The sequence below is a fragment of the Bombina bombina genome, chromosome 1 (genome assembly GCF_027579735.1).
Source record: "Bombina bombina isolate aBomBom1 chromosome 1, aBomBom1.pri, whole genome shotgun sequence".
Taxonomy (NCBI): Eukaryota; Metazoa; Chordata; class Amphibia; order Anura; family Bombinatoridae; genus Bombina; species Bombina bombina.
The window spans coordinates 909,893,286-909,965,374 of record NC_069499.1 but is presented as its reverse complement, the minus strand read 5'-3'; positions in this window follow the sequence as shown (position 1 = coordinate 909,965,374).

Here is a 72,089-nt window from a genome sequence, read left to right as displayed (position 1 = left end):
GGCTGACACACGAAAATTGTAGTTCCATACTATATTGTCTAAAGGGATCATTTACACTTATTTCATTATAGCGGAACCAGTGCACAGGTGAAGAAAAGGGATGGGCGAATGTTTCGTAATATTAGAAAAATGAAACAAATTTTAACACATTCATTCGTTTGAAATCGAATTTTGAATGTTTACACAACATTCTAATATTCGATTTTTGAATGTTCGGTTTCGAATTTTATGATTACATTAGAAAATATTTGTTTTGAAAAATTTGAATTTATATATTTGTAATAGTATTTCTAATGCTTTCTTTAAATCTAATATTCGAATTATGCAATATTCGAATTAGAAAAATTTGAATTTATATATTTGTTATAGTATTTCTATAATGCTTTATTTAAATGTAATATTCAAATTATGCAATATTCGAATTAGAAAATTTTTAATTTATATATTTGTAATAGTATTTCTATAATGCTTTATTTAAATGTAATATTCAAATTATGCAATATTATAAATAGAAACATTCAAATTAATATATTTGTATCTAATATGTATCAATTTACTAGATTACCTACCACATGAACTATTGAACTTCTGAATAGTATTTGTTAAATTGAATGTAAAATTCAAAATTTCGAATGTGAACATTCAATCTAATTATAAACATTCAAATTCGAAAGTGACATTCGAAAACTGTAAATAGCATTTGATTATAGAATTTTTAAGAATAATTGTTCTTATCAACATTCGGATTTGTAATTCGTTCTAACATTCAAATTTGGAAATTTACACATTCGCCCATCCCTAGTGAAGAAACACTGATTTACATTACACCTTGTAGGTGGCGGCCCCATTTCAAAAATTTGCCAGTATCAACAAAAGCATTGCCATTCACAGAGGTGTACAGTAAAGCGCCTCTTGGCAAGACTGCCTCCATAAACTGCTTTCAACCCTTTTTAAAATTCCACAAGCAATCTTGATCGCACAACAGATTCCTTTTTAAAATATCGCCATTACCGCAATGTTTTGATCATCGAGCCTTTGTCTCATGAAGCAGCATTCAGCGCCAAACCCTGCTCTTATCATTATTTTTATCGGTTATTTGTAGAGCGCCAACAGATTCCGCAGTGCTACTTATCAACCCTACAGCTTCTCAGGCCTTGCATTTCAAGGTGGTTTTTTAGTATTGTTGTTCATGACAAACAAAAGTTTAATTTACAATAGCAGTGAGGAAACTAGGTGGTTTTGATGTGTATTATTGTGTATTATTTTATGACAGAAAACAGAGGGAAAAATTACTTATTTGACAAAGCAAAGCTGCATTATTTATTACAATGTGCTTCTCATATATGAAGATGCAGTTTCACGCAGCTTCCAATTTGCATTTAATGTTCCTTTAAAGATAAGCCTGGTGGGTCCTCCTGATTCATCTGATCATATCTTGCCTAAAGGCATTTGTTCAACGACTTATTCAATTCCAAGTGCTTTCTTGCAAAATATTTAGCCTGACATTATTACTAGATTTTCTGTGTCTAGGTCATCTGCTTCCATTGATAGCCCATATGGGAACTGTGCATTCAAGCCCGAATATTATCATACTGATATTGTAAAATTACATGCAGATCTTCTCAATAAAGCCTGGAATGTGCCTTAACACATCTATTACAAATAGCAAAGAACACAGGAAAGAAATGAAACCATTCTGTCTTTAATAACTGTAGTGAGATACAGACAATGAGCATGCCGCCTCTTACTGGGTCCAGGGCACTATGAGGTGGCAATGTGGCCTTAGGGAAACCCTGGAAACCCAGAGCTGGGCTGCTATAGAAAGATTAAGGTAGCTGGATGGGGGGCAGTAATCAAACCCCTCAATATTAGCCCCCTTAAAGTGATATTAAACTTAGTGTTCCTCAATGAAATGCATGCAATAGTGCATATTAAATGCATATCTGTACCTTTAAAGTAAAATTTATTCACACATGAAATGGTTAAATCTGTTCTTAAGTTTCCTTACCTCCACCACTTTCAGCCAGCCCACTTTCACTTCTCATCCATGCCCCAATGACTGAAAGTGTTATGAGGAGGCACAATATTCCAAGAGATCCGCCGCCTTTACTATACATGTCATACATGTCATTGGTTGAAGATGCTGGCTATAGATAACACCCAGCATCGCCACCCATATTGGTGAGGTATAGTTAAATGATCCTTTAAAATATAACCCTAATCCTAATAACCCCTAAACCAAAGTACCCCACAATTGAAAACTAACACTACACTAATAAATATCTAAAGCGGCACATACCCAGCGCAAGTATCTATCCTATTAACCCATATACCTCACATACCCACTGCAAGTATCTATCTATCCTATTAACCCCTATACTGCCACATACCCACTGCAAGTACTAAACTATTCACCCCTATACCACCACATACCCACCACAGGTACTTAATTATTCACCCCTATACCGCCACATACCCACCGCAAGTACTAATACCCCAACATACCCCAAACGTAAGCTAACCTAACACCTAATCCCCCTCAAACTAAACCCCCTAAATTATAATGAAAATAAAAATCTAAATTTCAATCTAACCCTACTCTACCTAAATTATAACCCTCCTCTAAACTAAACTACCCCTGTAAACTAAACACCCCTCTAAACTAACCACCCCTCTAAACTAAACACCCCTCTAAACTAAACACCCCTCTAAACTACACCCCCTAAGTTACAAAATATAAAAAAACCTGTTACAATAAAATAAAAAAATCTAATTTACAAATAAACAAATAAGAAACTACAGTAACCACAAAAAAACAACAACCCACCATTATACCTATCAGTAATCTACATGCCCCATAAAATAAAAACCCACTCAAAAAAATAAATTCTGCTTTCATCCCCTTCCCACCGAAGTCCAGAAGGCCACGAAAAGGGGTCCAATGTCAGATCAAGAGGTCTATTTAGGTAGATTTTGTTATTTTGGGGGGTGGGGTCACTTGTATTGTAGAGGGGGAGTTTTGTAATTTTTTTAAAGAGCTGAAATGACTTTAGGGGAATGCCCTACAAAAGGCAATTTTAAAGGCTACTGTAATAGTGGGGTTCAAATAGGGCCCTCCCCCCCTGGCAGCATCAATATACTGACGAGCGGCGGTATCGGCGATGAGGTGGTGACGTCACTCTCCCATTGACTTCTAAGGGAAAGACATCACTGCTCGTCTGCTTTGCTCGGCACTCCCCTTTTTCTTTGACTATTGATGTCAATGCTTTGAATATCGGGGCCCCAATCTTCTTGGTAGCCATAAAGCTAGCATAAAACCATTCTTTTTTGTGACGTTGTGACTAACCTTCTTATCCTGTGTAAAACTCTTGATATGCTAGAAAGGGACCCCCTTGCAATTTCAGGGCAGATAGTATTTTTGATATTATGGTTTCTACAGTATTTAAATTGGTTATTTAGCATTCTTCAGCACTCTTAAAACTGCAACTGTGGATGAGATTGCTAAGCAGGTAAATCTTGAAAAAAAACACAGGAGCAATGAATTTGACAGACACCACTTTTATACAGTTGATATAAATATATCCATTTAATATGCACAAGATTGTACAGTTTGATAATAAAATATTGCATTATTAGAAATTTAGACAAACCATAATATAGAGATTATTCTCTCTTTTGAAACTTGGATGAAACCAAACAAGTAACACTATACTCTATGGCGTTTTCCAAGGTGGATCAATGTAATTAATATGCAATAATACATTTTGCATTGGAAAATTAAGTTACAGCTTATATATCAGCCCTTTTTTTCATTGTTTCATACATATTATCCATGGGAAACCAAAGAGTTTCAGGAAATGACAATGCTGAAGAAGATACAGTAAGTCCAATATTAAATTTCTCCACAAATCAGAATTTATATGTAATTTTGTTACATTTTTATTTCTAGTTTTAATTTATGAATAGTTCAGAACAGAAGATTGGTTAATGTAGGTGCACTTTAAATCTTCATTAAAATGAATTAATGTTAAAATTTTTTTATCTATAATTGGGAATTATACTTAGAATGATTTATATAGTATGTTGACAAGAATAATTCATAAGTTGTCACCTAGTCATCATTATCAGTCTTCTTGTCTGCCTATCAGTCAGATGTTTTATAGTACGTTGGAATGTATTAAAAAGACAAACCGTACAACCTTGATGCAGATTGCACTATATTAGCGTGTACTGTGTGTACCTGGCACTATGATAAATGCTTTGGTGAAAACCCGTGGGAGAAGAAGGACAATACAAATGGGCACCTTCAATAAAGAGTGAGGTTTGTGTCAGTATATTTGTAAACACAGGAGCCAGAACACAGGCTCAATAATACCTGGTTAGATCATGATGTTCAGTATGATGTATTATACTGTCATTGTCATGTCCTAGAAATGTAAAAAGAAAGAACATTTTTTTTTCAGCTGAACCATTAACTATTCATTTACCAGCATAGCTACTCCTTTATATTTTAGGATTATTTATATTTTAGAGCTTTTATTATTTTTTTGGCCAATGAGTGGTTATTAAGTTAGATAGTAATTGTAAATAAAATAATTTGTGGGGGTTTTTTTTTTGTTTTTTTAAAGAGACCTAAGTGGTTTAGAAGAGCATATACTTTGAATGGATCATTTTAAGCTTAAAGGGACAGTTTACACCAAAACATTCTCTCCTTTAATTTGTTCCCTATGATCCATTTTACCAGCTGGAGTGCATTAAATTGTATACAAATAGATCCTTAGCCTTTATATTGGCATTTGAAATAGCTGATTTAGCCTGTAGTATTCCTACCTATACTGAAAATGTATATACCTAGGTATAGGCTATTGAGAAACTACAGTATGTGCACACATCCAGCAGAACAAATTACACTCACAGTGGAAGAGAGATGGAAGAGATAAAGCTCTAAAATGTTCACTTTCAATTGTTCTCAAAAGTGTATATATATATATATATATATATATATATATATATATATATATATATATATATATACATATAGTATATATATACATACATATATATATATATATATATATATATATGTGTGTGTGTGTGTGTATGTATGTATGTGTGCACATACATATTTACACATATAAACACATACTGTAAATATGCATGTATACACACAAACACATACATATGTTTAAATGGTCGTCGCGATCAACGTTGAAAGCAAAGGCTGCACTAGAGTGGTTAGCTGGTTGCATAAGCGACAACTGATTCCAAAATGCAACAGTATTTTAAGTTACCTGAGAACTGCCTCTCAAATGAACACTAAGTCGGTTGACTGTAGTGCTTCTGTGGGTCTGATTATTTTAAATTAGCTGGATGGGACATAGAAAAGCTTGGCAACACTTGCAGGGGCTGTTATCCGGGAATTATCTAAAAAGAAAAAATCAAACTTCACTAGAGAGAACAAAATTAGCAGGGGATGCACTTTAAAAAATGAAATCCTGCAGCCAAGATGAATCAGATTACCCTGTTTGAAGCGTAAAGCATCTTAAATCACCTTTATTTTTATATATATGTGTTTTTCTATGAGAGTAACAAATGCTTTGCATCTCAATCTCACCACCCTTTTATTTGCAAGATACAATAGCAAAAAATGTGCTGAGGCCTGGAGGAGTAATTTCAGTTATTCACATAGAAGGCCCCTGTTCAGCCCACCAGCAGAGGCACGAAAGCTCATTTTACTTTAAGGAAAACAAAACACTTTGGATATTTTGCATAAAATATGATTTTTTTGCAGAATATTTTTGTTTTTATTTTTTATGAAATTTAGCAATACAATTATTTACTGTATCTTTTTATTTCAATGTGTATTTGTTTTATACAAATTTTAAATTATGATTTTTTGTGTGAGTCCTATGGTAATGTGTGCATCACCTTCATAAACTCAGGGAACACCCATTTGAGAGACAAACAGTTTTCAAGGTCTTTAGAGAATTACACTGGGGGCTTCATTGTAATGGACAGATGTTTGCAGACACTGAGACCAAATCAGAGTTTTATAGACGTAATGGGTTGGACATTGACAAGTCATGGGTTTTCCTTCGTTTTATTTTTAAAGTAAGTGAAAAGCTGTGAGAGGTAAAACCTCCCTAAAGGGACAGTCTACACCAGAGTTTTCATTGTTTAAAAAGATAGATAATCCCTTTATTACCCATTCCCCAGTTTTGCATAACTAAAACAGGTATGTTAAAACACGTTTTACCTCTGTGATTTTCTTGAATCTAAGCCTCTGCAGACTGCCCCCTTATTTCAGTTCTTTTGACATACTTGCATTTTCGCCAATCAGTCAGATGACTCCTAGGTAACTGCACGTGTGTGAGCACAATGTTATCTATATGGTACACATGAAATAACACCCTCTAGTTGTGAATTTTTTTCAAAATGCATTCAGATAAGAGGCAGCCTTCAAGGGCTAATAAATTAACATATGAGCCTACCTAGGTTTAGCTTTCAGCAAAGAATACCAAGAGAACAAATCAAAATTGATGATAAAAGCAAATTGGAAAGTTGTTAAAAATCACATGACCTATCTGAATTATGAAAGTTTATTTTAAACTCTTAAACTATGACAATCCCACAATATGCTGTTGGAACTCTGGTATTCCTGATCTAGTAAGCAGGAGTTAGCACAGGCTGATACCAGATGATGAAGATTAATAAAATAATGTTATTCTGCTCAGCCTCAAATGTAAACACTTGACACTTGAAAAAAAGTATGATAATAAACAGCCAAAATGGCTCCCAAACATATCATTCAGCATCAGCAACTGTCCCTTCTTAAAGTGATAGCACACCACAAATCAGGTTCAAGTGAAAAAATGATAAAGATTTAACAGCTGGTTTTGAGAAAGTATAGACCATCAAAATTTATACTGGACCCTCTTCTGAGGATACTGGTAATGCAAAGAAGAAGTGGTGAGTTAAGGTGAACATAAAGCATAGTCTATAAGGTTTAGCTTAGTGGTAAAAGGGCATTTGATTTAGTAATTCTAAATGGAAAAAGTACAGGGAGTCTTTATTTGAGTCTATTGCATGTGACAGATGTGTATATTAATAATAATTATTAATAAACAAAATAAAGAGTCAAAGAAAACTATATTTCTTAATTGTATCCAGGGGTGGACTGAGCAATCGGCAAAATAGGACCTGGACTGAGCACCAGGCATTTAGGGGGGGCTAACCACTGACATCTCCATGGCTCCTGGTGTGCTAGCTAAGCTTACAGCCACATCTTGTCAAATAAGCTAGCACACTGGTTGTGAGCTGGGGCATTCAGCTGTGCTATCAGTAACTAAGCAGTTAAGGGTAAGTGTAGTAAGGGTCCTGACCCTGGGGGCATGTCCCTGTCCCTGAAATAGAGATCATGTGCCTAACAGCAAGGAAGCCATGTTCATTAGCATACATTTGCATATATGGGTGTGAGATTTTTGCCTGGGGCTCTGGTTGGTCTCAGTCCTCCCCTGGTTGTATTTAGCAGCTTTTCTCTAATGGAGACATTGACTTTGATGACAGTCAAGATTTCTTATCTCGTCCAGTGTGCAGGCTAAATTAATTCTTAGGGTAGTCTTATGTATTTTCCAGGCATTTTGGAATCACCTCAGCTGGAAATTTGTTCATTTAATTCAACCACCTTTATCGTAAAGAGATGCTTTAACAATTTTTCTGTAGCCTACAATCCTCCAACTGAAAAGTAAATGTACTTTTTTCTTGTATTCCTATTCTTATTATTAAATCCCTTTAAAATACATAAAACACCCCCAGCATTTCCTTTAGGCTTTCATTGATATTGTGGTGTGTGGGTGGGTGGGGCCAGGCATATCACAAGCAGGACTGAAAAAGTTGTGGGCGTGGCAATGAATTTCCTAGCCGGAGCTGGGGCACTATACAAATAAAATATTGATACATCTCTTGATTATTCTCTTATTCATAACATGAATACTCTGCTCTTTTTCATAGGAAATTAAAAACTGTTTTTTTTTTTTAAATTTGCTTCTGCTTTTATGACAAGATTTAAACTCAGCATGCTCAGCATACCTTTGGTCCATCAATGATGTGCAATGGATACTTTAGAGATGCCATCCCAATGTTACATTACCAAAGTTACGGCTAGATTACGAGTTTTGCGTTATGAGTGAAAAAGCCTCATAATGCTGCTTTTTCACTACCACTGCTATTACAAGTCTTATCAGAATAGCTGCACCGCACACTTTTTTGGCCGTAACGCAATGTAACTAACCACACCTTTCAAAAAGTCCTTTTTCAATGGGACTTCCATAGCGCCGGTATTACGAGTTTTGCCTGGGAGGCCAAAAAGTGAGCGGTACAGCCTATACCATCAAGATTCGTACCGCCATCTAAAGTCAGTAGTTATGGGTTTTGCGCTACAAAGCTGTAGCATAAAACTCATAACTAAAGTGTTACAAAGTACACTAACACCCATAAACTACCCATTAACCCCTAAACCGAGGCCCTCCCGCATTGCAAACACTATAATAAAAATATTAACCCCTAATCTGCCGCTCCAGACATTGTCGCCACTATAATAAACATATTAACCCCTAAACCGACGCACTCCTGCATCGTAAACACTAGTTCAATATTATTAACCCCTAATCTGCCGCCGCCACTATACTAAAGTTATTAACCCCTAAACCTAACCCTAAGTCTAACCCTAACACCCCCTAACTTTAATATAATTAAAATAAATTCCTATTTTAAACTAAATACTTACCTGTAAAATAAACCCTAAGCTAGCTACAATATAACTAATAGTTACATTATAGCTATCTTAGGTTTTATTTTTATTTTACAGCTAAGTTTGTATTTATTTTAACTAGGTAGAATAGTTACTAAATAGTTATGTAATAACTACCTATTTAAAATAAATACAAATTTACCTGTAAAATAAAACCTAACCTGTCTTACACTAACACCTAAAATTACACTACAATTAAATAAATTACATTAATTAAATACAATTAACTAAAATAAAAAACACTAAATTACACAAAATAAAAAAGAAATTATCATATATAATAACTAATTACACCCAATCTAATAGCCCTATCAAAATAAAAAAGCCCCCCCAAAATAAAAAAAACCCTAGCCTAAACTAAACTGCCAATAGCCCTTAAAAGGGCCTTTTGCAGGGCATTGCCCCAAAGGAATCAGCTCTTTTACCTGTAAAAAAAAAAAATACGAACAACCCCCAACAGTAAAACCCACCACTCACACAACCAACACCCACAAATAAAACCCTATCTAAAAAAGCTAAACCCCCCATTGCCCTGAAAAAGGCATTGGGATGGGCATTGCCCTTAAAAGGGCATTTAGCTATTTTTCCTTGCCCAAACTCTAAGCTAAAAATAAAATCCACCCAATAAACCCTTAACAAAACCTAACACTAACCCTTGAAGATCTACTTACAGTTTTTGAAGACCGGATATCCATCCTCAACGAAGCTGGGAGAAGTCTTCATCCAAGCGGCAAGAAGTCCACAACGAAGCCGGAAGAAGTCTTCAAGAAGTGGTCCTCCAGGTGGGCAGAAGTCTTCATCCAGACAGCATCTTCTATCTTCATCCTTCCAATGCAGAGCAGCTCCATCTTCAAGAGATCCAGCACAGAGCATCCTCTTCATACGGTCCCAGCCGTACACTGAAGGTTACTTTAAATGATGTCATCCAAGATGGCGTCCCTTGAATTCGAATTGGCTGATAGAATTCTAAAGGTGAAAAATCCGATTGGCTGATGCAATCATCCAATAGGATTGAGCTTCAATCCTATTGGCTGATCCAATCAGCCAATAGGATTGAGCGCGCATTCTATTGGCTGTTCCAATCAGCCAATAGAATGCAAGCTCAATCCCATTGGCTGATTGGATCAGCCAATAGGATTGAAGCTCAATCCTATTGGCTAATTGCATCAGCCAATAGGATTTTTTCATCTTTAATTCCGATTGCCTGATAGAATTCTATCAGCCAATCGGAATTCAAAGGGTGCCATCTTGGATGACATCATTTAAAAGAACCTTCAGTGTATGCCTGGGACCAAATGAAGAGGATTCTCCGCGCCAAAAGTCTTGAAGATGGAGCCGCTCCATGTCGGAAGGATGAAGATAGAAGATGCCATCTGGATGAAGACTTCTGCCCATCTGGAGGACCACTTCTTGCCGCTTGGATGAAGACTTCTCCCGGCTTTGTTGAGGACTTCTTGCCGCTTGGATAAAGACTTCTCCCGGCTTCGTTGAGGATGGATGTCCGGTCTTCAAAAACTGTAAGTGGATCTTCGGGGGTTAGTATTAGTTTTTTTTAAGGGTTTATTGGTTGGGTTTTATTTTTAGCTTAGGGTTGGGGCAAGGAAAAATAACTAAATGCCCTTTTAAGGGCAATGCCCATCCAAATGCCCTTTTTAGAGCAATGGGGAGCAAAGTTTTTTAGATAGGGTTTCATTTGGGGGTGTTGGTTGTGTGGGTGGTGGGTTTTACTGTTGGGAAGTTGTTTGTATTTTTTTTTTAAACAGGTAAAAGAGCTGATTTCTTTGGGGCAATGCCCCGCAAAAAGCCCTTTTAAGGGCTATTGGCAGTTTACTTTATGCTCAGGTTTTTTATTTTGGGGGGGGGGGGCTTTTTATTTATTTTGATAGGGCTATTAGATTAGGTGTAATTAGTTTAAATATTTGATCATTTCTTTTTTATTTTGTATAATTTAGTTTTTTTTATTTTTTGTAATTTAGTTAATTGTATTTAATTAATGTAATTTATTTAATTGTAGTGTATTGTTAGGTGTTAGTATGAGGCAGGTTAGGTTTTATTTTACAGGTAATTTTGTATTTATTTTAAATAGATAGTAAGTAAATAGCTAATAACTATTTAGTAACTATTATACCTAGTTAAAATAAATACAAACTTAGCTGTGAAATAAAAATAAAACCTAAGCTAGCTACAATGTAATTATTAGCTATAATGTAGCTAGCTTAGGGTTTATTTTACAGGTAAGTATTTAGTTTTAAATAGGAATCATTTAGTTAATGATAGTAATTTTTATTTAGATTTATTTTAATTATATTAAAGTTAGGGGTGTTAGGCTTAGGGTTAGACTTAGGTTTAGGGGTTAATATATTTATTTAGTGTTAGGGATGTGGAAGGACAGAGGTTTATTGGTTAATAACTTTAGTATAGTGGCGGCAGCGATGTTGGGGGCGGAAGATTAGGGGTTAATAAGTGTAATGTAGGTGGCGGCAATGTCGGGGGCGGCAGATTAGGGGTGTTTATACTCGGGGTTTATGTTAGGGTGTTAGGTGTAAACATAAATTTTCTTTCTTCATAGGAATCAATGGGGCTGCAGGGCTTTACGCTCCTTTATTGCAGGTGTTAGGCTTTTTTATAGCCGGCTCTCCCCATTGATGTCTATGGGGAAATCGTGCACAAGCACGTAAAACCAGCTCAAAGCAGCGCTGGTATTTGGGTGCGGTAGGGAGCTCAATGCTGCCATATTGCCTGCTAACGCCGGGTTTTTGCAAACCTGTAATAGTAGCGCTATAGGGAGGTGAGCGGTGGAAATAACTTGCAAGTTAGTACCGAGGCGCTCATAACGCAGAACTTGTAATCTGGCCGTTAGTTAGTAAAGAGGTGGGTTGTGAGATCTTGGTATAGCTGTGTAAAAGATATTGTAAAATAAAATAAAAGGAAGGATGTAGCTAATTCTACATATTTAGTGGTAGGTTCAGAAAACTTGGTGAGCTTCATTTTGAGGTAAACTAAAATCATCAACATCATAAAAGATCATCATTGTTTTTTAAAATGTTTATTATATTTTATTATAACATCAGATTAATTGTTTATATATATAATATAATGTCTGTATTGTGTATTGATGATGCTTGTTGGTCAAATTATAGTCCACAAACAGAGGAGTAGAAATTTTCCTTATGAACCAGTGTGATAGATTCGATCTCTCAGAATAGTCTCCTGCACCTCCTGTAGATTTCACAGTAAATAAATATATAAAAAATAACATTTATCATGCAATATATATATATATGTGTGTGTGTGAAAAAAGAGAAAGAGAACAGCACTCCTGAGAGAAAACAAAAGCTAGAATAACTTCCATGCCTGTTCATTTATATTGCAACTCAGGGTGCGTGTTCTTTTAGCACACTATGCCCCTTCACAGAGAAAAAATATCCGGTAGTATATCAGTCTGATCCTGCCCAATGACAGTCCAGCGCCGAAATACCAGGCAATTCTTCTCTGAGCAAGGGAAGCAACAACCCCAGACGATTGTTTCGGCCTTCTGTGGGCCTCGTCAGTTAGGTGCAGTTGTATCTCTCTAAGGACATGTGTGCAAGGAGTCCACGTCTGGTTTCCCCCATTACTCTTGGGGGGACCCAAGAGTAATTTACATAAATGTGAAAAAAGAGAAAAAGGGCACACATGCCCTTAAAGAGATACAACTGCACCTCACTGACGAGGCCCACAGAAGGCCGAAACGATCATCTGGGGTTGTTGCATCCCTTGTTCAAATAAGAATTGCCTGGTATTTCGGCGCTGGACTGTCATTGGGCAGGATCAGACTGATATGCTACAGGATATTTTTTCTCTGTGAAGGGGCATAGTATGCTAAAAGAACGCGCACCCTGAGTTGCAATTTAAATGAACAGGCATGGAAATTATTCTAGCTTTTGTTCTATCTCAGGGGTGCTGTTCTCTTTCTCTCTTTTTTCACACACACACATATATATGTATTTCTAAATTTAAATAATGCTTTTTCTTATGCATATTAGGCATATTAAGTGTAATGCCCCATGAAGATACATATCTATCTATCTATCTATCTATCTATCTATCTATATATACTGCATTGAGCAAACACAAGAAGAGTTTGAAGCTAGTTACATACATTTTACATCCGGTAGCTGTTTCTCTAACCTGATATAAAGTGCCTTGAGGATTACAGTTTCAATTTGTATATTATGTTCCTAATCTATATACATTTGAATTTGTGAGACGTAAGCCCTAGTATATATTGTAGAACCACTGTCACAAACTCTCAGTAAAGACTAGACTAATAAGAACTATAATAAATGGTTGATATACTCAGCTAACTAAAATAAAACTAAAATCTCTTATGAGAACATTGTTAGCAATAAAAAAGTGGATTGCAAACTAATTTAAACATTTTTAACTGCATAAAAGCACAAACAGATTTTTAAGAATATAAATCCATTTATTCATTTGTTGTCATCAATTCAGTGAAGTGTTATAATGTGAAGTGAACACGTAACAATAAATACATATGTTGCAAAAATTGCACTTTCTTGTTTCTTGTACAGATGTCCATTGGTAGAAGCATTTTCTAGAATTTATGAGGCTTTTAGCACTAAATATAGTACTGTGGCAGAAGAAAGAAAATAAAACTAACTCTCAAGAGAACATTAATTTATCAGCCTTAGGTTAGGTGTTGTGATGGGTTACTGCAGAAATAATGGGAACAGATTACAAGAAACTGTCTTCAAAGGAATGTTATAGTAATCTGTTGATTGGTATGTAAATGGATATTCTAAAATAAATTCTGCTATTGGCACTAGAATAGAGAAAGAGAAGGCCTGACTTGATCATATATCATTCATTTCTGCTTCCAAAGGTGAAGCAATGCTTTCTATTAATCTGATAATGTCTGCATCCTTTATTGGACTTGATTCTTAGATGCTTAATAAGTTCTGGTAAGATCATGTTTAAAATTTTACCTACCATTTTTAGTCAACAGCCAGTGGTTAATCCTGCATAGGCACATTCATGTTAAAATTAAACTTTCATTATTGAGTTAGATCATGGCATTTTAAACAGCCTTCCAATTTCTTTTCTTTTTTTCTTTTTTCCTAATATGCTTTGTTCTCTAGGTATTCTTTGTTGAACATCATAAGCAACAATGCACTACTGGGAGCTATCCGCCAGAAGTACATTGATGCTTCTTCAACAAAGAATACCAAGAGATTAAAGCAAAATTGACAATAGAAGTAAACGGGAAAGTTATTTGAAATTGTATGCTCTACCTGAATCATGAAAGAAAGAAAAAAAAATGGATTTTGTATTCCTTTAACATAGGTATTTGTGTTAAATATCCCAATACATTTTATCTTGCAAAACAAATGAGAACTGCTACAAACACAGAAAAAAACAAAAAAAAAACCCAACAGAAACACTGTGGAAAAGGAACTGTAAATCCATGTAAATTGTAAATATTCACATCTGTTTTGTTACTGTCTCACTGGATAGAATAGTATTTGCAATGGATATTCCCACAAGTTTAAATGATTGACAGTGGGTGTTTCGGTTGGTTTAGGGATGAGGGGGGTCGGGATACAATTACCTCTGAGCAGTATCTCGTCTTGCGGTTGTGTCTCATTATCTTAAAGGGACAGTCAACACCAGAATCTGGGGGCTCCCACCCGCTCCTACCCCGGCGATCAGGCCTGCATAGTGACAGGCATCGCCGGGGTTTCACGTTATGCGCAGTGACATCATGCGCAATGACATGATGACGTAACTGCGCAACTTTATTTTAAAATAACAATGTAAAGAATAGGAAAAGGGGGCATGCTGTTTAGAAGCCTGAATCTCAGGCATCTAAGCAGCTACAGACCCCCAAGACCCACCATTGGAAAGGTAATCGCCTAACCTTTCCAACGTTGTAAGTCTTGGGGATCTGAAAAAAAAAAGTTAAAAAAAAAATATTTCAAAAAATAAAAAATAAAAAAAACATTTAAACAGCGTAGCACTCAGGTGGGAAAGTCCTTAGCTCTCAAAGGGTTAAAGGGGCATTCATATTTTTTTTAAAAAACTATGTGCTCTAATTTGTTAGATCATTTAATCTTTGAATTATTGATGCTAGCTAAATAGCAAATTTAAATCAGCCAATAGAAAAAAGCTTACATTCTTACAAGTTTACAGTTTTCCAATAGTGTTTTTTAGGTGGACTTTTTTTATTTCCTACGGTAATTTAGTTTTAGTATATTTTTTGGTATAATGTTTTTGTTTTTTTAATAGTAGTGGGGTTTTTATTAATTTGTTTTGCAATTTAGGGGGTCTAAGGTTAGGGGTTAGCTTTTAGGGGTTTAAGTATAGTGTAGCTGGGTTTAGTGTGATGGCAGTTGTGTCGGTTTAAGGGTTAAGTAGTGTAGGGGTTTATTGCAATGGGGATTATGGTGGATTAGGAATTTTAGTGTAAGGGGTTAATGCTCTGCTTTTAATCTAACCCTATGGGGTAGATTTACCAATGTCTGTCTGACATGATATGCTGTAGCGAATCATGTCCAACAGACATCGCTAAATGCCGACAGCATACACTGTCGGTATTTATCATTGCACAAGCAGTTCACCAGAACTGCTTGTGCAATGACGCCCCCTGCAGATTCGTGGCAGCCAATTGGACGCTAGGGGTGTCAATCAGCCCAATCGTATAGGATCGGGTGGATTGAAGAAAGCAGCCTCAGAGGCAGCGGACAAGTTATGGAGCAGCAGTCTTTAGACCACTGCTTCATAACTGCTGTTTCCAGGGAGCCTAAAGGCTTGCGCAGAAAAAAGGGGAACAAGGGCCATTCAGTAAATCTACCCCTATGTGTTTAACCTCTACAGAGGGATTAAACATATAGTTAAAGTTTGTTCCAGAGCAGCAATGCATTACTGGGAGCTAGCTAAACATATATTATGAGCCAATGACAAATGACAAATATGTGTAGCCACCAATCATTAGCTAGCACTCAGTGGTGCACTGCTGCTGGAGATATGTACACATGTTTTTTTTCAATAAAGTATACCAAGAAAACAAAGTCAATTTAATAATAAAAGTGAATTTAATTAATTAATTTACAAGTGTCTTAAAATGAAATGCTCTATCCAAATCAAGAAAATTTAATTTTGACTTTTATTCCGCTTTAGAAAGTAAAATTATTACTCTTGCCCACCCATATCATCCAATGTAGAATGCTTAAATTCTTCCCTATATTCATAAAACACTATAGTGCATGATGCCATATATGTGTGCATTGACCCAGCACTAGATAAATTGTGTGTGTCTATTGTTCTGGGAGCAGTGGTGATTTAAAATAAATAAGCATTTTTTATTATTAAACATTTAACTAATAAATGTTTTACACAGTCAGTTCAGCGGAAATGTAACATTAATTTAACATGAGTTTGTATTGATGTAAAAAATTAGTGATCTTTATTTGTCATGGGTTGAATTAAATGTTTATGGACAAGAAGATATAAACTAGTAGTGCCTCTGAGAATGAACTGAACTGGAATCTTACTTAAGATATTGTTTAATAGCTTGAATTTTTCCCACATTAAAATATCAGATACAAATATGCAACAAGTTATTAGTAAAATGTCATTATTTGATGTCCTGTAGATATATATATATATTTACATCTTAAGTCATTAAAATTGGAATGATTTAAGGAATATTACAGGTGTTTCATTTTCTCATTGTTATAATCTTTTCTGGAATGTCAACATTCTTATTCTAAATAAAATAATTGTCCTGTTGTAAATAGTATCAAGTGAAAGGGATTGTATTTCAACCGGAGACAGCCTAGTTAGAAATTCTTTAGTAATTATCTTACTAATTATATGAGCCATCCTCCAACTGACAATATAATTATACTAAAGTAGGATAAAATGTTTCAATTATTCAGAAAAAAAGAGGAATTTGTATTTTTATGTTGCATGTTATCGACAAGAGTGGAAAAATGCTTAAATGTTAAAAATGTTCTTCTTAAATAAAAGAAACTAAACTGCATGGATTAACCACTTACCACTTTAAGAAATAACAACTGAGATGTACAGCTTATTTGCAATTGTAAAATAGGGGCCTACCTATAGTCTTTCACTTGCAAGTGTGCTCCACCTTTCAACCTTTCATTTGTTATATGTGTACTTCAGAGTTTTATAGATATTTTAATCACTTTTATAGAGTCTGTTCACTAATCCCTGATTGTCCAACAGGTTATTTTTTTAATATGCTTCAGGTCAGACAAAAATCTACTCTTCAACAAAGACTTGAAAGTTGTTTAATATTGCATGCTGTATCTGATTCATTAAAGTTTAATTTACACATTAATGTCCCTTTAAGCATAAATCATTATTTAAGAAATCAAAGACATTTAGCATTTACTTTTTTCTTTAATGAAAATATTATTCACTTTTGGTGACCACTCCCCCCTTTTGAGGACAATGTATATTATTAGAAGAGGTGGGGTAGAATGTATTTGGGAAGTAATCCTGGAAAAATAATCTGTTTTAAACTCAGTTTGTTTTGAATTAATCAGTGCGGGAATCCATAGCCTCTAAAAATCACTACTGTTAGCAGCTTCTAGTTTCTGTTTCACTGCTCTTTATCTCCTGTTACCCAGAAGTCATAGAGTTTCTGAATCAGTAAACAATCTATAAATCCTGTAGTCTCTGTAACCACTCTCAACCACTTGATTTTTTTTAATGTAATCATAATCTTTTTAGATTTATCCACCTGAGATTATTTTTTTTGGAAACTCCTTACAATCATTAGGAACTGATTGTCCCAAGGAACTAATACATGTATATATGATGCTATTTAAGACTGACCACTCACTAATTAAACTAAGTTAAATGGACAGTCTACTCCAGAATTTTTATTGTTTAAAAAGATAGATAATAATCCTTTTATTACCTATTCCCCAGTTTTGCAAAACTAACACTATTATATTAATATATGTTTTACCTCTGTGATTACCTTGTATCTAATCCTCTGCAGACTGCCCTTGTACCTCAGTTCTTTTGACAGCCTTGCATTTTAGCCAATCAGTGCTGACTTCTAGGTAACTCAACAATGCTTTATATATGGCACACATTAACTAAAGCCCTAGCTGTTAAAAAGGTTTCAAATGAAGAGGCAGCCTAGAAATTGGCATATGATCGAACTAGAAGAATACCAAAAGAACAAAGCAAATTTGGTGATAAAAGTAAATTGGAAAGTATTTTAAAATTGCATGCCCTATCTGAATCATAAAAGTTTAATTTTGACTAGACTGTCCTTTTAACACTTACTCCAAATGTTGTCCCACTTTATTTAGTTCTTAGTATGCATTCCTAACTAAGCAAGAGTAAATGACCAAAGTACAGATCCACCACCATTCACAGGAAAAATTACCCATGTAATATATGAGTCTGGTCCCATCTAAAAGGACACTCAACCCTTGAATAACCAGGGAAACATATTCTAACAGATATATTAATGAACACATGGGTGATAAAGTTCCCAGAGAGGGAAGATTTCTGTCCACAATCGTCACTTGCAATGCAGCATCACCTACAGGCTGATCTTCACATGTTGCACATTGATTGCTTGACATGTGCAGGATCTTATTTATATCTGTCACTAATTAACCACATAAAGTAGATACTAATGAAGTGATTCCCTACACCAGACATCCTGAAACTTGGCCTTCCAGAGGTTTTGGAACTACATTTCCCATGATGCTCAGCCAGCTGATATGATTGCTGAGCATCATGGAAAATGTAGTTCCAAAACCTCTGGAGGTCCAAGTTTGATCTGGTCTAGACTAAAAAAGCACAAACATTTTGCTAATAAAATATCAGTTTTAAATACTTTTTATGGTTATATGAAAAACGTACTTTAATATCCATTAAAAATTAAATTAAAATAAAATATTTGTGAGGTTACAAAACATCTACACAGTTTTTCTTTGAGGAAAAAATAATATTCTTTGTATCACACAACTGCATTTTATTTTTGAAGATTAAAAAAAAAGAGCTTGCAAAACGAAATGGTAAACTTGTAAATTGATATTTAAGTGTTGCTTCAAAGGCATACTATAAATTCATTGAAAACAAGAGAAATCCCTGAAGGTATAGACAATTACATTTCTTTTTACTATGCCTCAATAATAAAAAAAAAATACAAAAAAGATTATTTACTAACTATACATAAAAGAATAAGTCATAATTCTTTAAAACATGTTTACAAATATTTCTGCTGCTCTATGTCTTACCCACAGTATACAAATCCTGTATCTATGAAGAAAAAAAAAAGAAACCTACATCATAGAATGATAATGCTGTTATTTTTTGTTTATACAATAATTGTAATTACCTGATTGGCTAGGTTCTTCTTTTATCCAAAGAATCACAAATGAATGTTAATATTTCAAACTATTTAGTATTAAGAATGTTAGTTACATTTCCATGGGTATTTATTTTTACTAAATATGGTTGAAATACTATTTATTATAGTAGCTTCCGAGTCCCACCAATACAGTATTATCAGCCATTGAGTAATATGTCCCTAGACAAGATTTGTACCAAAACGTGTTATTCTTGCAAGTTTCAAAACATTAATCTTTAAAATAATGTTTTTCACTGATTAAAATATTTTTCCATCCTTAAATAATTCTGTTTCATATGTATAATATTTTTATACATTTAAACAATGGTAAAAACCTTTTTAATAAATTATGAAAACACAAAAAATATATATTTTTTGTTACATCAAGACACTTCTTCAGAAAATTTGACTCTATGGGGCTGAATTATCATGTGTCTGACATGATCTGCTGAATTTAGCATTGCACAAGCAGTTCTGGTGAACAGCTTGTGCAATAAGCCCCCTGCAGATTTGCGGCCAATCGGCCCCTAGCAGGGGGTGTCAATCAACCCGATCGTATCTGATCGGGTTGATTCCTGTCCGCCGGTCAGAGCTGCTTCTTAACTGCGCGGAAACAGATGCATTAGGCAACATACGGTGCTTAATAATTCAGCCCCTATGGGTCGATGATCAAAACTTCACCAGATGAAAAATTAAAAAATAAATCCACTCTTTTTTATAAAAAAATAAATAAATTCAATATTCCTGTGGGATTTGAGATACATCCCATAGAAAGTAATAGAGCTTGCTGGAAATGTAAACTTTTCTGGAGAGGTCACATTTATCAAGGTGCAGGGGGCTTACTTTAAAAATAAAAGGGACATGAATCCCCAGATTTTTCCATAATTATTCTGGCAGACAATGATTTTAAACAACTTTCCAATTTACTTCTATTATCTAATTTGTTTTGATTCTCTTGTTATCCTTAGTTTAAAAGCATACCTAGGTAGGCTGAGTAGTAGCAATTATTTACTTGGAGTTAGCTGCTGATTTGTGGCTGCACATTAATGCCTCTTGTCATTGGTTCACCCGATGTGATCAGCTAGCTCCCAGTAGGGCAACATGCCAATATAATAAAGAATACAATGAAAATGAAGTAAATTAGATAAATAGAAGCAAAAAGCTGTTGGAAAGCTGTTTAAAATTACATGCACTATCTTTACATCCTACAGCCAATGCAATCAGATTACTCTTTTCAGTGTATATTATTGTCATATGCATGTGTTTTTCTATTAGACTAATAAGAGTTGTGCATATTTTGACACACTCCAGCCTTCTATGATTTCATTTGCTTTGTTTTCTTGGTATTCTTTGTTGAAAAGAACACCTAGATGGCTCTGGAGCAGTAATGCACTACTGGTAGTGAGCTGATGATTAGTGGAGGCAAATTGATGCTTGTCATTGGCTCATCTGATGCTCCTGAAACAAAGGATACCAAGAGAATGAAACACATATGATAACGGAAGTAAATAGGAAAGTTGTATAAAATGTTATGCTCTGTCTGGAAAAAAAAACAGGGGTTTAATGTTCCTTTACCAGGGTCAGTACAGTTTTTATCAATGCTGCATACTGGTTCTAAGTGTAACTGAAAAGATCCTCTAAGCACAGTTCTTTCTATCCAGCGAGATGAAATTTCCATAACAAAACAGACATGCAAATATTTTACAGTTCAAAAACATTTACAATTTGCAATAATTTTCCCCAAGTGTTGCAATTATCGATTTTCTGCATTGCTAGCAGTTTGTGCTTGATGTGCAAAACCTCAAATGTCGAGCACCTTACACAACTATAAATGTTTATTGCAAAAAAGACCACTAAAAAATGCAAAATATAACTGAAGCGATGTTCAAAGAATTTTGAATGTGATCTCATTCTTATATTATGACCCCTTGGGCTTTATAGGTTTTGGTATTAATGATACATTTAAATATCATCCCATATAGCAGCATGTAATCAAATGCATCCAAATGTTGCTCTGAGCAGAATGTCTAACTGGCATCAAATATCACCCAGTACTGGTTTAACATAATAACATTACCTCAACCAACACTGCATATTATTAAAGAAAAATGGAAAATTCACTAAACACTTCTCTGTTCTGTACTTCATAATCAAGCAGTAAGACTGCATTAAAATATTGCCTTACTGGCACCTGCATACTGACCTCATCGACAAAAGAAAGTCCAAATTTTGAGGCAATAGTCCACTTAGCAAAAGTAAAAAAAAATTAATTCAGATGTAGGTTTCCAACTATAGATAGGCCATATTACAAGTGGAGCAATAATTAACAGGCTCAAGCGTTAACTGTGCTAGAAGTAAACTTTTTGCACTCATCAGGTTGCGCCCGTGTTATTAGTTTAAAGTAAACTGTTTTCGCTTGCGCGTTCACTGGAGAAGAGCAAAAAGCTGAACTTTCAATATTGCATGCGTGTTCGCGTTTTGCTTTATAGAAGTCAATGGAGAAATTAAAGTGGAAAAAAACCTAGCACCCCACTCTCGAACAAACCCGATCACATATTCTCATGTGCGCTAACCCGACATGAAAATATGAATATTCCACATTCCAGTGTTCTTCACATAACAGAATATATCTATTTTTTCATAAATAAATATTTCTAAATATATTTGATGTTTTTTGTACAATATATGTGTATATATATATATATATATATATATATATATATATATATATATATACAGTATCTCACAAAAGTGAGCACACTCCTCACATTTTTGTAAATATTTTATTATATCTTTTCATGTGACAACACTGAAGAAATGACACTTTGCTACAATGTAAAGAAGTGAGTGTACAGCCTGTATAACAGTATACATTTGCTGTCCCCTCAAAATAATTCAACACACAGCCATTAATGTCTAAACCATTGGCAACAAAAGTGAGTACACCTCTAAGTTGAAATATCCAAATTGGGCCTTAAGTGTCAATATTTTGTGTGGCCACCATTATTTTCCAGCACTGCCTTAACCCTCTTGGGCATGGGGTTCACCAGTACTTCACAGGTTGCCATTGGAGTCCTCTTCCACTCTTCCATGATGACATCACGGAGATGGTGGATGTTAGAGACCTTGCGCTCCCCCACCTTCCATTTCAGGATGCCCCACAGATGCTCAATAGGGTTTAGGTCTGGAGACATGCTTGGCCAGTCCATCACCTTTACCCTCAGCTTCTTTAACAAGGCAGTGGTTGTCTTGGAGGTGTTTTTGGGGTCATTATCATGTTGGAATACTGACCTGCGGCCCAGCCACCGAAGGGAGGGGATCATGCTCTGCTTCAGTAGTCACAGTACATTTTCGCATTCATGGTTCCCTCAATGAAATAATATCATGAAATGTAAATGTTTCATTTAATTTTTTATAAAAGTATATTTTTTAGTGTAATGTTTCTTTTAAATAACATGGTAAATTCCTTTAGGTAATATAACAGCCAATCCAAAGAGAAAACTTTTTTTAAAAAGTGTGGGAAAATATTTATCTTTTATAATACCTTTTAAGATTTTATTTAAGACATGCAGTTGTAAGAACATTTTTTTAATCCTTTTGGAATTATCTGGATTTCTGCATTGAATACTATAAAATGTAGTCTGATCTTCAAGTAAGTCACAATTATAGACAAACACAATCTGGCTAAACTAATAAAACAGAAACAGTTGTACCTATTTTTACTATAAACATTGAGTAATCATTCACAGTGCAGGCTGGAAACAAGTAAGATATTCTGTTAAAGACTTCTCCACAGGACCATAGAAAACGCATTATAGAAATGCACAAAGCTGGAAAATGTTACAAATGTATTGCTAATGACCTGGGTGTTATCAATCAACAGGAAGACAAATTGTCTACAAATGGAGAAAATGAATTACTGTTGATACTCTTCATAGGAGTGGGCATCCTGCAAAGATCACTCCAGGAGCACAATGACCAATCCTGAAAGAGGTGAGAAAGAATCTAAGAATAACAGCAAAATATCTCCAGAAAGTCTTTTTTTATGTGTCCTCTGTCAGAAAGACACTGAAGAAGAAGGATGTTGAAGGTCGGAAACCACAAAGGAAACTACTGGTGTCTAAAAAAATATTGTTTCATGCTTTTTGTTTGCCAAAGACCTGGATGTTCCAAAATTTGATCACTTAATGAAAAAATAATGAATACTGTTGTATAAATTATGAATGTAAAATATAATATATATATATATATATATATATATATATATATATATATATATATATATATATATATATATATATACTGTACATAGACACACATTTTTATAAATATATATATATATATATATATATATACAGGGAGTGCAGAATTATTAGGCAAGTTGTATTTTTGAGGATTAATTTTATTATTGAACAACAACCATGTTCTCAATGAACCCAAAAAACTCATTAATATCAAAGCTGAATTTTTGGAAGTAGTTTTTAGTTTGTTTTTAGTTATAGCTATTTTAGGGGGATATCTGTGTGTGCAGGTGACTATTACTGTGCATAATTATTAGGCAACTTAACAAAAAACAAATATATACCCATTTCAATTATTTATTTTTACCAGTGAAACCAATATAACATCTCAACATTCACAAATATACATTTCTGACATTCAAAAACAAAACAAAAACAAATCAGTGACCAATATAGCCACCTTTCTTTGCAAGGACACTCAAAAGCCTGCCATCCATGGATTCTGTCAGTGTTTTGATCTGTTCACCATCAACATTGCGTGCAGCAGCAACCACAGCCTCCCAGACACTGTTCAGAGAGGTGTACTGTTTTCCCTCCTTGTAAATCTCACATTTGATGATGGACCACAGGTTCTCAATGGGGTTCAGATCAGGTGAACAAGGAGGCCATGTCATTAGATTTTCTTCTTTTATACCCTTTCTTGCCAGCCACGCTGTGGAGTACTTGGACGCGTGTGATGGAGCATTGTCCTGCATGAAAATCATGTTTTTCTTGAAGGATGCAGACTTCTTCCTGTACCACTGCTTGAAGAAAGTGTCTTCCAGAAACTGGCAGTAGGACTGGGAGTTGAGCTTGACTCCATCCTCAACCCGAAAAGGCCCCACAAGCTCATCTTTGATGATACCAGCCCAAACCAGTACTCCACCTCCACCTTGCTGGCGTCTGAGTCGGACTGGAGCTCTCTGCCCTTTACCAATCCAGCCACGGGCCCATCCATCTGGCCCATCAAGACTCACTCTCATTTCATCAGTCCATAAAACCTTAGAAAAATCAGTCTTGAGATATTTCTTGGCCCAGTCTTGACGTTTCAGCTTGTGTGTCTTGTTCAGTGGTGGTCGTCTTTCAGCCTTTCTTACCTTGGCCATGTCTCTGAGTATTGCACACCTTGTGCTTTTGGGCACTCCAGTGATGTTGCAGCTCTGAAATATGGCCAAACTGGTGGCAAGTGGCATCTTGGCAGCTGCACGCTTGACTTTTCTCAGTTCATGGGCAGTTATTTTGCGCCTTGGTTTTTCCACACGCTTCTTGCGACCCTGTTGACTATTTTGAATGAAACGCTTGATTGTTCGATGATCACGCTTCAGAAGCTTTGCAATTTTAAGAGTGTTGCATCCCTCTGCAAGATATCTCACTATTTTTGACTTTTCTGAGCCTGTCAAGTCCTTCTTTTGACCCATTTTGCCAAAGGAAAGGAAGTTGCCTAATAATTATGCACACCTGATATAGGGTGTTGATGTCATTAGACCACACCCCTTCTCATTACAGAGATGCACATCACCTAATATGCTTAATTGGTAGTAGGCTTTCGAGCCTATACAGCTTGGAGTAAGACAACATGCATAAAGAGGGTGATGTGGTCAAAATACTCATTTGCCTAATAATTCTGCACTCCCTGTATATATATATATACAGTATATAGGAAGGGGATACGGTCCCCGAAACGTCACAAAATAAACTGCACATTTTAAAAAAGACCAGTGAATGCTGCCTCTGTTCACCAATAAATATATATATATATATATATACAAATATATATACAAAAAAAAACAACAAGTATTGGTGCTGATCCAAACACTTAAGTCCACATATTTATAACATATTTATATATGCTGAAAAAAATATTTTTGCTTGCTAAATATTCTTAAAATTGTTAAAATAAAATTGTGCTTAACCAAACCCCCTTGTTGTTGTATTTCTTAAATAGGGAGCTGACCAAATCCCTTTGGTTAAAGCACACCACCCAGCCCAGGTGTGTTCCAGACATTGTGATTGTGGTATACAGGGAGTGCAGAATTATTAGGCAAATGAGTATTTTGACCACATCATCCTCTTTATGCATGTTGTCTTACTCCAAGCTGTATAGGCTCGAAAGCCTACTACCAATTAAGCATATTAGGTGATGTGCATCTCTGTAATGAGAAGGGGTGTGGTCTAATGACATCAACACCCTATATCAGGTGTGCATACTTATTAGGCAACTTCCTTTCCTTTGGCAAAATGGGTCAAAAGAAGGACTTGACAGGCTCAGAAAAGTCAAAAATAGTGAGATATCTTGCAGAGGGATGCAGCACTCTTAAAATTGCAAAGCTTCTGAAGCGTGATCATCGAACAATCAAGCGTTTCATTCAAAATAGTCAACAGGGTCGCAAGAAGCATGTGGAAAAACCAAGGCGCAAAATAACTGCCCATGAACTGAGAAAAGTCAAGCGTGCAGCTGCCAAGATGCCACTTGCCACCAGTTTGGCCATATTTCAGAGCTGCAACATCACTGGAGTGCCCAAAAGCACAAGGTGTGCAATACTCAGAGACAAGGCCAAGGTAAGAAAGGCTGAAAGACGACCACCACTGAACAAGACACACAAGCTGAAACGTCAAGACTGGGCCAAGAAATATCTCAAGACTGATTTTTCTAAGGTTTTATGGACTGATGAAATGAGAGTGAGTCTTGATGGGCTAGATGGATGGGCCTGTGGCTGGATTGGTAAAGGGCAGAGAGCTCCAGTCTGACTCAGACGCCAGCAAGGTGGAGGTGGAGTACTGGTTTGGGCTGGTATCATCAAAGATGAGCTTGTGGGGCCTTTTCGGGTTGAGGATGGAGTCAAGCTCAACTCCCAGTCCTACTGCCAGTTTCTGGAAGACACCTTCTTCAAGCAGTGGTACAGGAAGAAGTCTGCATCCTTCAAGAAAAACATGATTTTCATGCAGGACAATGCTCCATCACACGCGTCCAAGTACTCCACAGTGTGGCTGGCAAGAAAGGGTATAAAAGAAGAAAATCTAATGACATGGCCTCCTTGTTCACCTGATCTGAACCCCATTGAGAACCTGTGGTCCATCATCAAATGTGAGATTTACAAGGAGGGAAAACAGTACACCTCTCTGAACAGTGTCTGGGAGGCTGTGGTTGCTGCTGCACGCAATGTTGATGGTGAACAGATCAAAACACTGACAGAATCCATGGGTGGCAGGCTTTTGAGTGTCCTTGCAAAGAAAGGTGGCTAAATTGGTCACTGATTTGTTTTTTGTTTTGTTTTTGAATGTCAGAAATGTATATTTGTGAATGTTGAGATGTTATATTGGTTTCACTGGTAAAATAAATAATTGAAATGGGTATATATTTGTTTTTTGTTAAGTTGCCTAATAATTATGCACAGTAATAGTCACCTGCACACACAGATATCCCCCTAAAATAGCTAAAACTAAAAACAAACTAAAAACTACTTCCAAAAATATTCAGCTTTGATATTAATCAGTTTTTTGGGTTCATTGAGAACATGGTTGTTGTTCAATAATAAAATTAATCCTCAAAAATACAACTTGCCTAATAATTCTGCACTCCCTGTATAAAGCTAGGGAGTTTTATTATGTGCAGTCATGATTTGAGGCATAGTACTGCAGTGTTGGAATTCTGTATTTGAATATTAGAATCGAATGAATCAGCCCAGCAAAGCTAAACTGATTAGTGTTAGGACCAGTCTATTTTGGGACACCTTGTAAGTGGTGACTGGCTTAGCAGAATATGGCCATATTGTGTGACTAAGATCCCAACTTTATTTAAAAATTTAAAAGCATACAGGCAAACATTTTTGCACCATACATATATGTTAATAATATTGTGTGACAATGATCCCAATTTAGCAAGCAAAAATATTTTTTGCAGCATATATAAATATGTTATAAATATGTTTATTTAAGTGTTTGGATGTGCACCAATACTTGTTGTTGTTTTGTAATTATTTTGGTCACTTTGGCAGCACTCCCACAATATATGTGCTAATATATAAAATGTTTTTTGGTGTGCTTAACCAAACCCCCTTGTTGTTGTATACAAAAAAAAAATATATATATATATATATTATATATATATATATATATACATGGATTAGGCACTCTAAACAAGTTATCTGCCAAGTCCTATTGTTCAAATATTCCAATCATGGAAACTCAGCTTTATCATAATGAGAACGGCCCAGGTGTGGGCTGAAACATCGGATGTAACTCACCACAATAAAAATTGTCTTGAATTATGATAAAGCTGATTCTTCCTGATTGTAATATATACATATATGTGTATATATATATATATATATATATATATATATATATATATGTGTGTGTGAAATAAAGAAAAAAGCACCAGCGCTAGAACTTAAGTGATGGTATTTGTATGTGCCTATCAGTAGATGTATCTGAGTTTAGTATAGTTCGGTATTTATATGGAGTGGATATATATAGGTGTATGTTCAGACCTAAAATTAAACCGCAAGTATATCGGTATATTGTACACCCAATACCACAAATATAACAGGTATGAAAAAAAATAGTAACAAAATAGATAGCGTGCTGCCCAAATATTGACACAGAGTACTCCTGTCTCTGTAGAAGATGTGGTAGAAAGAGAGTTCAATATGGTGATTAGGCGCTCAGCTAAAACAATTTCTTTCTGAAATATGAATATATTCCTTTTCAATAATTTATAGATGGTATTTTGAATAATGGTCTTATGCAGATGAAATATTGTTCTTTCACCCAATTATAACTTCTCAATGTAATAACGTGAAGTAAGTGTTTCCTGCTTACCAGCTTTTACCACAATCATATGAGGTAAGGTATTCGCTCTTTTGTGGGTAAAGTTGGTGATTTCTCTGTGCCTTTATAGGAAGACCTCCAAGTATCCTCATCCGTTTGTAGATCCCTTTCTTAGGGTGTCGCTAGGTGATTCAATGGAAATCCTGGACTCTCTTGTTTCCTCTCAGATGGTGGTGAGAAGCCTTGTTTCCTCTCAGATGGTGGTGAGAAGCCTTGTCCCCTCAAATGGTCGTCCGGAATGTGTGTGCCAAATGCAGAGACAATGGTCAGGACAGTCCAAGATTCAAAGGCAGGCAGCAAGTATCCAAAGTGGCAAGGTCATAAGCAGGAAATCCTGCAATTAACAGGAACACAAACAGGTGTCTGACCATATATCAATGTAAAAGGGCAAAGGTCAAGGATGAACTAGTGTCTGCTTTTCTAAAGCATTCATTATGTTTACAAAGAGAGTTGTGTAAAAAAGCATATAATTCTGCAAGCTTACTTAATTTATGGTATACATACATTTATATACACACATATATTTGGCTTATCAGGATACCAAGGAACTTAAGTGTTCACTGATACAAGGATATAAAGAGATTAGATTTAGAAAAAATAAACAGACATACACTCAGAACTAGCTACGATTAAACAAGAATGGCCTCTCCTGACTAATAATGCCCGTATAAAATTAACCCATTCTGACCTCACAAAGCAAAAAACAGAGACATATATTGCGTATTATTTTCATATATATACATATACACTTACACACACACACACACACACACATATATATATATATATATATATATATACATTTCAATGTATGTATATATATATATATATATATATATATATATATATATATATATATATATATATATATATATATATATATATATATATATATATATATATATATATAAATATATTAAAGTTAAACACACAGAAAGAATATCAGTGCTATGGATATGAATATCCCAAAAAAGGACAGAGGATAAAGCACCAGTCTCTGTTTTTTACACTCCTCCTGTATATATGGCACAATCAGTCTTACTGATATGGAGAGGAGAAATCCAGGTTATCTCGTAGTCTAATCCCCAAACAGCAGAGACTATCCAAAAGGGAAGTCCCAGATAAATCTAAGACAAACAAAAGAGGGAAGGGCGCACAGACAAACGGATACTGGTGTAGTAACAATCCAAATTTGCACACACTTGTTGCATTCTCAGCATTATGAGGTATGATAGTAGCAGGGAGGCCTCTAACAGCCTGAGAAATCCTCTTTGTCCAAGTCCTTGTATCTCTCCAAATAGAAGAGAGCACTGCTGGCTGTACAAACCCTATATGGCACTTGTGATAGAGGAACACAGGGCAATAAGGGGTTAATATTGTTTCATAAACACTGAACAAAGTACACTTGCAAACAAACATTTAAAAACTACATACAAAGTGTATGCAGATAGAGACATGAACACACCGTAGTGTGTGTGATACACTGAAAAGCTGAACACGAGTTGGGGGGCGTGGCCTGATGCATTTCACGACGCTATTGGTCGCTTCTTCAGAGGTAGGTATAATTGGTAGAACCTGCACTCTCACTAACCAAAAATGACAGAAACAAGGATGCCAGCAAGGGCAATAAATAGAAAGTGTAAAGACTGCACTTGCTGGGTTTCAGAGAAACTTCAGTATTTCTTTATTCTGGTGACGTTTCAAGGATAATCTCCACTTCCTCAGACCAACCTGAACAACAGTACAATGAGTGTATTTAAACCCTAGACCCCTCCCACAAGTGAAAAAGCACACAATGGGTTCCCATAGCCACCAACAGACAAAATAACCTATTTTAAAATCACACTGTGTATCTTAAAGCAGTATCTCTGTATAACACCATGTGTACAACATAACTTTAAACTTGCCAGGATATATTGTAGCCAGAATCTAACATGTTACAATGTTTCAAAATATCAGAGAGATAGGTCAGAAATCTTTAGATTAGTATGATATGACACAGACAGAAGGTGGAATAAACTGGACCATATTATAGCTAACAGTTTTGTAACAGCATACAATTGCAATATTACAGGGAAAATAATCTTATAGAAATAAATAAAGCCTCCAGTATGTCAAACTAATAACCAGTTACATGATTGTCAGTGGAAATAGGGGCTCGGCACTGCTAGCCAATATAATTAGAGAGCCATCTCTCAATGCTATAGCAGAGAGCTATAGCTATAGCACTCCCGCCTCCAAGACTTCGCACGTGCTGCTCCTGTCCTCTGGAACTCTCTACCCCGCTTCATTAGACTGTCTCCAACCTTATATAGCTTCAGATGCTCCTTGAAAACCCACCTATTCAGAGAGGCTTACCATCTCTCCTCCATCCTGCATCTGAACCAAACTAATACATGTACATGAACTGCCTGACTCACTGTTGCAAATACAACTGATGTAACAAGCTACCCCAACCTTATGTCTCTGCACCCTAAACCTATAGACTGTGAGCTCTCCGGAGCAGGGCCCTCTTCCTCCTGTGCTAGATTTGTTCAGTCTTGTTATGTTTTGTATTTTATCACAAATCTTTGTCATTGTATACCCCTATCATTTTACCCAGCGCTACGGAATTTGGCGGCGCTATACAAATAAATGATAATAATAATAATAATATATCTCTTAATAGATAATGTGTTATAATTCTATGTACTTATTTATCATCAAAATACTGCTCATGCATATATTTAATATAAGCGTCAATAAGGATATGATTGTCAGTGGACATAGGGGCTTGGTACAGCTAGCCAATAGAAATAGAGGGTTAAAGGGACAGTCAAGTCCGAAAATTTTTTTTCATGATTCAGATAGGGCATGTAATTTTAAACAACTTTCCAATTTACTTGTATCACCAATTTTGCTTTGTTCTCTTGGTATTCTTAGTTGAAAGCTAAAGCTAGGAGGTTCAAATGCTAATTTCTTAGACCTTGAAGGCCGCCTCTAATCTAAATGCATTTTGACAGTTTTTCACCACTAGAGGGCATAAGTTCATGTGTTTCATATAGATAACTTTGAGGTCATACTCGTGAATTTATCATGGACACAGCTCTGATTGGCTAAAATGCAAGTCTGTCAAAAGAACTGAAATAAGGGGGCGGTCTGCTGAGGCTTAGATACAAGGTAATTACAGAGGTAAAATGTGTATAATTATAACTGTGTTGGTTATGCAAAACTGGGGAATTGGTAATTAAGGGATTATCTATCTTTTAAAACAACAAAAATTCTGGTGTTGACTGTCCCTTTAAGAACTTTACAAATTACCACATTAACAAACGTACTCTCAGTATGTGCACATATTACAGGATCTCTCAATTCTGTAGTAGAGAGCTAATATATCTCTTAATAGATAATATGTTCTAATTCTTGTACTCATTTATCATCAAAACATCCCTCATGCCTATATTTAATATGACTCAATTAGAATATGATTGTCAGTGGATATACGGGCTCGGCACAGCTAGCGAATATAATTAGAGTGTCATGAACCGTAGAAATCCTGTAAAATGCTCACATACTGAGATTAAGTTTGTTAATGTGGTACATTAACAAACCTAATATTACAGGATTTCTCAATTCTTTAGTAGAGAGCTGTTATATCTTCTACTAGATAATGTGTTATAATGTAGATAGTATAGGAAAGTCATATGTTATGTGTCAGTCAATAATGGAAGGCGGTCTTTGGATCAAATCTGCTAAAAAATTAAGCTCCCAGTGAATAGTGATATACCACAGTTTAACCTAAATTAAACGGATGCACAAAATATAGATGTGGACTGTCAATTGAATAAATCCGGCAAAATCAAATATATACTATACAACATATAAATAAGCATATTATTCAAATGTCTACCATGTTTATAAGGTCATAAGACCATTTCCTACATAACTAAAACTAACTTATTATTCACTGGCAAGACAGAGTAATAATAACATAACAGTTATACAGGAAGACATTAGATACCCTGTGTCAGATCAGCAGACTTCAAAAAATATATCATTGGTTTGCATGTATAAGTGGCGACCATGGGCTTAGCTTGTGTAAAAACATTATTTTTTATATCAACAGGTAAAAAAGGATCATAGTGTCCCACATATTCAATATTGACATAATAGCATTATCCATAACCAGAATTCAAGACTTTTTTTTAAATACTAGACTCCCAAACACTTATACACTTGCCTTTGTATACAGTGTAAGTCTCACTGTGCATTACATAATTGAACCACACTTATAAGAAACAATCAGGAACCCTGAAATCTTTTATAAGGCCACTAATCAAAATTTAGATGTCATTATCCTCAGAAGACGGATATAGGATGGTGGAGAGTTAAGCCACACCTACTATCAACATCTTTAAGGACCTCATAGTTGAATTTAGTGTACAGCCACTGTAATGGACAACGATGGTGAGCTTATAGGAGATTATAGCCTCAGGAAGCAACACCCACTAGCTTTCAACCAGTAGGGAATTGCATCCTTACATCCACCCACCCTCACCATGAGCAATATGACTTGCCCATTATTGTGGGTTAGGAGGTATGTAACGGCTTCAATGTTATTCCGCTGACTGATTAACTCAAGCCGTTATAGATAGCAATGCCTGCCAATGACCATATTGAGTCCATGTGGATGTGAGGTGTTCAATCTGAAAATTCACCCGGCTTCCAGCTGTAGGAGTCTTTTATTTCTAACTCCCCCTCTACTAAGTGGAGGTAGGTGGTCAATCAATCTAAAGTGAGGCAGTGAGGTCCATTTCTGCAAAATGTCTGTCTACAGGTTGTTCATGTTGTTTGTTCTTAATAGCCATCTTAATAGCCAATCTGTGATTTGCCCTTCTGGTTCTGATGTCATCAGAAGTTTTACCGACATAGAACATCACACAGTTACAGTTAAGTAGATATACACCAAATTTGGTGGTACATGTCAGATAATGTTTAATCTTAAACTGTTGATTGGTATATGGGTGTCAGAAAGTCGATCTTGGTATCATACCATGGCAATTTGAACAGCTTGGGTAACGTTAGCATCCCTTCTTGCTGTTGCTTAGCCAGTTAGCTTTTGTATAGCAGCGGCTTGGATCAGCCTTCATTAGTTAGTCACGTTGACTAGGGCCCCTTTTGTACCAAAACCCTAGGAGTGTCCAAGCCCCCAAATGGAAGTTTTGGATCAATAGAGATTAGGTCCCATTTTTGTTGCACATTTCTACTTATTCCTTCCGGTTATAGGTGGTGGTGAATGTAGGGCGTCTGTTCTCAGCTTTTATTGTTTTTTTTATGTAGCAATTTAATTTGGGTTTCTTCTTCCAATTCCTCCAGATGTTGATTTAAGTCCTTTTGCTTGTATCCTCTACCTATAAAGTGATGTATTATAACACCCAATTGTTGTTATACCTTGGCTCTGTCAGTATAGTTGAGTAAAGGTGCGTTCAAATTGTGGCCTTGTTATTGATCTTATGGCCGACGGAGGGTGATTACTTGTAGCATGCAAAATATAATTCCTGTATATATATATATATATATATATATATATATATATATACATACACACACATATAATTTTACATTTTAGTGAGGCAAACGTCTAAATACAAAACAATAACACAAGTATAATTGACAAGTGATAACAAACAAAACATTATGAAGTCCATAAAGTTTGGAAGCAGGAGATCCTCTATTTGTAATTAAGTAAAGTCCACAGGTCGTGTCCTGGTGATATTGCTGAAAATTCTGTGGAAGAGGTAAGACAAGGGAGCTGTGATAACTCCAGAAATAAATCAAATTTTCCATAGAAACCCTTCATATTTAGTAAGAGGGTGTGTTATTACATATGTGAGCTGCAACTTGAACAACAGATCCATAATCTTCATACCAAAATGGAGCAGTGGATTAACCTTTAATATCTTCATACAATTCTGAATCATAATACTTCCAGGCCAACCCCTTATATCTAGCATGAATGTCCTCAATGGCATCTATGTATTTTAGGATATGTACTGTCTATTATATGGCTATTATTTTGATGACATTTGGTGGTTGTATATTGCAATTACAGTATTAGTTCCTCTCAAGAATGAAACAAGGAGTGTCCTGCCTTTTTCTAATAAAGGTCACAATTTGTTAATGAAAAAGTTTTTAGTTTCAATTTTGAAGAAGCCGACTTAACTTTTAGAAGCAGGTAAAGCAGCTCTTCATATTTGCCTCTAGATATACATATGCCTGTAAGTTATTTATTGTTTGCCAAGAGTACATTGAACATTTGAATTGCATTGCTATTTTGCTGTAAGGTTTAAATGTAAGCTCTCTGTATTAGAAATATGTGTTATTGTATGTATTGCAAGCACCACTTGTAAGTACATATTGTAATTTCAACATTTGCTATTGTATTGCAGTTTTACAAAATAAATATTCAAAAGTAAAATCAGTTTGGAATAAACACCAAGCTATTTCTGTATGTTTTGTTAACTAGCTGTCTAGCTATCAGTAGTGAGGACAGTACAGGGAGTGCAGAATTATTAGGCAAATGAGTATTTTGACCACATCATCCTCTTTATGCATGTTGTCTTACTCCAAGCTGTATAGGCTCGAAAGCCTACTACCAATTAAGCATATTAGGTGATGTGCATCTCTGTAATGAGAAGGGGTGTGGTCTAATGACATCAACACCCTATATCAGGTGTGCATAATTATTAGGCAACTTCCTTTCCTTTGGCAAAATGGGTCAAAAGAAGGACTTGACAGGCTCAGAAAAGTCAAAAATAGTGAGATATCTTGCAGAGGGATGCAGCACTCTTAAAATTGCAAAGCTTCTGAAGCGTGATCATCGAACAATCAAGCGTTTCATTCAAAATAGTCAACAGGGTCGCAAGAAGCGTGTGGAAAAACCAAGGCGCAAAATAACTGCCCATGAACTGAGAAAAGTCAAGCGTGCAGCTGCCAAGATGCCACTTGCCACCAGTTTGGCCATATTTCAGAGCTGCAACATCACTGGAGTGCCCAAAAGCACAAGGTGTGCAATACTCAGAGACATGGCCAAGGTAAGAAAGGCTGAAAGACGACCACCACTGAACAAGACACACAAGCTGAAACGTCAAGACTGGGCCTAAGAAATATCTCAAGACTGATTTTTCTAAGGTTTTGTGGACTGATGAAATGAGAGTGAGTCTTGATGGGCCAGATGGATGGGCCTGTGGCTGGATTGGTAAAGGGCAGAGAGCTCCAGTCCGACTCAGACGCCAGCAAGGTGGAGGTGGAGTACTGGTTTGGGCTGGTATAATCAAAGATGAGCTTGTGGGGCCTTTTCGGGTTGAGGATGGAGTCAAGCTCAACTCCCAGTCCTATTGCCAGTTTCTGGAAGACACCTTCTTCAAGCAGTGGTACAGGAAGAAGTCTGCATCCTTCAAGAAAAACATGATTTTCATGCAGGACAATGCTCCATCACACGCGTCCAAGTACTCCACAGCGTGGCTGGCAAGAAAGGGTATAAAAGAAGAAAATCTAATGACATGGCCTCCTTGTTCACCTGATCTGAACCCCATTGAGAACCTGTGGTCCATCATCAAATGTGAGATTTACAAGGAGGGAAAACAGTACACCTCTCTGAACAGTGTCTGGGAGGCTGTGGTTGCTGCTGCACGCAATGTTGATGGTGAACAGATCAAAACACTGACAGAATCCATGGATGGCAGGCTTTTGAGTGTCCTTGCAAAGAAAGGTGGCTATATTGGTCACTGATTTGTTTTTGTTTTGTTTTTGAATGTCAGAAATGTATATTTATGAATGTTGAGATGTTATATTGGTTTCACTGGTAAAAATAAATAATTGAAATGGGTATATATTTGTTTTTTGTTAAGTTGCCTAATAATTATGCACAGTAATAGTCACCTGCACACACAGATATCCCCCTAAATTAGCTAACTAAACTAAAAACAAACTAAAAACTACTTCCAAAACTATTCAGCTTTGATATTAAGGAGTTTTTTGGGTTCATTGAGAACATGGTTGTTGTTCAATAATAAAATTAATCCTCAAAAATACAACTTGCCTAATAATTCTGCACTCCCTGTATAGAATATAAAGAGTATTTTAGGGGTACCTCTTCAAATATTAGGAGGCAAACACTCTAAAGAAACAATCCCTTTCTTCAGGCTATTTTTCCTTTTTAAATCCTGTGCATAGGGGAATAAGGGAAATAAAAAAGAGGGCAGAGTGAAACAAGTGAGGATGTGAAAAGGAAAGCAATAGTAATGGCAAAGAGGAAGTTAGGGAGCACCAGGAGCAAGAATAGTAGATAAGGGGCAAGCAGAAAAGAAAAGACAGAACGGAGATAGATATAATTTGTGGAAGCAAAAGATGCAACATGAGGAGGTCTAGGGGAAGAAAAGATAGGCGCCCCAGATGAGGAGATTAATTAAATAGAATAAGCAGGCAGAAAGGAAAAAGGCAAACAAAGTAGTGGATAAAGAGTTATCCACTGAAAGAATGCACCTAAGGACTCTGTGCCCAGACTTGTGGCGGTAATATCCGTATATTATAAAACATAACTTTTATTGAATTAATTATAAAAAGACTAACAAAATAGGTTAAAATTTACACTCCGGTGTGCCCCAGGTACTGATAATCCTGAGAGGTGACTATGTCACTGGTATGTATGGCCTAATTACAGGGAGTGCAGAATTATTAGGCAAGTTGTATTTTTGAGGATTATTTTTATTATTGAACAACAACCATGTTCTCAATGAACCCAAAAAACTCATAAATATCAAAGCTGAATAGTTTTGGAAGTAGTTTTTAGTTTGTTTTTAGTTATAGCTATTTTAGGGGGATATCTGTGTGTGCAGGTGACTATTACTGTGCATAATTATTAGGCAACTTAACAAAAAACAAATATATACCCATTTCAATTATTTATGTTTACCAGTGAAACCAATATAACATCTCAACATTCATAAATATACATTTCTGACATTCAAAAACAAAACAAAAACAAATCAGTGACCAATATAGCCACCTTTCTTTGCAAGGACACTCAAAAGCCTGCCATCCATGGATTCTGTCAGTGTTTTGATCTGTTCACCATCAACTTTGCGTGCAGCAGCAACCACAGCCTCCCAGACACTGTTCAGAGAGGTGTACTGTTTTCCCTCCTTGTAAATCTCACATTTGATGATGGACCACAGGTTCTCAATGGGGTTCAGATCAGGTGAACAAGGAGGCCATGTCATTAGATTTTCTTCTTTTATACCCTTTCTTGCCAGCCACGCTGTGGAGTACTTGGACGCGTGCGATGGAGTATTATCCTGCATGAAAATCATGTTTTTCTTGAAGGATGCAGACTTCTTCCTGTACCACTGCTTGAAGAAGGTATCTTCCAGAAACTGGCAGTAGGACTGGGAGTTGAGCTTGACTCCATCCTCAACCCGAAAAGGCCCCACAAGCTCATCTTTGATGATACCAGCCCAAACCAGTACTCCACCTCTACCTTGCTGGCGTCTGAGTCGGACTGGAGCTCTCTGCCCTTTACCAATCCAGCCACGGGCCCATCCATCTGGCCCATCAAGACTCACTCTCATTTCATCAGTCCATAAAACCTTAGAAAAATCAGTCTTGAGATATTTCTTGGCCCAGTCTTGACGTTTCAGCTTGTGTGTCTTGTTCAGTGGTGGTCGTCTTTCAGCCTTTCTTACCTTGGCCATGTCTCTGAGTATTGCACACCTTGTGCTTTTGGGCACTCCAGTGATGTTGCAGCTCTGAAATATGGCCAAACTGGTGGCAAGTGGCATCTTGGCAGCTGCACGCTTGACTTTTCTCAGTTCATGGGCAGTTATTTTGCGCCTTGGTTTTTCCACATGCTTCTTGCGACCCTGTTGACTATTTTGAATGAAACGCTTGATTGTTCGATGATCACGCTTCAGAAGCTTTGCAATTTTAAGAGTGCTGCATCCCTCTGCAAGATATCTCACTATTTTTTACTTTTCTGAGCCTGTCAAGTCCTTCTTTTGACCCATTTTGCCAAAGGAAAGGAAGTTGCCTAATAATTATGCACACCTGATATAGGGTGTTGATGTCATTAGACCACACCCCTTCTCATTACAGAGATGCACATCACCTAATATGCTTAATTGGTAGTAGGCTTTCGAGCCTATACAGCTTGGAGTAAGACAACATGCATAAAGAGGATGATGTGGTCAAAATACTCATTTGCCTAATAATTCTGCACTCCCTGTATAGGTAAAAGTCACCACGTGAGATTATGGTTATATTTAACTATGAGCACCTAGCAGTCGTATTGTTTGCATACTCTGCTGTCAAAGTATTAGGGGTATAGTTCTAACTCTGAGTACTGTGTGCACATTAGTACCCGGTTAAACACGTATATCATTTAAAAATGGTATATAGGGTGATGGACTCTGTCACCCCCCTAAACTGAATAGGAGAGGTGTTAGGATATCAATGATAACAACGCTGATTGATTAAAAGAGGGGTATTTGTGATGTGGACTATCCGGGTATTTACAAAAGGAAAGTTATAAAACTTGATCTCTATTATCAGATCTGTACCAGTTTCTTTCTTATTGTGTCCAATAAAATATTATATTTTGAATCCACTTATTTTATATGACCCCAGTGTAATCAGTGGCACCTATTGTGGAAAAATGTCTGTTTTTCATTTTGCCTGTGTGGCAAACGATTACTGAGTTTTAAACTTGTAGATCAGTCTTGGAACACTGATTCTGTTTGATACCTATGCAGATTGCAGTTCAAATTGTACATCATTTATTAATATCTACTCCGTATCACCATGCCATAATATGTCAGTTGTAGCACCTATAACCAAACTTAGTAGCTATTTTCGTTGGATTAAAATTTGTTCAGTGTGTCATTGTGTATTGGGATACGTCTGGATAACTTAAATAATTGCTGATAACTTAGATCTCTTAGGTCAAATCAATAGTGCAGTTGCACTGTGCTTTACGTGTCCACTACTATATATGTGGTGTTAATGTTTGATCTAGTTCTCTAATTTGGCAACTACTTGAGAGCCGCAGTTTTGTCTTTTTGTGAATGAGATCACTAATATATCTACAGTGTATATGTAGCACAGGAATATTAGTTGAATATAACGCAATTATCACAAATAACTGACAGGAGTAATCAGATAAATAAGTCTGTCCGTTGTTATGCTTGCACTATAAATTAATATTAATATGTAAACTGTACAGTGTTCACATACATCGTTAAAGATATCAGATATTAGCGAGCCACTGCTCTGTCTTACTGCAATTAAACTGAGTGCTATGAAAATGACCACCGCTATGATGATATCTCTAAACCCCAAGTAGCTATAGATATTGGGTATTCATAGTTAGTCTATAGACATCACTGTGTCCCTTGCGTATACCTCTAAATGTTATAGGTTCAAGGTAGCTTAAACGGGTAGTGAATTAAATGCAGAAGTTAGATATACTGTGTTCCTGTTCGCTGTCAATTGTAACAAAGTATCAGTAACCACTTGTATCATTACTATGTCTTCCTGGTAGCTAAATAGAGTAGTGGATATTGTTTGAAAGATAGCTATGCTGTGTTCCTATTTGCTATCAACCTTCACAAAGTATTAGTAAACCGCTATTTAATTATGCTCCAATTTGTAACATTAATTCATATGTTATGCTGATAGCGATAATTGGAATAGCTTCCAAATGGCTACATATATTTGTTGGTCACGATCAAAATCTCTGCACCGTGGTGCCCCCACAACTGCCACTATAGGTATAACAGCATTCTGACATTGTCAGATGCTCCCCGCAACCAGTGAGTTAATACCCCATATTAAGAACTATATTTTAACACATTATAGTAGTAGGTGCTGCTAGCTCAACGGAGTCTACCAGAGTGTATTAAGTTTAAAAGGCGTCTAGTCTGCTGATGCGTTTCGCCCGTGAGGACTTTTTCAAAGGCAGCGAGCCGCCAGCAATGACTCTATTTAACGCTCCTATTACCGGAAGTTCCGCCCGGTAATGCATTCAATTGGATTCACAATGTGTCAATCATATGCAATTCTTTGTTAAGGTGGTATGTTAGTACAGCTCATCACTGTATCTAGTAGTTTACTATGTTCCATATTAGTTGCCAGGTTGTGGTGTGTCATATTTAATGGTCTCTTAAGGTAGACCCCTAGAAATACTGACAGTGTTCAAAGTATTATTTCAGTCAATTACTTCTAAAAGGATATTGCACTTTCCTATTGAGACAAGTTTATTAATGTTTAATAAAAGTAAATTATATATTGTGTGGGTGTTGTTAATTCTGGGTCTGCCTTTCCTATGTTCAGAAGTATGTAAGAGTATATGACTGTAATGTACAATGCATTGTTACTCATTGGTAATCCTACTGATATCTAAATATATATGTTCCCTTTATTATATAATTATTGATTCTTATTGAATTCTTTCCTATCATTATTTAGTGGCCTTATGTAGGATTCTATGTAAATAACATTGTTTGTATGTAATTATAAATTGTTATTTATTTTGGAAATATAATCCTGTATGATTATATTCCACATACCCTGTATTTATCAGTCTCCTGGTTCCTATATCATCATTCTTTATTGATAATATTCTGTGATCATGTATAATATATTTATTTATAAAGTATAGTAAGTTATTTATTTCCATTATCTCCTATATTAGTGATCTAGTAAAGACTATAAATATTAGAAGTGAAAGAGAGAGCGCCTAATGGTGTGATATCGTTTAAGACCAAATAGATATGATTACTATGCACTTCCGCCAAATGGATACTCACAAAAGAGTCGGCACTCACAAGTAGTGCATACAGGCAGGCTGACCTTAGTACAGCAGTCACTACGCTGAATCTGTCAGATTAGTGTTGTAGATCTGTTGTAATAGAAGAGGGAGAGAGTGCCTAATAGTGCAATATCGTCTGTACCAAAAATGACACACAGAAAACAAGGGGGGCAATCAGGTGGATACTCACAAAAAAGTTGGCACTAACAAGTAGTGCATTTGAGCAGGCTGACCTTTAAACAGCAGTCAGTACGCTGAACTACTAGGATTTGTATCCCTCTGGCCAGTAGTATGATAGTTTGCGGATTTTTGTAGATCTTGCTTGTCTTTGTCACCCAAATTTTCTGCACGATAAACGTCTGTGGCACAGTGGTTCTGTGTTAATCAATGATCCTAGGAGAATAATGGAAGTACTCCAAAGAATACACCTCTATAAATAATAGTTTATCATTGTATCCCACCATTAATATAATCTATTTGTTTATGTACATATGGTCTATTTAATGGAAAGGCATCCTTCAATCAATATTATTGACCGTATCTGATGGTGTACATCAAAACTACAAAATCATAAGTATCCTCATGTTTATTGTGATTATTTCCTATAAATGCGTATGTAGTTGATCCTTTCAGAATAAGATATTAATTGAGTATTATTTTAATATCATATTGTTTTTTATTTTTAAGTTATTTTGGTGTATAACTTTTCTAAGTATATATTCACTTAATGAATGGCTTTGTCAAATGAAACCACAAATGTGCTCGTGCTAGTGATCTAAAACTTTTTAGTGTATTTCTGATAAGTTCAGTTATCTTGATTACTACCAGTTTTATAGTGATGTTGTACTTCTATTATTTGTTCTTACCAATTTTGGAAAGACTAATTTGGATTTTCATGCCAAAGTGATAAACTTGTGAATATACTAATGTGACCGTGATAAGGTGTATAAATATATGTGCCAAATGTCTGTTTTAATTCAAATAAACTTAGTGTGTGTTTATACTATTGTAGTGACAAAATAATGCAATAGTGCGTTCCTTCTTGTTTTAGTGATCTATTTGTGTTGTGGTGTTTTCCCAAAACATGTGTGGAGTGAATAAGGACAAAGAAATATTTTTTACTCTGACAGTAATTAGTCAGAGGGATTATTGTAGTTAAATTATTTTCTAAATATTGTACTTATTAGTCAGATTTCCTATGTTATGGGAATTATAAAATTTAATGTTTAATTCCTGATAGAATTTATTCGCATGGTGTCTTGGGTACTTTTTGTATTCTGACAACTCAGAGGAACATATGGTAGTTATTTTACTCATTCATTCCATGTGGATATACCGTATTTAATAGTTATATCCATTTACTTTCAGCTTTGAGTAGAGCCGTTTCCAAGTCACCACCTCTAATACCAAGGGAGACCTTCTCAATCCCCCAACATCCCAGTTCTTGTTTCCTGGATTGATGTCGTTTTAAGAAGTGTGTTGCCACACTTGTGATTGTTTTTCAATTTGCCAAGTCTTTGGATGCATTGTTAATGTTCCTTAGATGTTCCATTAATCTTGTTCTAAGTTTACGGGTCGTTATCCCAACATATAACAGCTTACATCTACATCGTAGAACATACACAACCCCTTCCGTGTTACAACTGATGTATCTTTTTATTGGATATCTCACTCCAAATCTGTCTTCTATTTCGGAAGTTTTTACAATATGGTTACATGTACTGCAATTACCGTATTTGGACGATCCAGGGTTAAATGCAGATTTGGTCCTGTTAGTATTTAGATGGCTGCTACTGATCATATCCTTCAGGTTTTTAGTCCTTCTGTATCCTATGGAAGGTTGATTACCTAGTCTGGTTTTCAATACTGGGTCTGTCATGAGAAATTTCCAGTGCTTTTTAATGATTTTGATCACCTCAGGTGTTTGACTGTTATGCGTGAGGATTAGTCTGGGAGTTGTACTATCCTTTTTATTTTTCGTATGGAGCAGTTCATTTCTGTTTGTTTGTGTCGCTCTGTATTTGGCCTTTTTAACACTCCGTTTGCTGTAACCTCGACTCACTAGTCTCGTTTCAAGTTCCAAAGCTCTCTTATTAAATGTCTCTTTATCAGAGCAATTTCTCCTTATCCTGAGAAATTCTCCTATGGGTAAACTTTTGATTGTTCAAGGAGCATTGGCACTTGTGCTGTATAGTAGGCTATTAGTTGCTGTCTTTTTTCTGTAGAGATCTGTTTTTACATCTCCTTGTTCATTCTTGTAGATAGTTATGTCCAAAAAGTTAATAGCCTTTTGACTAGCTTCGTGAGTTAGTTTTATATTTAAATAATTTTGATTTAAAGTGTAAATTCTAGTAGCTGATCTTGGGGTCCCTCCCAGATGAAAAAGATATCATCTATAAATCTGAGCCATATGGGGACCATGTCTGTGTATTTGATGTTGTTATCCGTGAATACATATTCTGGCTCCCACCAGCCTAGACAAAGATTGGCATAGGTGGGGGCACAAGCGGTCCCCATGGCTGTTCCTCATGTCTGTAAATAGAATTTGTTATCAAATATGAAGAAGTTGTAATTTAATATAAAACCTAATAATTGGAGTATGAAGTTGTCATGTTCTTCACCTTCTTCAGAGTATCTTTCCAGAAAATATTTTACTGCTTGGATCCCCATATTGTGGTCTATTGACGTGTAAAGCGATTCCACGTCATTTGTGACCAACCATACTTCTCTGTTTAAATTTATTCCCTCCAATCTTTGAAGTATTTGCATGGTGTCACGAATAAATGATGGTAATTCTTGTACATAACCTCGCAATCTAAATTCAACGTATTGGCTTGCCTTTTCTGTAAGACAGCCTATCCCTGATACGATAGGCCTTCCTGGTGGGTTTTCAGAGTCTTTATGGACCTTAGGTATTATGTAGAAGGTTGCTATCTTTGGATTAGGTACCATAAGGAATTTTCTTTCTTTTTTTGAAATTATTGCTTTTCGGAATGCTTGATTAGTCATATGATCATAGATCTTTTGATATCCTGTCATGGGATTATGAAGAAGTTTAGTGTAGCAGCTTTGATTCCTCAGTTGTTTGTGTACCTCCTTGAGGTACATCTCTAAGGGCCATATCATGATGTTACCCCCTTTGTCGGCATTGCGTATCACTATTTCCTCTCTTTGTCTTAATTCCTGAAGCGCTATCCTTTCTTTGTATGTCAAGTTCTTATGTGTCGGTAGTACTGGTAATGCTGTAATATCATTACAAACCAATTCATTGAATACATCAAGTTGTGGGGTGTTGATGTTTCTTGGCATAAATATGGATTTATTTTTTATATTTTGCCTCCATCTGGCCAGTGTGCTGGGGTCAGATTCTTCAAGAAGATTTTCCAAATTTTGGATAGATTCCAATTCTTCATCGTTCCATTCTGAATCATTATCTGTGTGACTGAAGAATTTATTGAGAGACAACTTGCGAATGTATAACTGAATGTCTTTAACAGTTTCAAATTTATCAATATAACTAGTAGGACAGAAAGACAAGCCTTTGGACAATAGAGAAATTTGATCTTTGGTTAAGGGTGTTTTTGATAAATTAATTATACTTAATGATTTAGTCGGATCTGGGAGAATGGGCTCTGGGGTCTCCTGGATTGTCTCCAATTGCCTTGTCATTCTGGTTGTGTTCGACTCCGGCCTCTTGCTGGCCTTTTGTTTTTTGCCCCTCCCTCTACGTGTTCTCCTTCCCTTTCTTCTGACTCTAAAAAATCTTTCCCTTTGTTGCGGCTTGATGCTCTAGACGTAATCATACTAGGGGTGATATTGAAGGAGTTACCATCCGTAGAGCTGCCCTCCTCTCCATCTGTGTCCGATACATCACTCTGGACTATTGTTACTTTGGGATTTCTTGTAGGGTTCCTGAAAAATCCTCTGTTTCTCCATTTGTATACTGTGTTGTTTGTAAAGTCCTGTACATCCCTATTCAATTTGCCCTGTTTAGTGCTTTTTAATTCTTCTTCATACTTATCTAATTCTTTTTGATAAGTTTTATATAGTTTATCAAATTCAGGGTTATGTTCAAACTTTTTTAGCGCTTCATTATATTCTTTGATTTTTATCTCTAATAAGTCATATTCAGCTTGGTCGTGTTTTATGAGAATATTCATCAATTTAGCTGAACACTCTGAGAGCGCCTCTTCCCATTCTATTGTATAGGTTTGGTCCCTGAATTCAAAGGCTGGGAAAAGTTGAATCCTCAGTCCTCTGGGTATTAACTTTTTTTCAAGATATTTATCAAAGAAGTGTTTATTCCACCACACCCTATCCTGTTTTAGCATGGTTTTGTGGGAATCCCTTAGTAACCCATCAAGGGTGTTAGGTATTACATTATTTCCTTGGTTATTTCCTTCCTCAAAGATTTCATTAAGATCTGCGGTTCTCTTAGTTTGACGGGCTTGTCTGTCCCTATCCCAGATGGATTCCATATTGGTGAGTAAGTCTGTGTGCTCTATTGTTATGAAACTCTGGATTAACCAGAGTATAGAGATCAATTAGCAAGAGAAAATTAACAATGGCACTAACGAAGTGGCAGGCCCCACAAATTGTAAATATCTTTTTATAGCGCCATATAGGTAAATGCGCTATCTATTATTCGGTATTATTACTAATGTGGGTTGGTGCTGTGCATTAATTATTTATGCAAACAAAGTAGTGGATAAAGAGTTATCCACTGAAAGAATGCACCTAAGCATTCTGAGAATATTATATTTTGAATCCACTTATTATATATGGTGCCACTGATTTCACTGGGGTCATATATAATAAGTGGATTCAAAATATAATATTTTATTGGACACAATAAGAAAGAAACTGGTACAGGTCTGATAATAGAGATCAAGTTTTATACCTTTCCTTTTGTGAATACCCGGATAGTCCACATCACAAATACCCCTCTTTTAATCAATCAGCATTGTTATCATTGATATCCTGACACCTCTCCTATTCAGTTTAGGGGGGTGACAGAGTCCATCACCCTATATACCATTTTTAAATGATATACGTGTTTAACAGGTTACTAATGTGCACACAGTACTCAGAGTTAGAACTATACCCCTAATACTTTGACAGCAGAGTATGCAAACAATACGACTGCTAGGTGCTCATAGTTAAATATAATCATAATCTCACATGGTGACTTTTACCTATAATTAGGCCATACATACTACTGACATAGTCACCTCTCAGTATTATCTGTACCTGGGGCACACCGGAGTGTACATTTAACCTATTTTGTTAGTCTGTTTATAATTAATTCAATAAAAGTTATGTTTTATAATATACGGATATTACCACCACAAGTCTGGGCACAGAGTGCTTAGGTGCATTCTTTCAGTGTATAACTCTTTATCCACTACTTTGTTTGCAAAAATAATTAATGCACAGCACCAACCCACATTAGTAATAATACCGAATAATAGATAGCCCATTTACCTATACGGCGCTATAAAAAGATATTTACAATTTGTGGGGCCTGCCACTTCGTTAGTGCCATTGTTAATTTTCTCTTGCAGAAAGGAAAAAGGCCCACTGACTAAAGAAGACAGGTGGAAAAAAAAAGAAAAGGTAAAAGGGTCAGACGGAGAAGGTGGAACAATATCCCAATCTACCCTCTTCTTACTGAGAGGAGCATCCTGTTTATCAGCATAATGTCTGGGAGCCTTATCAAGTTCTCTCCATAATGCAGCCTGCAAGATAAAAAAAAATGTTAATTTAATTACCCTACTTCCTCTGTGCAGTCACTAATACACCCATTTTTACCCACCTCTTTTACATAACTTTACCTTCCAGACATTATTCACCCTTAAATTGGTTCGTCCCTAATCCAGGTTATTCACTTTCCTTTTGCCACAGAACAGTCAAGTTAGTGCTTTATTAGACTTTTAGTTGTGGCAAATAAAACAAAAAAAAAAATGGTAATACCCCTTTAAGTAAAATACCTGATAGGAAATTCTGCAAATTTACAACTGGTTTAGGCAATTTGTAGCATTATGAAAACCTGAGTTACAGAAATGTTGGCTTCTTTAGGGAACAAAGGACAAAGCAAATGTTTTTGTACAAAACCAATAGGATGTTTAATGTGGTTAGCATGTTTAATGCGTTTAAGAAGCAGTCATTTGCAAACAAGGGGTTAAACTGTTTAATCAGGTTATACATATGCACCTTATTAAAAAGGGGCGTAAATTTAGATGAATAATAAACAGTCAATAGTATGTAAAATAGTTGTTTATATTAAAAATAAATGTCAGTAAGCTGTATGCATCATGTCTTAATCCTAAATGTCATAGTATCTGTCTGCGAATGTAATTCTTTTTCAGGGACAATATATTTTTTTTTAATTAATTGCTGCAGCACTAAGATAGACATGTTAGAAAATTAGTTATTATGCTCACAGTAATTATTATATTTATACTATCATAAGTTATTTAATTTGTAAATGGCTTTAATAGTAACAAATGAAGGTTGACCTTTTAGATGCATCATTGTGACAACACATGACAAAAATGAAACGTCACTTCCAGACACTAAGAGATACTGGTCACACTCCATGGGAATTAATTGCCTTCTCAGTCTTTGAAAAAAACTATATCCAACTTGAATAATGTAACCAGTGTGCTCAACTCATTTGTTCAAATTCAAATGACAAATGACCTGAACAAAACCTGTCTGTGCATGTATCAGGAGGATTTTAACAAACCTGTTAATAGAAAGCATTTGCTTGAGATAATTAGTAATTGTGAAAAGCCAGATATAGCAAGTGACACAAGTGATGACATGTTAGATTCCTTTTTATCTGTTTCCTTATTTGCAATCACTAGATACAATATATACATGCATTTTTTTATTTCAGTTTCTCCATTAATTTTTTTTTTATCCCTTTTTTTCTCTTTTTTATTATCTTTAATATGTAATGCACCAAAATATTATGATCTAGATTATGAGTGGGTGTTTTACAAATTGAAAGTAAACGTGTTTGCTTGAGCGCAATTTAATTGATTAATTAATAAAGTCGGATTAGGTTAGCGTAACTTCAGAGCTCTGGATAACTGTTAAATGAGAAAAAAAAGTTGCACAATAAATATCTAAAAAAACATTTAAAAGTATAGTTACACTGATAATAACAATTGGCTAGATTACGAGTTGTGCGTTAGGAGGGGTGCGTTAGTTACGTGTACTTTATTTCCATTGCGCACTTTTCTTAACGTTAGTATTAAAACAACCTTGTAACGCGTCGCAGTAACACGACTACCGAGTTTATTTTCTATGCGTAATCACGGCAGCGTTAAACATTCTCCCATAGAAATCAATGATAAATGAAAGAAGCACAGATTTTTCAGCTAACACTCGATCTCGTGAGAAATACGCACTGCTCTGTCATATTACATATACAGAATAATGCACAACATAAACACACATCAAATGTACAAACAACAATCACGCAACATAGCACATACGCATTACACATTCACAATCAGAAAAGAAAAAGAATAAACAACATTTACATTAAACTAGGAATACATAAATACCTTACAATCTTGCAACACAAACAAAACATTTGCATTCAAGATTACGGAACATTAGTACAAAGAAACATTTACACCACTTCACAAATACGACACCATCACAAATATGTATTTTCATTTACAGATAATATTTTTGGACAATGTTATGGAAAACGATCACTATGACATCATCGCATTATACACATTCCACAAATACTAACTCAATATGAGCATGCGCAAATTAACACAACTAATACACATTGCACACATACTAATTACTAACAAAGCACACCTGAACCTCCTTTACTTTGCAAACCGGTACATCATTAAACATTTACATAGGGTATATAAGCACGCTACAATCATGACTTCTTTGACTGTGTTGCTGGAGGATTTTGTGAGCTTAGAGAGATTTAGCGAGTTACTGGTATTGTGAGATTTAGTGTTAGTGAGTTAGTTAGTGGTAGTGTGAGAGAGTGAGTTAGTTAGTGGTAGTGTGATATAGTAAGTTAGTTAGTGGTAGTGTGAGATAGTGAGTTAGTTAGTGGTAGTGTGAGATAGTGAGTTAGTGGTAGTGTGAGATAGTGAGTTAGTGGTAGTGTGAGATAGTGAGTTAGTGGTAGTGTGAGATAGTGAGAGAGCGGTAGTGAGCGAGAGTTTGTTTGGTTGAGTGTGCGAGTGGTTTTTCTGAATACTTAACATATTTACACGCAAACACATTCAATACATACATACATACACTTATCAATAACACTACATACACTTCATACCCCATCCCCTCTCATACTACACTCCATACCCCATTCTCTTTCATCCCATACCCCATTCCCTTTCATCCCATACCCCATTCCCTTTCACCCCATACCCCATTCCCTTTAAGCCCATACCCCATTCCCTGTAAGCTTATACCCATCCCATCGTTAGATTTTGTTTACATATCCTCATTTTAGTTTTTTTCTACATTTTTGTCTGTTTAATACACCTTACCCTCTTTTATTTATATCCCTTTCACACTTTAAGCACTTTTTAATTTTTGTTATTTATTTTGACCCCCTTTAATTTGGACACATTCACTTTTTGTTTGAGTATGTTGGGAGGGGGGATAGGGGCAGATTAGCCCGCAGCTATTAGAGCTCATCAGGCAGGAGGTTAGAGAGGAGCTTGTAGAGGAGGTTAGGCAGGATGTTAGGCAGCAGAAGGGAAGAGGGAGACAGAGAGGGAGAGGAAGAGGAACAGGACAGGAAGGGGACAGGAAGGGGGAGAGGAAGGGTGTGTGGAAGCGGTGAGTGGACCCAGCCACTTTGTTCAAGATGAAGAAGTGGCTAAGCCCAGTGGCGTGCAGTGTAGAGTTTCACAGTCCAGGAAACAGAGGCTCACATCACAAGAGAAAGCCAAGCTGACTAGGGAGGCGATATATACTATGGATGAGAAGGAGGCCCTCATAGAGGCTTATATGGAGAGGGCTAGGAGGCTGTAGGCTCAGAAGGCCACCCCTAAGGAGAAGAGGAAGCTATGGCTGGAGATCAGGGATGCCGTTAATGCAGTGGGGGTCCATAACAGGGATGTCAAGTCCATACAGCATCGCTACCGGGACTGCAAAATGGAACTCAAAAGAAAGCTCTTGAGGGAGAACCAATTTCTAACAGAGACTGGTGGCAGTCCTGAAATGATCGTGGAATATTCCCGATGGGAGGAAATGTTGCGTCCCAGCATCTCCGAGGTGACCGTAGTCGGTATAGGAGGAGTCGATACCGGGAACCTTCCACTCTCATCTTCCGGTAAGCTCATTTAATAATCTCTTTACATCAAAAATAAATAATGTATTTAAGGATATGATTAACGCAATTACGCTTTTTTAGACATTATTACGTAAACACATTCACAATTACCTTGCGAAAGTTGCATTTCACCAAAAGCCATCACATTGGTATCTAGTCTACAGATTAGGTGTGCATTTAAACAGACTGAAAACAAATGCAAAAACACATTCAGATTGACCATAAAGATATCAGAAACACAGTTTGGAAAATGCGTAAATCGTATTGATTGATTGATTGTTGTATATGAAAGTGTATTAATGAGGCTGCCTTTGTAATTCTATTGTAAGCAACAGCATTTACATCTTTATTTGGAACTGTGCTAATATCGTGATTTCTTTCTTTTTACAATATACAGTCTGAACCTGGGGAGGAGGCAGCACAGCACCTACAGGCTCCTCCTTTACCCAGGTATGAGAGTGGTGCAGATGACTCGCCACCTCTGGGAGACATGGAAGACATCCCTCTATCTTCATCCTCTGAAGAAGCCCTCACTGCAGAAGAGATCCCTGCAGCAGCCCCTCCTGCACCAGCAGCCCGCCGTGCATCAGCAGCTACTCAGGAGGAGATAGCAGAGCAGCAGATATTAAGAGATTTTCTGGAATAGAAAATAGATTCCCAGAGGGAACAGGTGGAAAGCAGAATCCAGCTGACAGAAGCAATTAATGATATTCGACAAGACCAAAGAGAGCTTCACCAAAACCAAAGAGAGATCTTGCATACTCTGAAAGATATATTGCAGGTCCTCCGGGAGGCGCATAATGCACCATCTGCTGCTGGACCATCTGCTGCTGGACCATCTGCTGCTGGACCAACTGCTCCTGGCCCTCCTCCATCTCATCCTCAATCTCCTCCTCAGCCGGGTGATCCCAGTACTCCTCCTTCCCCTCTTCCCCAAACATCTCCGATGAAAACTTGACGGAGGGGGCAGTTGCCCCCCCCCCCAGAGTCTCAGTATTGTGGGAAGAGGGGAAGGAAGAGGAAGTATTTTTATTTTTATATATATTTAGTTATTTAATGTGTAATGGATAGGTATGTGATGATGTGGTCTTCTTACACTTGTGGAGCATACTCTGTATATAATCTGCTTCTATGGGACCGGGTCCATAGAGACAGATTGTTTGCAGAGTGTGTTTTACAAGTGTGTGGAGACCACATCATCACATACCTATCCTTGTTGATTACATTGATTGGTTTCTGTGATGTGATGTCCAAACTGTTTCCCTAATCTCAAACAAAATAACCATTACAATTATACATGATGGCATATCACTGTTTTGATGCCAACAACACAGCTTAAAGGGACAGTCATAACATTAATAATTGTTGGTTACAAAGAAAACACTTTATTACGCATTATCAAGTTTGGAAAAACAAGACTTAGAGGAATACACGTTTTACTTCTGTGATAAACCTTGTATCTATGCCTCAGAAAAATGACCACTTATTTCTGTTCTGTTGACAGACCGGCATTTCAGCCAATCACTGATCAATCCAGGGTAACTATACTGCATGAGCTCAATGTTTTCTGTATGAAACAATAAATAATGCCCTTTAGTGGTCAAAATGCATTCAGATTAGATGCACTCTTCAAGCTTGAAGAAATTATCAGATTTACCTCCTAGGTTTAGATATCAACTAAGAACACCAAGAGAACTAAGATAAATTGGTGATAAAAGTTTGCGATATATTTTTATAAAATGTGCATTTTTTGAGATTTAAATCATTACTGTTTTGCTTGACTTGACTGTCCCTTTAAACAAGAACATATGCTAACATATACTAATCCTTAGGGATTGTTGGTATATCTACATGTACTTGTTCAAACAAGAAAATATTTGATTAGGATACTAAGCCTGTATGCCATATTTCTCTCGACGTGTTAAATAAAGTCTATTTTCTTAAAGATACATTATAGTGTTTGAATTATTTAAGAAAGACATTACATTTCGAAGGAATCTGGTTTCATGTCCTTTTAAGAGTTACATTAGAAATATATGCTCACAGTAATATATTTGAAGATTAACAATGTGGGAGTCATACATGACACAATACTGAGCATTTACATTAAAGGTACAGTATACACTAATTTTCAGAGAACTGCATGTAATAGACACTACTATAAAGAACGAGATGCACAGATACTGATATAAAAATCCATGAAAAAACGGTTTAAAGACTTAGAAACTCTCAGTTTAGCTCTGTTGAAAAGTTAGCTGGAAAGCCACATTGCAAGTGGGAAATAAAACACTACCCACTCAAACTTCTTTTGCATATGAAAAGACCCTTTACACAAACAGGAGCAAGCTGGAGAAGGTAGCTGACGGTATTCACATCAAACTTTGGGGCTTGGTTAGGAGTCTGAAAATCACAGCAATGTTATTTAAAAATAAGCAAAACTATACATTTAAAAAATAAATAAATTGGACTATATAAATAGATTTACAAAACATATATGCTAAGAAAAAATGAGTGTATAATGTCCCTTTAAGAAAAAAGATCAGGACATAACATCTAGAATAAAATATTTTATAAATAAATAAATAAATAAATAAATAAGTAGGCATCACATATATTTATCATATGATAAAGGTCAATGCATATTTATTACTTGATTCAAAAACCAAAGCGCATCTTTAGGAATTAGATATGTAGAAAATTCAACACAACACAGTAATTATTTATAAAAAGGAAAATATTGTTGACAAACATATTAAACAAGATGGAGTATATTCATGGATTTGCACTTGCCTCAAAATATATTATGCATGAAAAACATATTACCTTCATTCATTCCTTCAACGAGACAGCCATCAAAAGAGATTTTTGTGTTCTTTATCAGCTATGGTTCAACAATGTACATGTTTGACACAATCCATACTCGTCATGGTTTTAAACTTGTCTTCTCATTCACGAACATGGGCTACGTGCAAAATCAAATATTGTGGGACAATGTAATCCAATCAGATGGATTTAACACCTTGGCACGTGACGTCTTAAGCAACATGGTGTATCCGAGATCGCGTTAAAATGTCATCCAATCAAAGGCACATCTGAGATCGCGTAAAAACAGCTTCCAATCCAAGAACTCATTTTACAGCTTGGCATGTGATGTCTTAAGCAACATGGCGCATCTGAGATTGTGTAAAAATTGCATCCAATCCAAGAACTCATTTTACAGCTTGGCATGTGACGTCTTAAGCAACATGGCGCATCCGAGATCTCGTAAAAACGGCATACAATCTAAGGCGCATCTGAGATCGGGTAAAAACGGCACCCAATCCAATAACTCATTTTACAGCTTGGCATGTCAATAAGAAACGTATTTATATTTTAATAACTAGTATGTGCTATATTGTTATCTATGAATGTCACGCTAAATAACGTAATACTGTGATATATGAAATATAATCCATTGTTGGTAATAAGGATATATTTCATTAGAATCGGAGGATTATTAACTATTTAGCAAGCATTTTATGTTACACGATTATGTACGACATTGCAATTTGAACTTCATTTTCAAATGTAAGTTTAATCTTTTGATGAAATGTGTTTAGAGGTAATCTCAAGAGCAGAAAAATACAAAGTTCTAACTGCTGATTGGTGACTACATATATATACCGATTGTCATTGGTTCACCTATGTGTTCATTTAGAAACCAGTAGTGCCCTGCTGCTCCTTTATCAAATGATACAAAGAGACTGAAGCAAAATTGAGAATTTATGGAAAGAAAATTATTTAAAAATCGTATGTTATACATAAATGAGAAAATAGATTATTGTGTTTCATGTCCCTTTAAATGAGAAATAATGCTACGAGATACATTATGAAAATCGGGATTGGTTATACATTATATGATTCTATGAGTAAGCGCCCTCGGGCGTGAAACACGTAAGAACAGCTGAGCCCCTCCATATGTGTTTTTGTGACCGTTACCTGTTTTAATGGACAATAAAGATTTGTTCTCAACTGCTGTGAGTAGCCGGCATAATTTTCTACATTGTACATTTGCGGATGTCCACCGCCATTTGTTTTGCTTGGCTCCACTCCTCCCCTCACTGTGGTGTGCTTTTGGATCTTTCACCTGCACGCAAGTATCTTGCAGCGGCACTACTGCTTTCTCTATAAATTATATGTTACCTATAGCTATGGTGTTCATCTTTACGCTTTAAAAAGGGACACATGAGAAATACATATGTCAAGGATGATTTCAGATATGTTTAAAGATTTATTTGGAATAAGAATAAGAATAATGACACATGTATCTATCAGATGTGTCACTTATTCAAGTTGAAATATGGTCAGCCTACCTATAGCAATATATCGTTGGATCATTAAAGAGAAACAATTATAAGAGAAAGATATTAATCAGCTAAAATATGCTCATTACACACAGTGATTGCTTTTGTTAGACTACTACAATAAGATATTAATGAAATTGGAATACATGTGCTGTCAACATTCAAATAATAGTCTGTTTTAAACATATTATATGTCTATGTTGATGTAAAAAGGACAAAAATACATTAGAAATGAATATCCATTCATTAAGAATTGTGGTCAGCATCACTTAAAGGGACATGAAATACAAACAATTAAGTTCAGGATTCACAGAGACGATACTATTTCCATCAAATTAATAATTTACATAGATTATCTCATCTTAATAATCTTGGGATCATTTGTTAAAGATGCATCAATTCACGAATAGTTCAGAAATGAACACATGGATGAGCCAACAACCACATATATATATATATATACACCCTGTTCCAAATTATTATGCCAATGATATCTTTCTCATTTACCTAAATAATTGATGTAAACAACAGTCAGCATAATTCTCATGTTATCAACTATTAAGAGTACAATTCAAATTTTATTGAACAAACCTCCTAATGCTAACAGTATTTCTTTTCAAAATAAAAAACTTACAATGCACTGTTCCAAATTATTACGCAATGTAAGTTTTAAAACACTTTATAGGTTGTAAATAACTGAAAATTTAATTTGTTGTTTTTGCAGCATATTTACTGAAATCAAAAGCTATTTCAATCAAACTTTGAAAAACATTTTAACTTTTTAAACATTTTAACAGGTCACATTACATTTTAACATAGGACCCCTTATTTGATAGCAGCTTCACAAGTTTTGCATCCATTGAACTTGTGAGTTTCTGGACAGTTTCTGCTTGAATTTGTTTGCAAGATGTCAGAATAGCCTCCCAGAGCTGCTGTTTGGATGTAAACTGCCTCCCACCCTCATAGATCTTTTGCTTGAGGATGCTCCAAAGGTTCTCAATAGGATTGAGGTCAGGGGAGGATGGAGGCCACACCATTACTTTCTCTCCTTTTATCCCCATAGCAGCCATTGATGCAGAGGTATTCTTTGCAGCATGAGATGGTGCATTGTCATGCATGAAGATTATTTTATTACGGAAAGCATAGTTCTTACTTCTGTACCAGGGAAGGAAGTGGTCAGTCAGGAACTCCACATACTTTGCAGAGGTCATCTTTACACCTTCAGGGACCCTATAGGAGCCGACCAACTCTCTTCCCATGATTCCGGCCCAAAACATGACTCCAACACCGCCTTGATGATGTCGCAGCCTTGTTGGAACAGGGTGGCCATCCACCAACCATCCACTACTCCATCCATCTGGACCATCCAGGGTTGCACGGCACTCATCAGTGAACAGGACTGTTTTAAAATTAGTCTTCATGTATTTTTCTGCCCAATGCAGCCGCTTCTTCTTGTGAGCATTGGTTAGTGGTGGCCGATTGGAAGGTTTATGCACAGTTGCAAGACTCTGGAGGACTCTATACCTTGATGTCCGTGGGACTCCAGAGGCACCAGCAGCTTCAAATATCTGTTTGCTGCTATGTAATGGTATTTTAGCAGCTGCTCTCTTGATCCGATGCATGGATCTGGCAGAAATCTTCCTCAATGTGCCTTTATCTGCACAAACCCGTCTGTGCTCTGAATCAGCCACAAATCTCTTAATAGTGCGATGATCACGCTTAAGTTTTCATGAAATCGCTAATGTTTTCATACCTCGTCCAAGGCATTGAACTATTTCACTCTTTTCGGCAGCAGAGAGATCCTTTTTCTTCACCATATTGCTTGAAAATGGTGCTCTGCTTAATAATGTGGAACACCCTCCTTTAGTAGTTTTTCCTTTAATTGGGCTCACCTGGAAATTTAATTTTCACAGGTGTCCGAGATTGTTTTCAGTGATCAAAAGAGCCCTGAGACACAATGCCATTCATGAGTTAAACTGAAATTTTTTTTTATTTAATCTTTGTGACACTGAAATAGAATTTGCATAATAATTTGGAACAGGGTGTATATATATATATATATATATATATATATATATATATATATATATATATATATATATATATATATATATATATATATATATATAAAAAAACAACAATCAACATCTAGAACCTCAGTTCTCTGCTAATCATGATCTTGCAAAGATAAACCTTTCTGCAAAGTATATCAAGAAAACTAAGCCAATTAAATAAGAGATGTAAATATTACATTTATTAACAATTGTATTATATATCTGAATCATGAAAGACCATTTTTTGGTTTCGTGTCCCTTTAAGGATTAATTTCTTGTCCCTTTTAAGGATTAATTAATAAGATTTTAATAAATTACATGAATAAAGAGGACAAATAATATATTAAGGACATTTTTTTTATTATTATGTCATAAAACATAAAGAAATAAGACAACGTTACAAAAAGTCATATTGATAAATCAGCCCCATTGGAGCCACCTGACAAGGTGAAAGAGTGCATCACAGTCCTTGGAGGGAGTTGACAAGGGCCAACACAGCCCCATTGGAGCTATTTGACAAGGTGAAAGAGTGCAGCACAGTCCTTGGAGGAAGCTGACAGGGCAAACACAGCCCAATTGGAGCCAACTGACAAGGTGCCATAGTGTATCACAGTCCTTGGAGGGAGTTGACAGGGCAAACACAGCCCCATTGGAGCCATCTGACAAGGTGCCATAGTGTATCACAGTCCTTGGAGGGAGTTCACAGGGAAAACACAGCCCCATTGGAGCCATTTGACAAGGTGAAAGAGTGCATCACAGTCCTTGGAGGGAGTTGACAGGGCTAACATAGCCCCATTGGAGCCATCTGACAAGGTGCCATAGTGTATCACAGTCCTTGGAGGGAGTTGACAGGGCAAATACAGCCCCATTGCAGCTATCTGACAAGGTGCCATAGTGTATCACAGTCCTTGGAGGGAGATGACAGGGCAAACACAGCCCCATTGGAGCCATTTGACAAGGTGAAAGAGTACATACCAGTCCTTGGAGGGAGTTCACAGGGCAAACACAGCCCCACTGGAGCCATTTTACATGGTGAAAGAGTGCATCACAGTCCTTGGAGGGAGTTGACAGGGCAAACACAGCCCCATTGGAGCCATCTGACAAGGTGCCATAGTGTATCACAGTCCTTGGAGGGAGTTGACAGGGCAAACACAGCCCCATTAGAGCCATTTGACAAGGTGAAAGAGTGCATCACAGTCTTGGAGGGAGTTGACAGGGCAAGAACAGCCCCATTGGAGCCATCTGACAAGGTGCCATAGTGTATCACAGTCTTTGGAGGGAGTTCACAGGGCAAACACAGCCCCATTGGAGCCATTTGACAAGGTGAAAGAGTGCATCACAGTCCTTGGAGGGAGTTGACAGGGCAAACACAGCCCCATTGGAGCCATTTGACAAGGTGAAAGAGTGCATCAGTGTCCTTGGAGGGAGTTCAAAGGGCAAACACAGCCCCATTGGAGCCATCTGACAAGATGCCATAGTGTATCACAGTCTTTGGAGGGAGTTCACAGGGCAAACACAGCCCCATTGGAGCCATTTGACAAGGTGAAAGAGTGCATCACAGTCCTTGGAGGGAGTTGACAGGGCAAACACAGCCCCATTGGAGCCCTCTGACAAGGTGCCATAGTGTATCACAGTCCTTGGAGGGAGTTGACAGGGCAAACACAGCCCCATTGGAGCCATCTGACAAGGTGAAAGAGTGCAACAGGCACAACAAAAAAAACAAAAAAGGCCAAATGGCAACAATAAATACAAAGTAACATGTGGATGGAAGATTCGTCTCTGCGCCCTTGGAGCATCTCCGGATCCCCCACTTATGGGGCATCAGCATGACCCTCATCATCCTGTGCATTACCAGCTGCGGATTCATGCATTGACTGTAGACGCAGAATGCGCTCTAGAGTCAAGCGCTGCATCCACAGCTGGGTATGCATGGTGTTCTCCCCAGCAACACACTGTTCCTCAGCATTGTCTGCTCTATACGTGCTAGAGCCTCTAGCGTTAAAGGGACAGTCTACACCAGAATTTTTATTGTTTTAAAAGATAGATAATCCCTTTATTACCCATTTCCCAGTTTTGCATAACCAACACAGTTATAATAATATACTTTTAACCTCTGTGATTATCTTGTATCTAAGCCTCTGCAAACTGCCCCTTTTTTCAGTTCTTTTGACAGACTTGCAGTCTAGCCAATCAGTGCCTGCTCCCAGATAACTTCTCGTGCACGAGCACAGTGTTAGCTATATGAAATACGTGAACTAACACCCTCTAGTGGTGAAAAACTGTTAAAATGCAATCTGAAAGAGGTGGCCTTCAAGGTCTAAGAAATTAGCATATGAACCTCCTAGGTTAAGCTTTCAACTAAGAATACCAAGAGAACAAAGCAAAATTGGTGATAAAAGTAAATTGGAAAATTGTTTAAAATTACATGCTCTATCTGAATCATGAAAGTTTATTTTGGCCTAGACTGTCCCTTTAACCATGCTGAGTCACAACTTAAACAAAAATAAAGTATGAAAAGTATTGTTAATTCCAGCACATAATAAAAAGAGATCAAAGAAACATTGTTATAATGAAAATACAAATCATTATTATAATTAAATATTCTATACAGAAGATTTACACATTAAATATGTTCTTCATAGATAAACCATTAAAGGGACAGTTTACGCAAAATGTTCTCCCATTTAATTGGTTTACAATGATCCACTTTACCTGCTGGAGTGTATTAAATTGTTTATAAGTATTTCCATTGTCCTTACATTGGCATCTGAAATAGTTTATTTAGCCTGTGGTATCCACACCTATACTTAAAACGTTTGGCCTTGAGGCCAAGCTGTGTAAACACAGCAAGCAGAAGAAATTACACTCCCAGTGGGTTACAGAAGAGATAAGGTAAGAAAAAGTTAATTAATTAATAAAGTATTAGTGATTGGTATGTGGAGTGATATGAGCTAAAGAAGCATGTATATTTTCAAAATAGGAGAAAGTAATGAGATCTGATAATACCTACAAGTTCAAACCATTTTATTAGGTTGTGGCTTCAAAACACAAAATCAGCTAATTCATATACACAAAGAAGCCTTAACAAGCAAATCACATACATTTTATACTCTGCAGCTGGTCCAAAAACTAATTGTAAACACATTAATAAAAAAACTATTTTATAGTATACTGTCCCTTTAAGATCTTAACACAATTCAAAACCCTCTCAATTCCGTTAGGAATTAACGGGGAGAGCCGGCTGAAAAAAAGTCTAACACCTGCAAAAAAGCAGCGTAAAACTCACTAACGCAGCCCCATTGATTCCTATGGGGAAAAAAAAATTATGTCTACACCTAACACCCTAACATGAACCCCGAGTCTAAACACCCCTAATCTTACACTTATTAACCCCTAATCTGCCGCCCCCGACATCGCCGACACCTATAATTATTATTAACCCCTAATCTGCCGCTCCGGACACTGCCGCCACCTACATTATACTTATTAACCCATAATCTGCTGCCCCCAACATCGCCGACACCTACATTATATTTATTAACCCCTACTCTGCCGCCCCCTATGTCGCCGCCACCTACCTACACTTATTAACCCCTAATCTGCTGCCCCCAACGTCGCCGCCACTATATTAAAGTTATTAACCCCTAAACCTAAGTCTAACCCTAAACCTAACACCCCCTAACTTAAAAATAATTTAAATAAATCAAAATAAATATTCCTATCATTAACTAAATTATTCCTATTTAAAACTAAATACTTACCTATAAAATAAACCCTAAGCTAGCTACAATATAACTAATAGTTACATTGTATCTAGCTTAGGGTTTATTTTTATTTTACAGGCAAGTTTGTTTTTATTTTAACTAGGTAGAATAGTTATTATGTTGAAATTGTTTTTATTAGTTTTTATGGCATATAACAATAAAAGCAAAATAAAATAAAATAAAGTGAAGTACATGTGTCGCTGATTTTCTTCACATTTTCAATGTGTTCTAATTTACAGATTCAAATGAAAACAGTTTCCATCATTGGTTATACAATTAGCAAAAACAAACTTTATATATGCACTTTCCAAATACTTATCGTATATCGGGATCATTATAAACAGTCATGCTTTTGTATCTATCGCTGCAGAGGTTCTCAGCGATTCTCAGGGTCCCGGCTCAAGTATTAGGTCTCGGTATTTAAAGCAGAGGCGTTATTCTAATTGGCCTTTCTTTTTGCCTCATGGTGCATTATAAAAGGTTCCCATCTTGCTAGAAATCTCTCTGTATCATTAAGGGATTCAGCTGCTGCGCTTGCCATATTGTAATGATATTCTAATTTATTATAAATAAAGGATAAGTCAGGTGGGGTGGATTTCCAAAACTGAGCTATGCTAAGTCTAACTATAGTGCAGACCATCATAGTTAGTTTAAGGAGTGTCTTTGGTATGCCTGGGATTGGGAAGTGAAGTAGAGCCTGCTCTATTGTTAGTTTTATTTGTTTTTGGAGAATTGCACTAAGCAGTTGAGAGGTGTAGTCCCAGATTTTTTTTAATTCGCTCACACTCCCACCACATATGGATATACGAGCCTCTTTCCCCACACCCTCTATAGCAGGTATGCGATAGTGCATCTCTCAAACCATGTGACCTTGTTGGGTGAAGGTACCATCTGAACGCAACCTTTATGTAATTTTCTTTAAGTAAGGCATTTTGTGTAAAAAACAATCCGTTTGAGAGGTTTGTATACCATGTTTTGATTGGCCAGTTTTTACCTATATCTTGTTCCCATCTAATAATAGTTAGTGTCTTCTCTGTATTTCCTGGGGAGTTAAAAATGGAATAGAGGGATGAGATCACTCCTGGTATATGAGAGGCAATAAGGCACATTGTTTCTAATGTTGTGTTTGGGAGGGGTTGTGCATTGCCTAGTATTTCATTTGCTCTTGATCTCAATTGTAAATAATGATACCATATATTTTTGTCATTGATATCCATGTTTTGGTATTGTGTAAAGGTCATTACTTTATCTGCTATAAGTATGTCTGCTATTCTATAGAGTCCTTTATTGGACCATTTCTGTTGGACTGTTAAATCAACGTAGAATAGTTATTAAATAGTTATTAACTATTTAATAACTACCTAGTTAAAATAAAGACACATTTACCTGTAAAATAAAACCTAACCTAAGTTACACTAACACCTAACACTACACTATAATTAAATAAATTAACTAAATTAAATACAATTACCTGAATTAAATTAAATTAGCTAAAGTATAACCCCCCCACTAAATTACAGAAAACAATAAACAATTTACAGATATTTAAACTAATTACACCTAATCTAATAGCCCTATTAAAATAAAAAGCCCCCCAAAATAAAAAAAAACCTAGCCTAAACTAAACTATCAATAGCTCTTAAAAGGGCCTTTTGCGGGGCATTGCCCCAAAGTAATCAGCTCTTTTACCTGTAAAAAAAATACAAACAACCCCCCCAACAGTAAAACCCACCACCCACACAACCAACCCTCCAAATAAAATACTAGTTAAAAAAAACCTAAGCTTGCCATTGCCCTGAAAAGGGCATTTGGATGGGCATTGCCCTTAAAAGGGCAGTTAGCTCTTTTGCAAGCCCAAACCCCTAATCTAAAAAATAACCCCACCCAATATACCCTTAAAAAAACCTAACACTAACCCCCTGAAGATTGACTTACCGGGAGACATCTTCATCCAAGCCGGGCGAAGTGGTCCTCCAGACGGGCAAAAGTCTTCATCCAGACGGCATCTTCTATCTCCATCCATCCAGCGCGGAGCGGGTCCATCTTTGTCAATCTTCAAGACATCCGACGCGGAGCATCCTCTTCATCCAACGACTAACACAGAATGAAGGTACCTTTAAGTGACATCATCCAAGATGGCGTCCATTAGATTCTAATTGGCTGATAGAATTCTATCAGCTAATCGGAATTAAGGTAGAAAAAATCCTATTGGCTGATGCAATCAGCCAATAGATTTATTTTAATTATATTTAAGTTAGGGGGTGTTAGGGTTAGGGTTAGACTTAGAGTTAGAGGTTAATAACTTTAATATAGTGGCGGCGACGTTGGGGGCGGCAGATTAGGGGGTAATAAATGTAGGTAGGTGGCAGCGATGTTAAGGACGGCAGATTAGGGGTTAATAATATTTTAATAATGTTTGCGAGGCGGGAGTGCGGTGGTTTAGGGGTTAATATATTTATTATAGTGGCGGCGATGTCTGGTTTGGCAGATTAGGGGTTAATAATATTTAACTAATGTTTGCAAGGCAGGAATGCGGTGGTTTAGGGGTTAATATATTTATTATATAGCCGGTCCTAACGCTGCTTTTTAAGCCTAATGCAAAACTCGTAATCTAGCCAAATATTCTACATTAGTTCAAGTCTGGATTCTTGTTCTCATAAAATATTGATACAAAGTCACAATAATGACTATGTTTTAAGTTATTGATTAATTGGAATCAAATATAATTACTTTGAAGATTTAATAGATCCTTTAAACTCAGAATGTTCTCTGTTATTTTTCATGTAACATTTCATAAATAGATTACAAATCATATTTATCAAAGTTAACATTATGTGCTAATATTTATGATTTGATAATATATTTATATTTTTAGAATATTTCGGTATGAATGTATGCATTTGAAATTTAAATGCAATAGAGTTCTTTTAGACACATGCCCGTGGATTGATTTCAGAATATTAAAAAATTGATTAATATGGGAGTGTGTAATATTATGAAATTGAAATGGCCACTCCACCTAGCGTTTTAAACCAGGTAAACACTAATTTACATATATATTTTGGTGATTGCCTTTGTAATCTTTAATGATCTAATTTTAAGCTTGATGCTTCAATCAATTACTCTTCAGAATATATACACAGTAGATACTACCATTCATATTATTGATTAAGAAAATAATCTTCTCTATCTGATTCAAATTTCTGAATCCGACAAAACCATTAGGAATATGTGGAGTTAACATTGTAGAAATAAACTAAACTTAAGGGGAATGAAAATACCTATATATATATGTGATATCTATCCAACAGGTAAAGAGTATAATTGCGAGAAATTATATTTTGATATATCTATAGTTAACTGACCCTTCAAATAACTCCACTAGAGCTAAAAAGTAATCTATATGGCATACAATAACTAGCTTGGTATAAATGTGAAATTAACTTACGTTTTATTTAAAGATAATTTCTAACATATTACCTTAAACATTATTAATAACCTATATTTAGTGTAAGAATGTTTTTGGATGCCTAAGAAAGATTATAGAGATTAGAATGTAAATCTAACATTAAACTACACTGTCACTTTAATGTAAGTTAAACACTTTAATTTCTTAAAAGTGAAATGAACAAAGTTGTTATGTATAATTTATACTACATATCCTCGTCATAAACATTTTATGATTTTAACATCTATAAATCACACAATAAAAGCATAGATGGATGTATTTAACTCCAACTTAAATTTTGTAAGATACTTGACTTTAATATTATCTGAATAAGCTGTGTTGATATTTTTCATTCAATACATTAAACAAAATGAGTATATTTGATATCAGGCACGTGCTTGTAAAATAGATGACTTTAACAGTCATGGGACTAATATTTTGTTTACATGTCAGAATATTAGATGGATATATTTCTTCTTATCTTACTGTGATAGAGATATGTCTCAAAGAATGTTTAAAAAAATACATAGAAAAATATATAGTATGAAAATAAATTTATTTGCCAAAAAATAAATAAAAAAAAGGGAATTCATCACAGATGAAACTCTGAAAAAGAAAGAAAATAAATATTAAAAACATTAGTCATTTAGGTTATTTAATGAACACATGTCTTAACATTTTCATGAAATCTAATAATTGTTAAATCACCTTGTGCCTATGCTCTAACATTTATTTTTTGTCTTGATATTAAAAACAGGTTCATACTTGAAATCTATATCTATCCATAATTTGAAATTAATCCCATTATATTGTCTAATCAATAGTTGAATTACACATTAGCATTTAAAATTAGACAAAATAATGCATATCAATTTTTAAAAATATTTTTATATTGGATTGTATGAGGAACATAATTGAGTGTAATATTTTATGTCCCTTCAAATAATATACCCAAATATCAACTATAAAATGTATCCTTTTGTCTGATTGGTCAGAATCTGAGTCCTCTCTAGCACAAAATAGGGGCAATGTATCTACATTAAACATATTATAATATAGGACATGTATATATTCCTAATTCTTTGAACATTCTTCCTCCTATGATTCTTAAATAGCATGCATTGTGCAAACTAACCTGGATGTATGGTCTTTGAAAGGCAATTCTATTCAAAATATCAGTTTATCTTTATTAGGTGTCTTATTCATCATTTTCAAAATAGAGAATTGTGAAATACAATCTAAGAAACAAATATAAAATTAAATCTAAGTGTCTCAAATAGGATGCATCCCCAGTCTTGTTCCATAGAATTGTTGCCACTTACCATGTGAATGTGTCTTTGTATGGTTTTCAAGGTCAGCACATTTGAAAGACAATGCCACAGACATGATCACATTGGTATTCTTCACTTTTAGTCTTGGATTCTTCACTTTCAGTCTGGGATTCTTCACTTTCAGTCTGGGATTCTTCACTTTCAGTCTTGAATTCTTCACTTTCAGTCTTTAGATAAAGTCATCTCCCTAATGGAAGAAAAAGTGTAAATCAAATCATTAATAAAAGTGTGTGACTTAGTTCTGCATCCCCCCCAACATTTATGAAACTATTTATATCACTAGCCTACTAAGCGTGTGTAGCATCTTGTGTTATGTTCAATCAATCAAGTGTGAAGATGAGTCATACATTGTGCAGACCTAACCTCTGATGTATGACTTGGAATATGACTTGGAAGCATTTAGTATTGCTAGAGGATCCCTTTCTGAGTATCCAAAAATCTAGTAATGTGTAAACTAAATACTACTTTTTTAAATGTATGCCATATGATGGCTGATTGTACAATATCCCCCCCCCCCACAGTCCATACATTATTTATACTTACCATCTGATGTTGTCTTTGAAAACCAGGTGGCAAAGTCATTACAGGACCCAATGCCAGAATCATCTGATGTCTAAAATTCCTATGATAATAATAATATTAAATTATATTTTGTTATAATCATTTGATGAACAATCCTATCATATTTGCACAATTCTCTACTTCTCATTTCCCTAAAATTCACACATATTCGCAATGCTCCTATATAACCTCTATTATTTACCATCTGATGTGGCGGTTGATGATGTTTGCTCTGACATTGAGCCCCTCCTCCCGGAATGGCCCCTCTAGAACAGGGTCATCCTCCTCATCTTGGAGGAGGTCTCGGGCGCCTGGACGGCCTGCAGCATCCCAGCCCGCTGAGCAATGTTATGCAGGACGCTGCAGGCTAAAACAATCTTCGCCACCTTACTAGGGCTGTATTGGAGGGCTCCTCCAGACCTGTCTAGGCATCGTAACTGCATTTTGAGGAGCCCAAACATCCTCTCCACTACAGCCCTAGTCCGTTTCTGCGCCTGATTGTAGCACTCCTGGGCCTCGTGCGTGGGGTTATGTACAGGCGTAATGAGCCAAGGCCGGCTCATGTAACCCGAATCACCTATAAATAATGAACATAACAAGATGACAAATATTTAAAATATAGTTCAAATTATTATATTAAAAGACAATTAATTTGTGTACACTAAACTCCCCTAAAATAGACATTTACTGAAAGACAATTAGATGGTTGAAGCGCATTCTCTATCTGCCCATTTAAGCTAGGACATGCTACATATGCATATTTCGCATAAACCAGACATTTGCTAAAAGAGAAAGAAATGGTTAAATTGCATCCTAGAGCTGCCCATTTAAGCTAAGACATAGTAACATAGTAACATAGTAACATAGTAGATGAGGTTGAAAAAAGACCGAAGTCCATCGAGTTCAACCTATACAAATCTAAAATATATACAGTTAAGCTTAAATAATCCCACTAAAAGGTGACCCATTTAATACTAGCAATCATATCCATGAATTTTGTTTATAGACAGAAATGTATCCAAATAATTTTTAAATGTATCTAGGGTATTGGCATTCACTACCTCCTTTGGTAATGAGTTCCAAAATTTTATTGCTCTTACAGTGAAAAAACGTTTCCGTTGCAGGAGATTAAATCTCCTTTCCTCCAACCTTAACTTGTGACCTCGGGTCACAAACAATTTTCTTGGAATAAACAGCGCTTCTGCCATCTCTGTATATGGGCCTTGAATATATTTATATAAAGTAATCATGTCACCTCTTAAGCGCCTTTTTTCTAAAGAAAACAGACCCATTTTGGCTAGCCTCTCCTCATAGGTTAAATTCTCCAATCCCCTTATTAGCTTTGTGGCCCTTCTCTGAACTTTTTCTAGTTCTGCAATATCTTTTTTTGCGATCGGTCCCCAGAACTACACTCCATACTCAAGGTGAGGTCTTACCAGGGCTTTAAATAGTGACAGAATTATGCTTTCCTCCCTTGAGTCAATGCCTCTTTTAATACATGCTAGTATCTTATTAGCCTTTGAAGCTGCTGCACTGCATTGTGCACCCATCTTTAGCTTGTTATCTATTACTACTCCCAAATCCCTTTTCTCCTGTGTTTGGCTAAGTCTTGTCCCATTTAAATAATACGTTGCCTGCTTATTTTTACTTCCAAAATGTAGAACCTTGCATTTTCCCGTATTAAATCTCATTTTCCATTTACCTGCCCATACTTCTAATTTTTGCAGGTCCCTTTGTAACGAAAGTTCATCCTGCTCTGACCTAATTTACTAGTATCATCTGTATAAATAGAGATGTCGCTATTTAATCCTAGCTCCAAGTCATTTATAAAAATATTAAAAAGAATAGGCCCCAGCACTGATCCCTGGGGTACTCCACTGATTACCTTTGTCCAATCTGAGTATGATCCATTTACTACTACTCGTTGCTCCCTATCTTTTATCCAGTTATTTATCCACAAACTAACATTTTCAGCTATTCCCAGTCCCTTAATTTTGTGCATTAATCTCTCATGTGGCACTGTATCAAACGCCTTTGCAAAATCTAAGTATATCACATCAACTGATTCCCCTTTATATATTTTTTACTTACTTCCTCATAGAATCTAATTAGATTAGTTTGACATGATCTATTTCTCCTAAAACCATGCTGATTAGAACTCATAATCTTGTTTACACGAATATGCTCATCAATATAATCCTTTATAATCCCTTCAAATATCTTCCCCACTATTGATGTCAGACTAACTGGTCTATAGCTTCCTGGATCATCCCTACTTCCCTTTTTGAAGAGTGACACCACATCAGCTTTACGCCAATCCTTGGGTACCATGCCTGAGGATAATGAGTCTTGAAAAATTAAGAGTAGAGGTTTGTCTATAGCAGTGCTAAGCTCCCTCAACACCCTTGGGTGTATTCCATCTGGGCCTGGAGTTTTTTTTACCTTAATATTATCCAATTTGTTCCTGATATCCTCTATACATAACCCAATTAATGGTATGGGCTGGCATGTTCTATTTTGTTCCAAAGTATCATCCAATGGTTCCTCTCTTGTGTATACTGAAGAAAAAAACTGGTTTAGTATCTCAGCCTTCTCCCTGTCACTGTTAATCATGCTACCCTCCCCACATTTTAATGTACCTATATTGTCTTTCTTTTTTTTATGTACTTAAAGAATCTTTTAGGGTTAGATTTAGAATCCTTTGCAATTAATTTTTCATTTTCAATTTTGGCTAATTTGATTGCTTTTTTGCATGCTTTGTTACATTCCTTATAAATATGGAATTTTGAGTCTGTACTATTTTCTTTGAATAATTTAAATGCCCTACATTTTTTCCTAATTTCTCTTACATTTATATTCAGCCACATTGGCTTGGATTTTTTATTTTTATTTTTATATCCATTTATCCTCTGTATTTTTATTAGAGAATACTTTGTCCCAATTTATGTTATTTAATGATTTCCTTAAATCGTTGAATTTTGCTTTCTTAAAATTAAAAGTCTTGGTTAAACCTTTAAGACACTGCTTATGAAAAGAAATTTCAAATGTGACCATGTTATGATCACTGTTACCCAAATGTTCTTTGACTTCTATGTTTGAAATTATATCTGTATTATTTGATAGCACTAAATCCAATATAGCGTTACTCCTAGTTGGCTCCTCTATTAATTGTGACAAGAAGTAATCCCTGAGAACATTTATAAATCTATCCCCCTTAGCTGAATTACTAGTTTAATTGGCCCAGTTTATATCAGGGTAGTTAAAATCTCCCATAATTACAGCACTGTAATTAGCAGCCTTACCTATTTGTATTAGTAGTTGAGTTTCATCCAGGTCACTAATGTTGGGGGTCTTGTAGCATGTTCCTAGTAATATTTTTTTTAGGATTTTCCCCCTCACACTTTATTTCCACCCACAGGGTCTCTACATTGTCGCCTGTATCAGAAATATCTTCCCTTATTGTAGGTTTAAGGTTAGGTTTAATATACATGCAGATTCCTCCACCCCTTTTATTATTTCTGCCCCTTCTAAATAAAGTATACCCCTCTAAGTTAACTGCCCAGTCATATGAATCATCCCACCAAGTTTCAGTTATACTGATAACATCATAGTCCACTTCTGCAACTAAGAGCGTCAGCTCCCCCATTTTACCCGTCATGCTTCTTGCATTTGTTGTCATACATTTCATTTTCATGCGCTTTCTGCTGATACTTGGTGTGCTTTCCTCCACACTAAGTCATCTCTTCCTTGAGATATCAAAGGACTGACATATTCACAGACTGATCCCTCTATTCTATTGTGTTCTAACTGACCCTCCCCCCCTTTGCCTAGTTTAAAAGATTCTCTAAGCTTGCTACCATCCTTTCCCCCAACACACCTGCACCCATGTCATTTAGATGCAATCCATGCTGCATATCTGTTTGGAGCTAAAACTAGACATTTGCAGAAAGACAATTAAATGGTTAAAGCGCATTCTCTATCTGCCCATTTAAGCTAGGACATGCTACATATGCATATTTAGCATAAACCAGACATTTGCTAAAGGTGAAAGAAATGGTTAAATTGCATCCTAGAGCTGCCCATTTAAGCTAAATACATGCTACATATCTGTTTGGAGCTAAAACTAGACATTTGCTTAAATAGAAAGAAATGGTTAAATTGCATCCAAGAGCTGCACATTTTGCACATTACACAAACAAAACTGTTTTTGAAGACTACAGTGCCAATTGTATAACTAATTAACCATGTTGTGCACAAGTACTCACCAACAAGCCACCCAGGGGGAAACTGTCTGCCCTCAAACTACCACAACAGGGACGACTGTCTGAGGATGTGTGCATCATGACAAGTCCTGCCGAAATTCGCACACACCTGCATAATCCACATCCGTGCATCGCAAACAAACTGCACGTTGAGACTATGGAAGTGTTTGCGATTTCAGGAAGGGCAGGTCATCTTCTGGAGCACGCAGCTCAGTGTGGGTACAATCTATTGCTCCCAAGACATTGGGCATTCAAGCTATTGCAAAGAATTCCCTCTTCAGGCGCCTCCAATCACCATCATTTTGAGGGAATCCTATGTAATGCTTACTGACTCGTACCATGGCATCCAGAAAGTTGTCAAAAACCACAGAGAAGGTACCCTGAGACAGTCCATGCATGTACCCCTCTCCGGATTGAAAACGTTCGGAGGCCAGGACGTGTATGCAACTTAGCATCTTGGTCATGCCAGGGATTGCAGTCCGCATACGTCTACGTGGCTCCATATGAGGTTTAAGTACATTGTAAAGGCTAATGAGCATATACTTGTCATAAACCTCAAAGTCGCTCATGTTATCCAAGGTGGGCCTCACCCTGTGAACAGGAGGACCTCTAACCAGACGAGCCCTAGGTCTCTCTTGGAGACGCCGAGCCCACCTGATTCTATTGAACACCACTCATGCAATAGCACCAGCAGCAACTAACTGGGGATCATCCATATTTTCCAAGCTAAGTAGCACAAAGCCAAACAGCAGAGCAAACACACAAGGAGTAACAAGGTATGCAAAAACACAAAAGCGATTTGATACAATGTCGATCACAAGGGACGCTTTGGCCATGTTGTTTGGGGGATTTATAGTGCAATATGTCCAATGGTAGCAAATTCGTAATGATTGCTGATTATATTCACTTGATTGTATGTGAGTGGCATGAATGCTTTCAAAGTGGGCGTTTTTTAAGGTGTTTGCTGAAATTTTGTTTCCCTCCAATGAATCATAATGTGAAAGTGTAAAATATAACATATACAGTGCATCTTCGTAATAATTGTTCATATGCGTAACAAATACTTATTAAACGAGATCTTACAGTAAAAACCACAAGTCCAAGCTAACATGAATAAAAGTGCATACTTGTGTAAAATGTGTGCATAGACATGACAGAGAATCTGATTGATCAATGTTGCTGCAATATTGTTTCTAAACAATAAAGTAATGGTTGACATCTGTAATCTTCTATATATAAGTGATTGACGAGATGTTAATATTTTACGCGTCCCATTGAAATCATAATAACAATGAAGATCTTCCGGTTGACATCTGTAGTATTGTATATATAAGTGATTTGCGAGATGTCAGTATTGTAAACATCCCATTGAAATCCCAATAATAATGATCTTCCAAACTCTCGTTTACGTATATGTAAGATTGCAGTATTGAGTGAGAAACTCCTGAAAGGGGCGGTACAGTCCAAAAGCTGTAATCTGTATGGTTGAAGCTTATAATGACATCATTATATTAGCAACCTGCCTGTCTAGTTAGCAAATCCTCATTCTGTTGTTGTATTGTACAACATTCTTCTTGTGTGCTGATTAAAAAAGATAAATGTGTGCTTTGCTGTTGTGTGATGCGTGTTATGTACATTTACGTATGTATGGTGATTCTCTCCCACATATGCTGACTTATATAAAGCAGTATAGCATTGTTGTTCCTTCCAAAAAATGTGACAGCTGTAATCTGTTCTAATGATCTGTTCTTATTGTACATAATTCCTAATGGTTGATTATGAGTGAATCGTGATGTTAAAGGGACACTAAATCCATATTTTATGTTT